The sequence below is a fragment of the Rhinatrema bivittatum genome, chromosome 8 (genome assembly GCF_901001135.1).
Source record: "Rhinatrema bivittatum chromosome 8, aRhiBiv1.1, whole genome shotgun sequence".
Lineage (NCBI taxonomy): Eukaryota > Metazoa > Chordata > Amphibia > Gymnophiona > Rhinatrematidae > Rhinatrema > Rhinatrema bivittatum.
In genome coordinates, this window is record NC_042622.1 from 38,692,245 (window position 1) to 38,764,333 (window position 72,089).

At 44.8% G+C, this 72,089-nt stretch overlaps 1 protein-coding gene across 1 annotated transcript; it reads right to left on the bottom strand.

Moving 5' to 3' along the window:
- Positions 1-1,845: 1,845 nt before the first annotated feature.
- Positions 1,846-35,995, bottom strand: KCNS1 (potassium voltage-gated channel modifier subfamily S member 1). The gene is made up of 3 exons (XM_029613260.1): positions 35,892-35,995; positions 2,985-3,980; positions 1,846-2,508 (listed from the first exon to the last, which is right to left on the bottom strand). Exons 2-3 carry the CDS (start codon positions 3,948-3,950, stop codon positions 2,146-2,148), a joined length of 1,329 nt encoding a protein of 442 aa, XP_029469120.1. The 5' UTR covers positions 3,951-3,980; positions 35,892-35,995; the 3' UTR covers positions 1,846-2,145.
- Between the last annotated feature and the right edge of the window lie 36,094 nt (positions 35,996-72,089).

Here is a 72,089-nt window from a genome sequence, read left to right on the forward strand (position 1 = left end):
CTCCCACTCCCATCTGTTCTCTTCCCAACCAACAAAAGTCCTCTTCCAAGGTCGTCTTTAGTGAACACTGAGCTGAGGTATTTGCTTAATATTTCTGCTGTTTCCTAATTCTTCTCCACACATTGCTCTTATCACACTACCTTGGTCTTCCTCCTTTTTCTGATATATCTCAAATATGTTTTGTCATCTCACTTTACCCTTCTTCCACTTGAGTTTTTCCTATCCTGATTTCTTTCCTTATCTTTTTCAGCTTCACCAGATGTTCTTCCCTGTGTTCCTCTTTATGAGTTCCTTTGTATTTGTTGAACACTGATCTTTTTGTCTATATGTTTTTTCAGCCACCTCCCTGGAGAATCAGATCAATTCCTTTTCCTCTCACTTTTAGTTACTTTTCTTACATAAAGATTTCTTGCCTTTTTTAACACTCCTTATTATTTGGTCTACTGTTGTTCTATTTCACCCATCTTCTTCCAGCCTTCTAGCTCCAGATAACATATTGGCCATTGTATCAAATCATATTGTCTAATCACTCATGCTCAGGTAGGGCACTTAGACATTAGAGATATCGTTTTTTCCCTCATGGGTTCCATCACCATTTGTCTGCGCAGAGCCCCTTGAAGGACATCAACAATCTCTCTACTGCTTGCAGATTCTGAAGTAGGGATACTACAATCCACCTCCAGTACATTAAAATCTCCAATGGGCAACATCTCTCCAATCCCACTTTCTGGATAACTTTGGTCAGATCCATGTCCAGTTCCTCTGTTCGAGTTGGCAGCCTGTAGACCACACCGGTGTAATGGAAGTGCCTTTTTTTTTTTTTTTAAGACAGCCCACAGCACTTCTTTCCCCATGCCATCTGTGTTTCAGCTCCTTGGATTTAAAGTGCTGCTCCTCCCATTGGTGTACCTAAAATATATGGCACGCAGGGCAGATACTACCTTTGGCAACCCCTTCCCCAACTCCCTCTGTCTCCGCTGGATACCCCCACTCAAAACTAGTACAACCATACTAATAAGAACATTTCTAATGCACTGATGAATACAATAATATCCAATAATTAAGAGCTCATACACTCATGTTCCTTTTTCCTGCCACAGACAGACGTAGGCCATATAGCCTTTTACTGTTCCATAAACAGTCCCAGCTCCCAATATATTCAAAACCTTCATTTTTACACTAGGTTTTAAGTCATGATTGCAGAGCATGGATTAACATCTCAAAAATGACCTCTGAGCCATCACTCAGGCCTGAGCCTACTCATGCTAACAGGACTTACTGCCCTGAATGGTAGGATACGGACAGGATGGAGCTATGTCATCATTTTGGTGGTTCTGCATTATGTCTGAGTCACTTCCTTAAAGGCATCAGCGTTAGGATAAGTTTGGTTCTAGTTAAGAAACTGCATTTTCATTTTTGGAGAGGCCATTCAGTGCAAGTCGGAGGCATATCCAACGCTCCAGGAACTACAGGGCAACACTATAGAAACTGGTGAAATGTCCAAGAAGTGGAACACTGACATCTCTCTGCAGCTTAAAAACATCATCATGCCAGTGAACCAAGCTATGGATTTTCTTTTCTTGACATGAGTTTAAATATAGTTAATGCAGGTTCTATAGAAGCATAAAAACTATATTTCAAGCATATAACCCCTTTAAACAGACAGTTTCTATTTATCCTGTAGATATATATGTATATTTAAGTTTTTTTTTAATTATTTTATTTTAATGTATCTAATGTTTTTATCTGATGTAATTGTATGTTGATTGGTATTGTATATCACAGTCAGCAGTTCTTAGGATCTGGTTCTGCAGTATATAAGTGATAAAGGAAATATTTCTTACATTCAACATGTCCTCCTATCAGGACTGTAGCAGAAAAGCATGTATGACTCTGTTTTTATTCTCTCTAAACAATATATTTTTCCATTAAAAGGTCAGTGTAAGGACAAAGCCATATCAATGCTAGTTCAATACTGTACACATAATGCTTTTACTTAATGGAAAAATGCAGTGATGATAAATAGTCTAAGCTGACCTCCACTGTATGTTTCAGCAAGCACTATAATTGTCTTTATTCACTTTATCAGCCTCGGTCTTATAAGGTTTCCCTCTGCTCTGCCTCTTATTCTGTACATTCTTTATTTTAGCTGTCGCTAATCTTTTCATCTTGGACCTCCTTCCTATCACTGTTCCGAACTGCAGCCTCAAGCGCTTTCTGCCGGCGGTAGAAGTGGGAGAACTTGTTAAAAATGATGGTTATAGGCAATGCCACCACCAAGATGCCACCCAGGATACAGCCAGAGGCTGCCAGCTTGCCCATAACAGTCACTGGTACCACGTCGCCATAGCCTACAGTTGTCATGCTTACAGTGCCCCACCACCAGCAGGCTGGAATAGTGTCAAAACCAACATCCTCCTCTTTTTCAGCCGTGTACGCCATTCCAGAGAACACGCAGACGCCCACTGCCAGGTACAGCAGCAGAATGCCCACTTCTCTATAGCTGTGCTGAAAAAAATAAAATAAAAAGATGGAGTTACACAAACTTTGAAAATACAGAAGGAAATTAAATGACTAAAAATGCTAAGCATTGCTATGTTTGCCACAAAAAAAAAAAATTTTTTTTTTTGTGAAAAGTACTCACACATGAGCAGTACAGCAGTGAAGGCCTGCTTCACACACACACACACAGTCTTTTAAAAAGCTTTCAGCTGTATTGCACTGTGCAATAATAATAATTATGGCTCTCTGTATCCTTTCCATTTCATTAGCATTTTCAACAATGTGGAGACATTCATTTCATGTATAGAAATCTGAACAACTCTCCCAACAGCTGGATCTCATTCTAGGAATGAAATGGTGATATGTCCCATTTTATCTATGGGACTTCCAACCTCTCCTATGCCATCGTCTATAATCTAATCAGTGTCCAATAAGTCAAACAGGCCATAATGACCTCTGGTATCAATATCAATTTGTTTTACCTTCAGTGTAGCTCCTAGTGATCTCAGTCCAGTTGAGTGTCGAGCCAGCTTCAATACTCGAAATATCCTCATGAGACGGAACACCTGGACTACCTTCCCCAAGTTCCCCAGCTCAGTATCCCTACCAATCGTCATTTCCACCAAGAGGGTAAAGTAAAATGGCAACACTGAGACAATATCAATCATGTTTAGGGGATGCTGGAAGAATTTCTTCAGGTTTGGTGCAAGGAGCAAGCGTGCAGACACTTCAAAAGTGAACCAGGAGATACAAAAATACTCTAGCTTGTGAAGGACTGGATCATCTGTAACAATGTCATTTTCATCCATTAACTGGTGTTCTGGCATGCTATTGATGCACATGGTGGCCAAAGAAATGAGAACCACACTGATGGACACAAAACTGAAGAGTTTACTAGGGATGGAATAGCCAGGATTCTCCATGGTCAACCAGAGACGTTTCCGAACATTGCCATAATGTAGTGTGTTGAAATGGAGCAGATCATGCTTAAAGTCAGAAATTTCATCTGGAGAAGTATCCACACTGCTCACTTCACTCTCCTCATCCCAGTTTCGACTTCTACTTTCCAGTTTGCGCTCATGGTAACGATAGCTGCAGCAGGCATCAAGGAAGAACTCATTGATGCCCCAATACTCAATCTCTTGAGAGAATGAGAACACACATAGGTCATCCATGACATGCAGCTTTCCAGTCTGATAGAAGTGGAACACATAGAGGAACAGACAAGGGTTCCTATCAAAGTAAAACTCCCTTGCAGTCACATCATAATCATCACAGATTTCGAGAATGGATTCCTCTGTATTACAAGACAGCAAGCGGCCTAGTCTTGTATTAGGGAACTTGGAGAGGGTGTTAGAGCTAAGGCTTCTTCTCAGACCTCCTACATTGATGTTGATGAGGTGATCCTCAAAATCAGGATCCCAGTAGATTAAGGCTTCATGGACCATGTTCAGCAGAAGGGGATGGGCTGGCTTACTCTGAAAATAAGTACAAGAAGTGGTAGAATCTATCACAATGTTTTAGTGTGCCTTTTGTTCCAACCTTAGAAAACATGTCAGCTAAAAGATGCAGGTCTGATTTGGAACTTTTATTTTCCTGTTCCATTTTTTTCACCTTCCATATACAAAAATCCTGTTTTCCAAAGGTTATCACACATTCTCTGGCAATGGCAAAACTGTTACATCTGAAGCATACGTCTCAGGCTATACTTCACAGCAATATTCTTTATAAGCTGTGCGCACGCACACAGGTAGTAAAAACAAGCACGCACAGGAACATGCAGCATGCATAAAAGAAAGGGAAACTGGAATAGTCTTTCGGAGTACACTGTGCACAAATCTGTATATTATCTTGCACATGGGAACATTCTGTGCATGCAGCCCACAAAAAAAAAAAAGGAACCGTGCCAGGACATTTAAATCTAACCTTAGTTTTCTCCCCAGGTCAATCATTTCAAAAAATCTAATGCATGAAACACTTGTCCATTCCCTAGACTACTCAAAAGATCCTCCCCACCCTGTTTCTCCTTAACACGCTGAAATTTCATTACATTAATCTTCGGATTCATATCAAAAGCGTTGACTTTTTAATCCTTATAAGAAATGCAGAAATGTAACAAAGAGGTGTGAGATATTTAAGTACCCACTAACACACACACACACACACACACAAAGAGAATTTGTGATTTCATAACCAGACTCTCTCCAACAGTCAGACCAGTTCACAAAATGTATATTTTTCTCCCATTTTATTTACTGCTGGCAGTTAGAACTGATCTGTGGATTTTTTCCCTGATATTTCCCTGCCTCTTTCCTGGTCTCTTCCTGCATCAAGTTTAGTTGCACCTCGCACGGAGGTGAATTTTAAAGGCCGGGCACGTGCCAAAATTGGGAGATGCACGCGCACGTAGGACAGGCCCGTGTTCCCCCCAATTTTATAAACTGGGGCGATGCGCACATGTAGGACAGGCCCGTGTCCTCCCAATTTTATAAACTGGGGCGATGCGCGCACGTAGGACAGGCCTGTGTCCTCCCAATTTTATAAACTGGGGCGATGCGCGCACATGTGCCAATGCGTGTACATCTCACAACGGAGAAAAAAGGGACCGTGCTGTGGGTGGGGTAATGGGCACGCCAGGGCGGAGTCGAGATGTGCATGCGCCCAGGTCTAGCGCCTCATAACTTTACTTCTGCTATGGAGGAGATGCAAGTTAAAAAAAAAAGGCATCTCTGAGTGGTTTAAGGGGTCTGAGGTAACTGAGGGGACTGCAGACTAAAACCAGGGGAATGGGCATGTGCTTGATATAAAATTCCCTGTTTTGTAGCTCCTACCCACATTTACATGGCTGTGTACACCCACTTGCAAAATTGGATGCACATGTTATAGAATTGCTGCATCCTGACACACATGTGACAATGCACACCCCTTTGAAAGTTACCATCATAGGGGGTCCTTGCTGTGCTGGTTTTTGAGAGTGAGAGAGAGAGAGATACTAGCCATAATGCCCTCACACTAGACAGGTATTTATATTATGGGAAGCCCACCTAGTAACTTGAAGTGAGGTTTAGGTATTAATGTAGGGGTTAGGGGCCACTTTAACAAACTCACCCAAAGATGAGATTTGTACAATGTTCTCTCAACCTATCTTGATGGATGCTCTGTATCAAGATAGGTTGAGAGAACATTGCACAAATCTCATCTTTGGGTAAGTTTCCTCACTCCGCAGGTCATCAAATCTTCACAAGAGAGCACTGTGCTGTTCGTATGTCTCACTTTGAATGTCAAAGTGGCCCCTAACCCCTAAACCTCACCTCGAATTTCCAGGTGGGCTTCCCATAGAGATATAAATACCTATCTAGCGTGAGGGCATTATGGCTAGTCTCTCTCTCTCACTCTCTGTGAAAAGGTTAGTGTTTCACATAGGTATTAGTGCACTTTGCAATAAACCTCCTATTACCATAAAACACCCCCTTTTCCTATCACATGCGATATTTAGTGCATTTTGATAAATCCAGGCCATAGTTTGTGACATCCTTCAATATTTTGTTGGCAATGGACCTATTTTGATGAAATCATTGTGGAGATTGCAGCGTCACTAGCTTAACTGTTCATATGAAATTTAGTTTTTTCTACCACCATCCCAATTTATTTACTAGGGCAAAACATACCAGACTGTAATAACATGGCATTCAGGACCAGTTGATCAGATCATAATACGTTTATGTATTTATTTGCTTTTGTTATGGTTTTGAGGTGTTGGAGTGGATTCTTGGGCACTGCGGTGATGGCCACACCCATGGGGAGGAGCCCCGTGAGGATCCGCAGTGCTAAGCTAGACTCGAGACACAAACACAGAGAAGTTTGACTTTATTATACAGCTGGTAGCACTGCCCGAGGAGCAGGCAGCTGTGGAGGTGACCCAGGAAGACAGTCCAATAATCCTCAGCAGATAAAGCCAGTCACGTAGACAGTAGATGGTAGACAGCGCGGCGTAGCAGGAACAGGTCCTGGATGTAGAGTAGAGCGCTGTAGCTGAAGATAGACTGAGAAGGTTTGTACTCACAGGAGCTGAAGCTGTAATAGAGTTCCAATCAGGCAGAAGCTGTTAGGTATCAGACACCAGCATAGGGAGAGCAGGCCCTCGAGGAGCGAGTACCAGGTGTCCCAGATAGGTATCTGAAGTAAAGAGAGAGGGCCCCCGAGGAGTGGGTACCCAGGTTAGGAATAACCCTGAAGGGTCGAAAGAGAGAGCTTCCAGCAGCAACTGGAAGTGGCAGAGCAGCTTAGACCGGAGCAGCCCAATCCCTGCTAATTCGAATAGCTAGCAAAAGCGGACAGGCTAAATATTCGGCTGGGATGACGACACTCGAGGGAGACACCCCCGAGGTTCCCGCCATGGCATAGTTAAAGACATGGGTGGCGGGCGCGCACGCACTCTAGGAGGCCCTCAGGAAATCATGGTGAACACCGTCGCCGTTGCCGATCCAGGGATGCCAGAGAGCGGCATGAGGACGCGGCAGCAGCCATCTTCCCAAGGTTAGCGGAGAGGGAAGGAAGAAAGGTGAGACATTGAGGTCGAAGGCATCTGAGACCAATGGACGCAACAGTACCCCCCTTCAAAGGGCCCTCTCCAGATCCCCTGCCTGGTCTAAGTTTTTGAGGATGCAAACAATGGAATTATCAGAGCATCTCTTTGTCCATGATATTAGCCAAGACGTTCTCAAGAGTTTTCTTCAGGTCTGTATCCCTCCCATGACAGGAGGTATTCTCAAGCTCTGCCTCTCTTTCTGACATCAAGGATGGCATCAACCTTGTATTTGATGTCGTCTTCTGTATCAACTGGAGGTGGTTCAGGTGTCTTGGTGGAAAACTCGCTAAGGACAAACGGTTTCAGCAGCGACACATGGAATGCACTGTGGATCCGCATGGCTGGAGGGAGCTTCAGACTATAGGTAAGAGAGCTCAGTCGTCGGAGAATAGGAAAGGGTCCAACGAATCGTGGAGCAAAGCGAGCAGCTGAAAGCTTAAGTCTCAGATGTTTGGTAGACAGCCAAACTTTATCTCCAGGCTGGAATTCAGAAGCCGTGCTATGGTGAGCATCATAGTCTTTCTTTGCTCTTTGTCCTGCTTTTTTAAGCATCTCTTTAGTCTTTCTCCAGAGCTGCTGGATGTCAATGGCAGTGGACTGAGCTGCCGGGGACGACACAGAAAGTGGAAGTGGTAAGGGTGGTGAAGTTAGTCATCCTTAGACCACTTCAAATGGTGTAGATCCAGTAGAAGTAACTGGATGAGAATTGATGGCAAATTCAGCCCAGGGCAACAGTCATACTGGCGGGAACCGACGTAGGCATGGAGGAACTGTTTGAGAGTTCTATTCATTCTCTCTGTTTGCCCATTTGACTGAGGATGGTATGCAGAGGTGAAGTCAAGTGTGATGTCGAATTTCTTACACAAGGCTTTCCAGAACTTTGCTGTAAATTGAGCTACTCTGTCAGAGACAATGTGTTTAGGCATGCCGTGTAGGCGAAAGATGTAAGTGATGAATAATTTCACTAGTTCCATGGCTGAAGGCAAGCCAGGGGGAGCCACGAAGTGAGCCATCTTCAAGAATTGATCCACTGTAACCCAAATGGTGTTACCTCCGGAGAGTGGCAAGTCCACCAAAACATCTGTTGCAATGTGAGACCAGGGCTCGTCCAGTGCTGGCAAGGGTTGAAGCAGACCCCAAGGACGTCAAGGCTGAGACTTCTGTCTGGCACAGTTGGCACATGAGGCCACATAAGCTAAAGTATCTTCTTTCATTGTGGGCCACCAATAATACCTTTCTAGCTTAGCCATTGTTCGCCGTTGACCAGGGTGTCCGGCCAGTTTCGAGTCATGAGCCCATCTTAGCAATTTCTTCCTTAAATTGCAGGATACAATGGTCTTACCCGGGGGTACCGGATGAGTAGCTATTAGAATCACTCTCTTCGGGTCAATGATATACTGCGGTTCATCAGGTACATCTTCTGAGAGAAAAGAGCGAGATAATGCATCTGCTCTGACATTCTTGTCACCAGGGCGGTATTTCAGGACAAAGTCAAATCTGTTAAAGAACAGGGAACACCTCGCCTGTCTATGGTTGAGACACTGAGCGTGATGGAGGTACTCCTGATTTTTATGATCAGTGTAAACAGTAATTTGGTGCTGGGCACCTTCAAGCCAAGGGCGCCATTCTTCGAATGCCATTTTTATTGCCAATAGTCCTTTATCTCCAATACTGTAGTTCTTCTCCGCTGGCGAGAAGCATCGGGAAAAGAATGAGCAGGGATGTAAGATCTTAGAATCACCGGCCTGACTTAACACGGCCCCTACACCTACATCAGAGGCATCGACTTCCACAATGAAAGGGGTGCATAGGGTCTGGATGGTGAAGACATGGTTTGCTTTGAAAGTCGTCTTTCAACTTCTGGAATGCAGTCACAGCTTCCTTAGACCAATTGGCAGTATTGGCTCCTTTCTTAGTCATAGCTGTTAATGGAAAGGTCAATGAAGAGTAATTTTTGATAAAGGTCCGATAGTAATTGGTGAACCCCAAAAATCATCTTAGAGTTTTTAGGCCTGTGGGCTGTGGCCATTTCTAAATACTCTCAAGTTCCTGAGGGTCCATTTGGAAACCATTGTTTGAGACAATGTAACCTAAGAAGGGTACAGACTGTTTATGAAATTCACATTTAGACAACTTGGCGTACAAGCGGTTCTCGCAAAGTCTCTGCAGAACTCTTTTGACATCTTCCTGATGGGATTGAAGATCCTGATAAAATATCAAGATGTCGTCTAAGTAGACAATGACACATTTGTAGAGTAGATCACGTAGAATGTCGTTCATCAACTTTTGGAAGACAGCCGGGGTGTTGCACAAGCCGAAGGGCATCACCAGGTATTCAAAGTGTCCATCTCGTGTATTAAAAGCTGTCTTCCATTCAACGCCAGTGCGAATGCGAACTAAGTTATACGCTCCTTTGAGGTCAAGCTTGGAGAATATCTTGGCTCCCTGTAACCTGTCGAATAGCTTTGAGATGAGTGGTAGCGGGTAGCAGTCCTTTATGGTGATCTCATTCAGACCTCTGTAGTCAATGCACGTATGTAATGTTCCGTCCTTTTTCCCCACGAAGAAGAATCCTGCACCAGCAGGAGACTTAGAAGGTCTTATGAAGCCTTTTTGGAGATTCTCCTGAATGTATTCTGACATCGCCTTATTCTCCACCATGGAGAGGGGGTAGACCCTTCCTTTGGGTGGTTCTGTATTAGGCTTCAGATTGATAGCGCAGTCATAGGATCTGTGTGGAGGTAGTACATCAGCAGCTTCTTTGGAAAATACATCTTGGTAAAATGCATACTGAGGCGGCAACCCAGGCAACAGCGGGGTAGCTGGCATGCAGGGTATTGGAGAGACTTCCATTAGACATTTGCCATAACAATCTGGACCCCAACGTGAAAGCTCTAAAGTGGTCCAGTTAAATTGAGGCATGTGTTCCTGCAGCCACGGTAACCCAAGTACCACAGGGTGCATGGCCTTCTCTAGCACAAAGAAGGAAATAGTGTCTGTATGAAGAGCACTGGTACGTAGGCCCACTGGTTCTGTAAGCAGAGTTACTTCACCCGGCAAGGGCTTTCCATGAATAGAGGATAGCAGTAGTGAAGACGTCATGGTAGTGGTAGGGATCTGCAAGTGTTCCACTAGACGTTTCAAAATGAAGTTTCCTCCTGCCCCAGAGTCCACTAAGGCAAGGGTCCGAAACTCCAAAGGTCCGCAGATTAAAGATACTGGAAGAGAGAGTGGAGGAGAGGGTGCAGTTAGACCTAAGAAGAGTCCTCCTACAGGACTTAGGTCTGCCAGTTTCCCAGACATATAGGGCATGTTTGTACAGCATGGCCAGCTTGACCACAATACATGCATAGTCCCGACCTCTTTCGGAATCTTCTCTCTTTTGAAGTCAAATGACTGCGGCCTAATTGCATTGGTTCTTCTTTGCCAGCAACAGGAACTGGAGGTTTAGACCTGGGTACAGGCTTGATTCGAGTCTCTCCCTGGGATGGTTTTCTGGGGCTCTTGACCTCTTGAACCTTGTCACGAATTCGGTGATCAATCTTTGCTGCCAACTTCATAAGTTCAGCCAAGGTCCCGGGCATCTCACGAGCCACCAACTCATCCTTCAACCGGGAGTTCAGGCCTTCAAAGAACAGGGTTTTCAAGAACCTAGGGTCCCAGTGCAATTCTGAAGCCAATGTCTTGAATTCAATGGCGAAGTCTGGTAAAGGTTTATTACCTTGTTTAAGATGAACCAGAGCTGATCCTGCTGTAGAGTACCGGGCTGGGTCATCAAATACTGACTTAAATAGTTCAAGGAACCCGGCTAGATCATTCAGGCTAGGGTATCATGCTCCCACAGTGGAGAGGCCCAAGCCAATGCTCTTCCGTCCAGATACGAAAGGATATAGGTGGTCTTGGCATATGCTGTAGGGAAATGATTAGGTTGTAGAGAAAAGGACATGCAACACTGATTAATAAATCCTCTACATTTCCAAACTTCACCTGCGAAGCGTGTTGGAGCAGATAGAGGCACTGTAGATTTGACCATCACTGCTGGTGGTGTAGCATCTTTACCTGTCCAACGAATTCTGTTGTTCGGAGATTCGCTGGGCCAGGCCCGGAATGGCCTGTAAAGCGGTGAGCTGAGCCGAATCCATGGAGTTAGCAACCTGTTATGGTTTTGAGGTGTCGGAGTGGATTCTTGGGCACTGTGGTGATAGCCATGCCCACAGAGAGGAGCCCCGTGAGGATCCGCAGTACTAGGCTAGACTCGAGACACAAACACAGAGAAGTTTGACTTTATTATACAGCTGGTAGCACTGCCCGAGGAGCGGGCAGCTGTGGAGGTGACCCAGGAAGACAGTCCAATAATCCTCAGCAGATAAAGCCAGTCACGTAGACAGTAGATTGTAGACATCGCAGCGTAGCAGGAACAGGTCCCGGATGTAGAGTAGAGCGCTGTAGCTGAAGATAGACTGAGAAGGTTTGTACTCACAGGAGCTGAAGCTGTAATAGAGTTCCAATCAGGCAGAAGCTGTTAGGTATCAGACGCCAGCATAGGGAGAGCAGGCCCTCGAGGAGCGAGTACCGGGTGTCCCAGATAGGTATCTGAAGTAAAGAGAGAGGGCCCCCGAGGAGTGGGTACCCAGGTTAGGAATAACCCCAAAGGATCGAGAGAGAGAGCTTCCAGTGGTAACTGGAAGCGGCAGGGCAGCTTAGACCAGAGCAGTCCAATCCCTGCCAACTCGAACAGCTAGCAAAAGCAGGCAGGCTAAATATCTGGCTGGGATGACGACACTCGAGGGAGACACCCCCGAGGTTCCCGCCATGACGTAGTTAAAGATGTGGGTGGCGGGCGCGCGCGCACCCTAGGAGGCCCTCAGGAAGTCATGGTGAACACCATCGCTGTTGCCGATCCGGGGACTCTGGAGAGAGCGGCATGAGGACGCGGCAGCAGCCATCTTCCCAAGGTTAGCGGAGAGGGAAGGAAGAAAGGTGAGACATTGAGGTCGAAGGCATCTGAGACCAACGGACGCAACAGCTTTGATTCATTAGACATCCCCACCAGAAAACTGCTAAGGATGTTAAAGGGAAACATTTCCATTTTGATTTTTTTTTTTTTGTGTGGCGTGGGAGAAGGTTCATTTGCAAACCAAAATAATAAAAAAAAAATCCCGGACAAAACACCCCTGCACTACACCTCTGTGCTACCCACTTATCCCTTCTGCAGCTCTCTGAAGATGAAAGGGGCAGGAATGATCCTCGGTCAGCTCTGGTTTAAAAATGGCACCGGTCTCAGGGCCATCTGGCACCAGGTGTTACAGCTATAAAGCAATATAGCCAGTGCAATTTACCGAAAAAAGCATTTTCTTTAATTAATTGTTTAATTATACAATCGTAGATAATCTGTAACTCCTTTTATCCTCACTAGAACTGGGATTTTAACCATAGTTCTTTCTCCCTTGGGTCTTATTTTATTTATTTGTTCTTCCATTTCCAAAGTCATTCTTAAATGCAGATAAACATAATCTCCAAAACGAACATACTTTCAATGTTTTCAGTGCCCCAGGGGAAGGATCGCTAATAATGAATATGCCTTTGCTTAACTGAGACTAACTGATCCAGAACCAATTTTAACTCTCAAAACCAACTTACAACCATGTCATCCAAATTCAACCCTACAAACTACCTGGGAAAATTATTTAACGCAGCCTGGAAGGCTCTCACACTTACGTTTTTCCCACATAGAATGCACAATGTTTTTTACTTTTTCTATCTTTCTATAATTCAACATAAAAAGGTAACGCAATGATCCGAACACCCTACTGGATCTAGGGAGCCTTTTTGGCAACATTGACGCTATCCCAGAATCTCTCAGTCCTATGGATTATTTTCTTTCTCAGCAGGTAGTGAAAATGTTATCCATTTCTAAGACGTGAATCTTTTCTGTATCAGTTACTGCATCAAAACAACTCCATGGCTCCAGTCCTCCCTGCCCCTCTGCGTCCTCCAGTTTTGTGCACTGTTACATTAACTGCAGAAGTATATCACGAGCATTTGGGCTGTTAAATTGAGGTGGCTGCTCTCCTGAGCCAATGTCAAAGCATCAGAAAATTAACCACTTGATAAACCTAGACATAAGGGTGAGGATGTTTTATTTTCATATTTCGTGGTTTATGAAAACCCCGTTTCAGACATCAGCAATTGCTTATGACATTTTTAATATTTGCATAAAATAAATTTCACTTTTAGCCAAGTATAAAATCATCTCTAATCAGTCCACAAACTCTCAGTCGATGTACGACCATGCACTATTCAGGGATAGGCAACTCCAGTCCTGGAGTGTCACTAATAAGTCTGGTTTTCAGGCTATCCCCAATGAATATGCATGAGGAATATTTACATGCACTGTCTCCAATCTATGCAAATATCTCATGCCTAGTCATTGTGGATGTCCTGAAAACCAGACCTATTTGAAGCACTCCAGAACTGGAGTTGCCCACCCTTGTATTATATCATATGAATAGCATACGGTCAATTTGTTCATCAATTAAGACTATAAAAGATTCTCATGTTTAATATCTACTTCCAACAAAAAAACAGAGCTTATCGTGATTTCCATTCACGAAAACTATCATCCAAAAAGGAAATCCCAACACGACTATTTTTTAATCAAATTTACTTAGGGAATAGCCACTGCTATTAATTGCATCAGTAGCATGGGATCTTCTTAGTGTTTGGGTAATTGCCAGGTTCTTGTGGCCTGGTTTGGCCTCTGTTGGAAACAGGATGCTGGGCTTGATGGACCCTTGGTCTGACCCAGCATTGCAATTTCTTATGTTCTTAACTTTAAGTGCCACTCACCAAAATGATATATTAACAAAAATATATCTATAAACTTTTAGTTTGGTTTTTTTTTTATTTCTTTTAGGATTTTTTTAGACTTTTTTTAGCCGCATCATCAAGCCTGACAGCGTGCCCACCTGATATTCAAAAGGAGGCCATCTGGTCTTCTAATCATCTGCGGTCACAGTCGTTTATTATGATACTGTTATTTCTTTTGATATAAACAACCACGGTGACAAATATGTGTTTCTTCAGCACTCTTTTTTCATAAACAATCACGGTGATATCTTGATGTACAAGTATTATTTCTTCAGCACAAACATTTTTTTTTGTCATGAACAGTCATAATGATATCACTATCAGCTCGCTTCGTGAACAAATTGTTTTAAATTGATATTGTTTCCTCAGGTGGGCACCCTGTCAAGCTTGATGATGCGGCTAAATAAAGTCTAAAAAAAAACCCCTAAAAAAAATTGTTTATAGATATATTTTTGTTAATATATCATTTTGGTGAGTGGTACTTAAAGTTAAAAAATAGTCGCGTTGGGATTTCCTTTTTGGATGATAATATCTACTTCCACCATTTTGTAATCCTAGATTCTGTCTTTTGGCATTAAAGAGCTGCAAGCAGAGATTCCCCATTTTACAACTGGATGGGATTTAAATGCGCTCACTTAAGCTCCATAGCACTATGCATGGTGACTGGATAGGCGTTACATCCTTGATTAAATATACACAGTAATGAGCAATCACTACTCAAGGTGTATGTATCATACTCAGGAATGCAAATCTTTTACACACGTATAAAATACATAAGAGTACTCGTTCATAAGGAGCAGCTATTATGCACGCCTATCGTTGTAGACTGCTCTGCCTTTATGGATGTCGCAGAATCTCACCCACACTCAGAAAGGGAGCAATACCACAGGAAGCCTTTCTCCTCTCATTTAATGTAGCTCTGCAGTGGGATACTGCAAGATTTCAGAAATAAAGTGGAGTGTTTTTCTTAAATTTGTGTGTGTCACGATGAGCTTTGATACACTGCATGCCTTCTGCTCATGTCTGCATTGTCATCTCCATGTTACGTCCTGTGTATGACTTCATGCTGCATCGACACTTTTCATGATGTTCCTGCCTGTCTTTTGTCTTCGGTGGATTCGAGTGTTCCATTTTCAATCTATGACCTTGCGTGTAATTGTTTCTATTTTGTGTTGTCTCCCTCTTGATTTGTATTTTTTTTTTTTAGTGCAGACAGACCGTACAGCTGCCTCTGTAAAGGGTCTGGGTTCTCCAGACCATATTCCGCATTAATGGATGCATGCACCGGGATTTAATTTGCGGGTGAAACGTCTCGCTTTATACTTTGTTTTGTCTGTGCAGGATCATGCCTGATTTGTCTTGTTTCTCTCTTATTCACATCACGACATGCTGGTCTTTCAGTGCAAGGACCAGGAGGCTCCCCCATCCGATCAATTATGATTTTACTTTTTCATAATTGCCAGGAAAAATTGTATTGTGTACAATGGTGACCTTTCTTGTGTACAAGAGTAAATATGTGAATGTAAAGGGTGGTTAGGGCCGGCTTTTCTGAGCTGTTTTGGGTATTGGGCAGAGTCCATTCTGCCAGCTGCTGAAGGGGAGACAAGGCCCACATCCCCTTGTAGCTAAGAAAGAAGAACATATGACGGGGAATCAGGGAAGGCAAACTCCATTGCTCATGTCACCAATCTGCTCAGAGTTTCAGGATCTCCCTAATGAATGTGCATGCAGATCTATCTAAAACAATATTCATTAGGGAGATCCTGAAAGCCCCAGCCGATTGCTGTCAGTAAGAGCTGGATATTGCCTACCATGCCCTCCCCTCACTTACAGGCAAAATTGGGTGTCCAAGATTAGTACACAAAGGTTTCAGAATAAATGTTAGAAGTGGGAAAAGAAATAGAGGGGGATACTGGACAGGCAAATGAGGCATGCAGCTCCCTCGGGGGAGAGAGGGTGATGATTGGCAGGGGAAGAGAGAGCAGGAGAGAAGGATGCTGCTGATTGTGGGGGGGGGGGAGAGAGCAGGAGGGAAGGATGCTGCTGATTGTGGGGGGGGGAGAGAGCAGGAGGGAAGGATGCTGCTGATTGTGGGGGGGGAGAGAGAGCAGGAGGGAAGGATGCTGCTGATTGTGGGGGGGGAAGAGCAGGAGGGAAGGATGCTGCTGATTGTGGGGGGGGGGGAGAGCAGGAGGGATGGATGCTGCTGATTGTGGGGGGGGGGAGAGAGCAGGAGGGAGGGATGCTGCTGATTGTGGGGGGGGGGGAGAGAGAGCAGGAGGGGAAGGATGCTGCTGATTGTGGGGGGGGGGAAGAGCAGGAGGGAAGGATGCTGCTGATTGTGGGGGGGGGGAGAGCAGGAGGGATGGATGCTGCTGATTGTGGGGGGGGGGGGGAGAGAGAGCAGGAGGGATGGATGCTGCTGATTGTTGGGGGGGGGGGAGAGAGCAGGAGGGATGGATGCTGCTGATAGTGGGGGGGGGAGAGAGAGCAGGAGGGAAGGATGCTGCTGATTGTGGGGGGGGAGAGAGCAGGAGGGATGGATGCTGCTGATTGTGGGGGGGGAGAGAGCAGGAGGGATGGATGCTGCTGATTGTGGGGGGGGAGAGAGCAGGAGGGATGGATGCTGCTGATTGTGGGTGGGGAGAGAGCAGGAGGGAAGGATGCTGCTGATTGTGGGGGGGGGGGGGGGAGAGAGAGCAGGAGGGAAGGATGCTGCTGATTGTGGGGGGGGGGAGAGAGAGCAGGAGGGATGGATGCTGCTGATTGTGGGGGGGAGAGAGAGAAGAGGAGGGAAGGATGCTGCTGATTGTGGGGGGGGGAGAGAGAAGAGGAGGGAAGGATGCTGCTGATTGTGGGGGGGGAGAGAGAAGAGGAGGGAAGGATGCTGCTGACTGTGAAGGGGGGAAGAGAGAAGAGGAGGGAAGGATGCTGCTGATTGTGGGGGAGAGAGAAGAGGAGGGAAGGATGCTGCTGACTGTGGAGGGGGGGGAGAGAGAAGAGGAGGGAAGGATGCTGCTGATTGTGGGGGGGAGAGAGAAGAGGAGGGAAGGATGCTGCTGATTGTGGGGGGGGGGGGGAAGAGAGAAGAGGAGGGAAGGATGCTGCTGACTGTGGAGGGGGGGAAAGAGAAGAGGAGGGAAGGATGCTGCTGATTGTGGAGGGGGGAGAGAGAAGAGGAGGGAAGGATGCTGCTGATTGTGGGGGGGGAGAGAGAAGAAGAGGGAAGGATGCTGCTGATTGTGGGGGGGGGGGGAGAGCAGGAGGGATGGATGCTGCTGATTGTGGGGGGGGGGAGAGAGCAGGAGGGATGGATGCTGCTGATTGTGGGGGGGGGGGGGAGAGAGAGCAGGAGGGAAGGATGCTGCTGATTGTGGGGGGGGGAAGAGCAGGAGGGAAGGATGCTGCTGATTGTGGGGGGGGGAGAGCAGGAGGGATGGATGCTGCTGATTGTGGGGGGGGGAGGGAGAGAAGAGAGCAGGAGGGATGGATGCTGCTGATTGTTGGGGGGGGAGAGAGAGCAGGAGGGATGGATGCTGCTGATAGTGGGGGGGGAGAGAGAGCAGGAGGGAAGGATGCTGCTGATTGTGGGGGGGGGAGAGAGCAGGAGGGATGGATGCTGCTGATTGTGGGGGGGGAGAGAGCAGGAGGGATGGATGCTGCTGATTGTGGGGGGGGGAGAGAGCAGGAGGGATGGATGCTGCTGATTGTGGGGGGGGAGAGAGCAGGAGGGAAGGATGCTGCTGATTGTGGGGGGGGGGGGAGAGAGAGCAGGAGGGAAGGATGCTGCTGATGTGGGGGGGGGGAGAGAGAGCAGGAGGGATGGATGCTGCTGATTGTGGGGGGGAGAGAGAGAAGAGGAGGGAAGGATGCTGCTGATTGTGGGGGGGGAGAGGAAGAGGAGGGAAGGATGCTGCTGATTGTGGGGGGGGGAGAGAGAAGAGGAGGGAAGGATGCTGCTGACTGTGAAGGGGGGAAGAGAGAAGAGGAGGGAAGGATGCTGCTGATTGTGGGGGGAGAGAGAAGAGGAGGGAAGGATGCTGCTGACTGTGGAGGGGGGGAGAGAGAAGAGGAGGGAAGGATGCTGCTGATTGTGGGGGGGAGAGAGAAGAGGAGGGAAGGATGCTGCTGATTGGGGGGGGGGGAGAGGAGAAGAGGAGGGAAGGATGCTGCTGACTGTGGAGGGGGGGAAAGAGAAGAGGAGGGAAGGATGCTGCTGATTGTGGAGGGGGGAGAGAGAAGAGGAGGGAAGGATGCTGCTGATTGTGGGGGGGGGGAGAGAGAGAAGAAGAGGGAAGGATGCTGCTGATTGTGGGGGGGAGAGAGAGAAGAGGAGGGAAGGATGCTGCTGATTGTGGGGGGGGGGGAGAGAGGGCAGGAGGGAAGGATGCTGCTGATGGTGGGGGGGGGGGGGGAAGAGCAGGGAGGGAAGATGCTGCTGATTGTGGGGGGGGAAGAGAGAAGAGGAGGGAGGATGCTGCTGACTGTGGAGGGGGGGAAAGAGAAGAGGAGGGAAGGATGCTGCTGATTGTGGAGGGGGGAGAGAGAAGAGGAGGGAAGGATGCTGCTGAATGTGGGGGGGAGAGAGAGAAGAAGAGGGAAGGATGCTGCTGATTGTGGGGGGGAGAGAGAGAAGAGGAGGGAAGGATGCTGCTGATTGTGGGGGGGGGAGAGAAGAGGAGGGAAGGATGCTGCTGACTGTGGAGGGGGGAGAGAGAAGAGGAGGGGATGGATGCTGCTGACTGTGGGGGGGAGAGAAGAGGAGGGAAGGATGCTGCTGACTGTGGAGGGGGGGAGAGAGAAGAGGAGGGAAGGATGCTGCTGACTGTGAAGGGGGGGAGAGAGAAGAGGAGGGAAGGATGCTGCTGATTGTGGGGGGGGAGAGAGAGAAGAGGAGGGAAGGATGCTGCTGACTGTGGGGGGGGGGGGGGAGGGGACGGGGAGAGAGAAGAGGAGGGAAGGATGCTGCTTGACTGTGGAGGGGGGAGAGAGAAGAGGAGGGATGGATGCTGCTGATTGTGGGGGGGAGAGAAGAGGAGGGAAGGATGCTGCTGACTGTGGAGGGGGGGGAGAGAGAAGAGGAGGGAAGGATGCTGCTGACTGTGAAGGGGGGGAGAGAGAAGAGGAGGGAAGGATGCTGCTGATTGTGGGGGGGAGGGAGAAGAGGAGGGAAGGATGCTGCTGATTGTGGGGGGGGAGAGAGAAGAGGAGGGATGGATGCTGCTGACTGTGGAAGGGGGGGAGAGAAGAGGAGGGAAGGATGCTGCTGATTGTAGGGGGGAGAGAGAAGAGGAGGGAAGGATGCTGCTGATTGTGAAGGGGGGGAGAGAGAAGAGGAGGGAAGGATGCTGCTGACTGTGGAGGGGGAGAGAAGAGGAGGGATGGATGCTGCTGATTGTGGGGGGGGGGAGAGAGAAGAGGAGGGAAGGATGCTGCTGATTGTGAAGGGGGGGAGAGAGAAGAGGAGGGAAGGATGCTGCTGACTGAGGAGGGGGGAGAGAAGAGGAGGGATGGATGCTGCTGATTGTGGGGGGGAGAGAAGAGGAGGGAAGGATGCTGCTGATTGTGGGGGGGGGGAGAGAGAGAAGAGGAGGGAAGGATGCTGCTGATTGTGGGGGGGGAGAGAGAAGAGGAGGGAAGGATGCTGCTGATTGTGTGGGGGGGGAGGGAGAGAGAGCAGGAGGGATGGATGCTGCTGATTGTGAGGAGGGGGGAGAGAGGGGGGGGGAACACTGTGCTAGAGCCATCACTAGCACCGACGGAGGGAGGACTGTGCCAAACCCACTGCCCAAAGCGAGAAAGGAGCAGCACTTTCAGTTTTCATCACGGCTGGCCCTGAGGGTAGTACTGCTAACGTGTGGTTAAAAGAGCACGTGAGGATGAGGAGGACGATGCAGATGTAGAAAGTAAGAAGCTGAAGCTGCTTTTAAAAAAAGGAGGGCCAAGATCGATTGCAGGAAAGAAACCGCAACTTTCACGGGAAACCTACGCTCCAGCTCCCTTCCCCGACCGCCTGTGTGATGATTCGGTCTGAGATATCCATTGGGGCTCCTCCTCCAACCTACCTGCATTTTATTCTCTCTTTTAGTGGCGCCAAAATGGTTTTTGGTTCACTCCTGATACCTCACACACAGATCCTGTTGCTATTTGGCAAACCCAAAATATTGGGGAGATATTCAGTTGCTGGAGTCCCTAAATGCTGATCGGGTGGGTGGTGGGGGGTGAGGAGAGGAGAGCGAGACGTGAATAGACATTCTCGTAAAACATGTTTCTCTACCCCCTAAGTATTGTTTGGAGACCGGAGCTTGCAGCGGATCAATATGGCTGCAAGGACAAATCGTACAATATCTTCTCTGAAAAATATTAAAATCTGTTACATTTACAATCAACTCTACCCACTGGGGAGATTGTTTCTGAGAAGAGGATCAAGTCATGTGGAAGAGCTATTTGCTTTCTCACGTCAGTTCTGTGTAGAATTTCTGTCTTGTCTTTCTTCAAAGTTCATTACAAAAAAACCAAAAAAAACCCACACGCATAGATGAGAGAAGAATTAACCTTAAGAGAAACACTGGAGGCAGTTTTGGGCCTAAGGAATAAATCTCTAAGCCTTCCCGTGACATACTTTGTTACTTCTCTGAGTGGCTCACGTGCTGCCGTGTAGCTGTATTATCACATCCACCAAACTCCTCTATAAACATCTGGGCACAGCACGCTTTAAAAACAAGCCTGCCCCTATTGCAAACACACTGCCTATCCACTGGAAAAATCTGTTTAACCTTTGCAATCCAGGTGGACTATCCACACCTGACTCATGGATTAAAAAAAAAACAAACCCAACACACCCAACTACAAGATTGTGCAATGGTCATATAAGCTGAATAAAATGAACGATGGTTAAGATAGAAGGCCAATGTCTTAAAATAGTTGCATGAATGGAAAATGAAAACTCTGCATACACGTTAAATATAGCACAACTGATGGAAAAAATTGTCAAAGCAATTTAGAGACATCATAAAACTTCACCAAACAAACAGCTTTTTAAAGCAGCATGAGAAACAAGAAATTACATGCAGAATTAATGGAACTTAACTTTAAGGGATCACAAAAGAAGCAGCCTGCTAGCATCCCCTAAAATGTGCTGAAAATTTGGTGTGGCTAGGACACTAAACACAAAAGATACTGGGGAGAGAGGGGTGAAGATATACACACAGTGATCTCACAAGTTAGAGCAGAAAATCCAAAAGCAAAATGCCCTGCTGTAAAACCCCGTCAGTCTAATGGACAGACCGACATTGCTGGTCATCTACCTACCTACAACCAAGGTAGAAAAACTCCATCTGCCCACACACACACACACACACATACTCTCTCTCTTCCTCGCCAATGTCGTTCAGTTCTGCTGTGGAAGGGCCACCTGTAGAGGCAGACTTAGATACTGGGCTTCTGACTTACAAGGAATGTCGAGGTGCGCTGGAACATGGGGTCCTCCTGCCCATGATCTAGACTAGAGGGACTGGAGAGCTGAGCAGTTGGTACGAATGGGCAGACTAGATAGGCTGTTTGGTCTTTTTCTGCCGTCACGTTTCTATACTTCTAGGTTTCTATCCACAGGCTTCATAGGTACCTGGGAATTCTCTCTCCTCCATATCATTGCAATCAAAGACTGATGTCTCTCTCGCAGTTCATATGTCTCGGTGTAAACCCTGCAGTTACAATACATCAGACACTGGCGGTGCATTCACTGGAGACGAGCTGACAGTATCTGCAGTAACAATACTGAAGTCTCTGATGGAAAACGCCAGTGAAGTATTTGCTTCTTTGTATGCAATATTCACAGAATGAAAATGATGTTGGCCACACTCCTTGGTTCACTGCAGAGCACTGTACAGTTCTGAGACTTAAGCTGATGCACAGGATAAAATAGTTGAGCACCTGGAAAATAGAATGAATGAATGATCTGGAGAGTGAAGTAATCTTACATCCCAGGCTACATATCAGACTTGTGTCCCAAAGTATCCATCCAGCAGAAAAGGAGGCATTCAGAAAATAATCTAAAATGCAAAACTTCAGCCCAAAGGCACTGCAGTAAAACTTCCTAAAGGTGCTGAGTGGAAATCCTCAACTTCTGGAAGATCTACCCTCAAACAAATAAAAAGACAGTGATTTTTACCCAAAGGAGGAACCTGAGGCCAGAGTCAAAAATTAAAGGCTTGATTCTCTGGGGCTTTTTTCCCCCATTCAGTTTATGGAGGCGAAAAGCTTAGTGAATCAAGTCCTAAGAGATGAAGAGGGCAAATAAGCCCCATGCGTAAGAAATATCTTCTTCCGGCTAACATCTTGCCAAGTAATAACTTTAACACAGGGATGGTAACTTTCAAAAGCAATTGAATATTTCTGGGCAGAAATCCCTTGTGTGTTGGGTAAGAGTATAGCAATAGGAGTATACTACCGTCCACCTGGCCAAAATGATGAGGCGGACAGTGAAATGGTAAGAGAAACTAGGGAAGCTAATCAAATTGGTAGTGCAGAAATAATGGGAGATTTCAATTACCCCAATATTGACTGGATAAATGTAACATCAGGACATGCTAGACAGATAAGAGTTCCTGGATAGAATATATGACAGTTTTATAGAGCAATTGGTTCAGGAACAGACGAGAGAGGGAGCAATTTTAGATCTAATTCTCATTGGAGCATGGGATTTGGTGAGAGAGGTAACGGTGGTGGGGCCTCTTAGCAATAGTGATCATAACATGATAAAATTTGAATTAATGACTAGAAGGGGGACAGTAAGTAAATCCACGCCTCTAGCACTAAACTTTCAAAAGGGAATCTTTGATAAAATGAGAAAAATAGTTAAAGAAAAACAAATAAACTGAAAGGTGCAGCTATAAAGGTTAAGAGTGTGCAATAAGCATGGACAAGGTTAAAAAAATACCATCCTAGAAGTGTAATCTAAATGTATTCCATACATTAAGAAAGGTGGAAGGAAGGTCAAACATTTGCCAGCATGGCTAAAAAGTGAGGTGAAAGGCTATTTTAGCCAAAGATCTTCATTCAAAAATTGGAAGAAAGATCCGACAGAAGAAAATAAGATAAAGCATAAGCATTGGCAAGTTAAATGTAAGACATTGAAAAGACAGGCTAAGAGATAATTTGAAAAGAAGTTGGCCAAAGAGGCAAAAACTCACAATAAAACCTTTTTAAAATATATCCAAAGCAGAAAGCCTGCAAGGGATTCAGTTGGATTGTTAGATGATTGAGGGGTTAAAGGGGCACTTAGGGAAGATAAGGCCATTGCGGAAAGATTAAATGATTTCTTTGCTTCGGTGTTTACTGAAGAGGATGTTGGGGAGATACCCGTTGGGGAGGCACTGTTTTCAAGGACAAATATTCAGATGAACTGAACCAAATCATGGTGAACGTGGAAGATAGAGTAGGGCAGATTTACTACTCTTCAGTTTGCCAATCACCTGGACCGGATGGTATGCACCCCAGGGTTCTGAAAAATCTAAAATTTCATTTTTGAGTGCTATTACAATTAATTTGTAATCTTCCATTAAAATCATCTGTTGTACCTGAAGACTGGAAGTAACCCTGATATTTAAAAAGGACTCCAGGGGTGATCCAGGAAACTATAGACTGGAGAGCTTGACTTCAGTCCTGGGAAAAATCATGGAAACTGTTATAAAAAATGAAATCACAAAACATTTAGATAGCATGGTTTAATGGGACACAGCCAGCAAGGATTTACCCAAGGGAAGTCTTGCCTCACAAATCTGCTTCATTTTTTTGAAGGGGTTAATAAACATGTGGATAAAGGTGAACCGGTAGATGTAGTGTATTTGGATTTCCAGAAGGCGTTCGACAAAGTCCCTCATGAGAGGCTTCTAAGAAAACTAAGAAGTCAGGGATAGGAGGTGATGTCCTTTTGTGGATTGCAAACTGGTTAAAAAAAAACAAAATAGGAAACAGAGAGTAGGATTGAATGGTCTGTTTTCACAGTGGAAAAAGGTAAACAGCGGCATGACTCAGGGATCTGTACTGTATTTATAAATGATCTGGAAAGGGGTACGCCGAATGAGGTAATCACATTTGCAGATGACACAAAATTATGCAGAGTAGTTAAATCACAAGCAGATTGTGATAAATTGCATGAGGACCTTGAAGGGCTGGAAGATTGGGCATCTAAATGGCAGATGAAATTTAAAGTGGACAAGTGCAAGGTGATGCATATAGGGAAAAATAACTCTTGTTATAGTTACACAATAGCGCCGATGCAAAAAAACAAAACATGCGCCCGCTTTCCTAATTCATGCCCAGGCACCTCTCCTGGGGGTGCCATGTAATATTTAAATTAGGGGTTGCGCTGCCAAGAAGGCACTAGGGTCGATTATGCGTGGGTTAAGAAAATGGGCGCTGGTTAACTGAGTGTCCGTTTCCCTAACCTGACAACCGGCACTCTTTTTTTTTTTTCTAATTTCTTTTTTTTTTTTAATTTTTAATTTTCAAGAATTTTCAAATTAACACAAGAAAAAATCTTGTACATAAATATCAGTGTGAAACAGGTAATACAAATAAGGTAATACAGTATAATATACTGCTACAAGGTAAACATGCACTGAAAAATAAAAGGAAAAAAGGGAGGACTCAGAAATATGAGCGAATTGTCAATCAGGAAAAATAAGCTGACAAAGAACACAAGACAGCTGAGCGAGGTTCACAACAAACACATCCTAATGCCAAACCAGCTAAGGGTGCCTTTAGATGTGCGTGTCCAAAAACGCTCTGAGTTACAGAGGCTCAAAAAAGATATAATTCACATTTCGATGCCTAATATAACACTTGCATGGGTATCGAAGAGTAAATTGTGCCCCTCTTTGCAGTACGTCCGGACGCATAGATAGAACATTTTTCCTTCGGGTTTGGGTAATTTTAGTAAGGTCTGGACCTTTTGACCATAGAATAGAGACTGTGTTTTGCGAAAGAAGAGTTTTAAAATATTATTCCAGTCCATAAGAAAAGCGAAAGAGACCAAAAGTGCTCTTCTTCTTACGAGCTCGGTTTCTTGAGGACATTTTAAGAATTTCTGAAACTTCCAATGAAGGTAATTGCCTTGACGCATCCTCACCACTCTCAGCAACTTGGGGTAAATAATAGGCCTTCTTCTAATCACTGGCATTGCTATTTCTGGTATCTTTAACACCTGGGAAACATATATTTTGAAGAGATCGAACGGGGAAATCAAATTTGTCACTGGAAAGTTCAATATTCTTAGATTGTGGGATCTCAAAATATTTTCTATATTTTCCAGGTTTTTTTTTTTTTTTATTATTTACTGAATCCGATTGAACCAAGTTTTGTTGTATTTTTTCAGTAGCAGATAAACGCAGCTCCATAGCATCAACTTTGAGATTAAAAGAGGAAATCAAATTTGCGTTTGTTAATACTTGACATCAAGAGTAACTTGAGACAATGAAGCAATCGAGGACTCTACAGATTTTTAAAGCAGCCCATATTCCGTTGAGTGGCATTCCTGAAGGACGCTGCAGATTAATTCTCAAATCCAGGGCTTTTGGATAGGCACCACCTGCACCCAGTCTCTATACCTTTTATTGATGGTAATATGTCCATGCGGCCCACCGCACCGAGGAGGCCCTGACCCGCGCTGCCCTCACGCCTCCCGGGCGAAACCTCATTGGCGGCTCGCGTCCCTTGGGGTCCTCCCTGCAAGATCTCCCGGCTGTTCTGCTCCCGTGTCTCCCCGATATATCTCAGGGGAGGTCGCCACGGTAGCCGGGTCGCCCATATGTTCATGGTATGGTGGAGCAGGCTTGTTTGGAGCGCCAGTGCTCCATGTGATGTCCGGGGTCAAAGGGGACGGTGTTCGCTCCCCCACCAGCCCCGCTGCGAGCAGGACTCCCGGCGTTGTTGTCGGAGTCGCTGTGAGAAATCCCTCAATGCGAGGTTGAGAAGACAGCAGTGAGGGAGAGCCGGAAGTAATCTCTCTCCGTCTTGCCTTCCTTTTAGCATGAGGCATTTTGGACTAAGGAATCAAAAGATAAAGGTAAGCAAATTGGGAGCCCTCAGACAGTGTTCCTCACTCAGTGGCCATCTTGGAGTCCTCCTGATTCCCTAATTCCTTTTTTAAATCTTTTAAAAACTTTTTGTTCCTCCAACTTACTATCGCCACGATAGTAAGTTGGAGCATAAAAATTTCTGAGCATAAAAATGTGAGGATTGGACCCACTTTTTTCTTTTTTTTTTTGCATGGGGGTGAATAACTAATAGCCTCATCGACGTGCATTTGCATGTGATGAGCGCTATTAGTTTTGCGGCGCATTGGATGCACATTGTGGAGGCACTAATCCCCTTATAGCATAAGGGGCTGTGGACCGCCTACACAACACGGGTCCAACTGTGGGTTAAACAGTGCGCTAGGCTGAGCGCACTGTTTTGCATCGGCCTCAATGTTAGGTTCCATATTAGGAGTTACCACCCGGGAAAGAGATCTAGGGGTCATGGTGGATAATACATTGAAATCGTTGGCTCAGTGTGCTGTGGTGGTCAAAAAAAGAAAAACAATGTTAGGATTCATTAGGAAGAGCATGGCAAACAAAAAACGGTGGAAGTCATAATGCCTCTGTATCACACCTTCAATACTGTGTTCAATTCTGGTTGGTCCATCCCAAAAAAGATATAGTTGTACTGGAGAAGGTACAGAGAAGGGCGACCAAAATGATAAGGGGCATGGAACGACTCCCCTATGAGGAAAGGCTAAAGAGGTTAGGGCTATTCAGCTTGGAGAAGAGACTGCTGGGGGGGCGGGGATGTGATAGAAGTCTACAAAAGCATGCAAGGACTTGCCCAGATAAATGTAAAATCGGTTATTTACTCTCTCAGTCAATAGAACGACTAGTAGGCACTCTTTGAAGTTAGCAACTAGCTCATTTAAAACAAATCGGAAAAAAATATTTTTCACTCAGCACATAATTAAGCTCTGGAACTCATTGCCAGAGGATGTGGATATGGCAGTTAGTGTAAGTGGATTTAAAAAAGGTTTGGATAAGTTTGTATAGGAGAAGTCCATAAACTGCTATTAATCAAAAAGGAATAGCAGCTTGGGATCTATTTAATGTTTGGGTACTTGTCAGATACTTGTAGCCTGGATTGGCCACTTTTGGAAACAGGATGCTGGACTTGCTGGACCCTTGGTCTGACCCAATATGATATATGCGCTCAGGCGCACATGTTCATCGGGTCGCACCCAGGGGCATAGCCATTTTATAGCATATACATGTATATGTATACATGGTACAAAATAGCCTGACTGCGTGCACATGTGCTCAATTTTAAATGGGCATGTGTCTGTGTGAGCAAATGTTGCTTCTATCGTGCAAGGAAGAGGATTTTAAAAGGCCTGCGTGCCGGCGCCATTACCAGTTTTCCCAGTTCGGGGATAGGACTTCCAAACCCCCTAGTTTAATAGCCTCCCGTCTCCTCTGTTAGCTCGGACCTTTAAAATCCCGCTGATCTGCCTAGAATTTTTTTTGTTTTATAAGTTACTTGGCATCCATAGCAGAAGTAAAATTATGCAAGGGACCTGGTGTGTGCGCAAGTATTTATGTGCACATTTCATGTCAAAATCCCAGAACGCAATGCCCTGCCCCCTTTTTTTTTTGTAACTATTTCCCGCACTCTATACCCGTTTTATTTTTTGATTGCATATACCCTCCCTGTCTGCGGTCTTCTAGACCATTTCATATTATAGATTACTTTAGTTTAAGTTCCTTGTTCTAGTTCTTGTATTCACTTGTTTTATGTACTGCCTATTGGGCGAATTTGCAGTGTTATGTAAACCGGAGTGATTTGTATCGCATACAGGAACCTCGGTATATATAAATAAATAAATAAATAAATAAATGTTAGAAACTTTTCATTTGTTCGCGCAGTGGCGTGTATGCGCGTATCCAGGCAGCTTTTAAAATCCACTTGGCACGCACCCACCCTACATATTTGCGTGCCCCCTAACTGATGTACATATTGGGCTTTTAAAAATACACCTAAGTCAATTAAATAAACAATTGGACACGGCTGGCAGTGCACGATAGCACTTTCTCCTCATCCAGCAGTTGAGCTGATCACTGGCCTTGGGATGAAAAAGGAAGTTTTTCCAACATTGCACAGCTGGCAACAGATGCACAGTGATTATTCATCCCACCCCACCCCCAAAATAATAAGGAGAAAGAGGTGAGGTAATCAGAAGGAAACTGAACTCAATGACCCTCTTGTTTTTCTCCAACCTAACCCCAGGGCCAGCAAGTCCGTCCTGGCTGTGCTAACGCATCGCAGGTATCCGATATCGGCAGCGCACTCAGTGCCGAGTATATGAGCCAAAATGCTTAGGGTGAGCAGGCCCAGCTTTAGTACAGGTGATGCCCTACGCCAGCGGCAGCCAGAGGCAATATCCTCCATGTGCCGTGGAGTTGGCGACAGCCACTTTACCCCCTGTGGTCGGCAGTACCGCCTCAAAGCCATTGCCGTACCCCCCAACAGCGTCAGCACCTTGTGCAAATCCGCCCAGGTCGCACACTCCTACAGCACAGAACTATGATGCCCTGTGATAATAAATCACTTTATAGCAGTGAGGTCTTCAAGTTGCTAAGGTGCGATAGCCCTGCGACTGACAGCTTACATCTGGTAACTGTTCATGGTGCTTGTACAGTAATGGAACTAAATGTGCAAAAAAAAAAAAAAAACCCCACAAAAAGTTTTTATGTCATTGAGGATATCCCAGAATGACACTTTCAGACAATATAATTAAATCAGTAGGTCCAAAAGATTGTGGCATCAATAATAGAACACCAGCATCTCAGCTTTAAATTTTCCTATTTGCCTCCACAGTTACACAGAGAGAAAAAAAAATACCCAAATCAAACAAAAATGAATCATTAAACTAAGTCTATAAACCCAAAGTCATAATGCAGTCCCGGGCAGGCATACCAAGGGCTACATTTTGACATAGTGATGTTTAACAGCAGAGGGACACATTAGGACAAAGATTTAAGCTCCAACCCCACCAGTCACGGTATGACCTTCAGCAAATCACTTGTGCTCCGAACGAGATCATAAAATCAGTCACAGAATCACTGCGAGGTCCTTGCCCCAATCTATCTTCTAGCAAACAGTCTACACTGACATCACTGCTGTAAATAATACGGCTATTCATTTTCCTCTGGCCACAGAGTGCTTTTGGTGCTTATTTTTAGAAAAAGAAGTCTGGATTTTTTTTTTTTGTGGAAAATTCTGCTTTTTCTTGACTATATTTTACTGTTTTGTTTTTTTTTGTTTTGTTTTTTAAAGGGGCAGTAGTCTCCAATATTGGTGAGTCTGGGTCACAAATATCCATCAGATCCCCAATAGTTGATCTATTTCTCGAATCTCATTTCCAGGGATAAGTGGCGGCCTTCCCAAGCCCACCTGTCTAATGACTGTTTATGGACTTTTCCTTCAGGAACTTGTCCAATCTTGTTTTGAACCCCAGTCTGTTAGTCGCCTTGACCACGTCCTCTGGCAACAGATTCCACAGCTTGATTGTGTGCTAAATGGGAAAAAAAAAATACTTCCTACAATTTCTTTTAAATCTGCTGGTTGCTAGTTTCATGGAGGATCCCCTAGTCTTAGTGGTGTCTGAAAGAGTAAATAACCATTCCCTATTTACCCGTTCCACCCCACTGGTGATTTTATAAATCTCAATCATATCCCCCTCTCAGTCGTCTCTTTTCCAATCTAAAGAGCCCTGATCTGTTTAGCCTCTCTCCACAAGGGAGCTTTTCCTGCCGTTTCATCGTTTTGGTCGCCCTTCTCTGTACCTTTTCTGTGTTAGCTATGTCTTTGTTGAGATGGGGTGACTAGAACGGTACCCAGTATTCAAGGATCTGTACAAAGGCATGGATATTCTCAGATATATTCTCTGTTCCTTGCCAAATAATTCCTAACATTCTATCTGATGTTTTGACCGCCCAGACACGGAGCAGAATGTTCAAGGTATTGTCCACAACGACTCCCAAGATCCTTTTCCTTGGCGGTGACTCCTAACACAGAACCCAGCATCGTGTACTTGTAGCTGGGAGTATTGTTCCCTACGGAGCAGATCCTAATAGAAGTGCGCGGGCGTACTTTTGTTCGCGCAACCCTGCGCAAACAAGAGTACGCCGGATTCTAATAGATATGCGCGTAGCCGCGCATATCTTTTAAAATCCAGGGTCGGCGCACGCAAGGGGGTGAACATTTGTGCACCTTGCGCACGCCGAGCCCTGCGCGCACTGCCCGTTCCCTCCGAGGCCGCTCCGAAATCGGAGCGGCCTCGGAGGGAACTTTCCTTCCGCCTCCCCCACCCCTATCTAAACCCCCCCCCTACCTTTGTTATAAAAGTTACGCCTGCCTCAGGCAGGCGTAACTCACACTGGCCAGCTGCCAGCATGCGATTCCCTGGCCCAGGAGCAGTTTCAGAGGACTCGGCCCCGCCCCCGAAATGTCCCCAGGCCGGAACCATGCCCATGGCCCCGCCCCCGGAACGCCCACTGATGACGCACCGCTGCGACACACACCCCAGGAAAGCCCCGGGACTTACGCGCGCCGCTGAACCTATGCAACATAGGCTCGGCGCGCGCAGGGGGTGGAAGGGGCAACTTTTCGGGGATTACGCGCGTATCTTACATGCGTACCCCTTTGAAAATCTGCCCCTATGTGTACTACTTTGCACTTGTCCACATTAAATTGCATCTGCCATTTAGAAGCCCAGGCTTCTAGTCTCTCAAGGTCCTTCTGCAGTTCTTCAGAATCCACTACTGTTTCAAAACAATTTTGTGTCATCTGCAAATTTATGAATATGCTAAATAACACAGGTCCCAATACAGACCCCTGGGACACTCCACTAATGACTTTTCTCCATTCAGAAGACTGACCATTTAATCCCACCATCTGTTTTATATCCAGTTACCAATCCACAAAAGAACACAGCCTCAGATCCCATGACCTCCCAATTTCATGAGCAGTCTCTCATCAGGGACTCTGTCAAATGCCTTCTGAAAATCCAAATATACTACATCTACCAGCTCATTTGTATCCATGTTTGTTTACACCCTCAAAAAAATCTAGTAAATTGGTAATGCAAGACGTCCCTTTGCAAAGTCCATGTCGATTCTCCCCCATTATATCAGGTCTGTGTATGTGGTCACTAATTTTGTTTGTAAAGATAGTTTTGCCAGGCACAGACATCAGGCTCACCAGTCTATAGTTTCCCAGATCACCTTGAAGCCCTTTTAAAAAATTGGTGTCATATTGGCCACCCTCCAGTGGTACCACAGCTGTTTCCAATGATAGATTGCAAATCACCAGAAACAGGTCTGCAATTTCAGTTCTGAGTTCCTTCAGAAGTCTGGGTTATATACCATCCATTCTTTTGTCTGTCAGTCTGAGCTATTACGTCCTCCAGTTTCTCAGTGATTCCATCTAATCACTAACTGCTCTCTCTCCTTTTTATTTTTAAAAGTTAGCACCAGCAGACATTGGCATAGGTTCCCCCTTCCCTAGAATATTTCCCAGTTCCTAACAAACCTAAAACCCACTTACCTGCACCATCAGATTCTGGAGTGTGGCCTGCCTCTGGGGTCCTCCTCATGGAACAGAAAGCATGTCCGAAAATGCAATCCTGGAAGTTCTGGATTTCTATTTCCTACGTAAGAGTCTATATTTAGCTCCGGAACCTCCTTCCTATGTCATTGGTACCCACATGTACCACAACAGCCGGCTCCTCCCCAGCATCCTCTAAAATCTTACCTAGATGGCGGATGAAGTCCTCTACCTTTGCACTAGGCAGGCAAGTCACCAAACGATCCTCATGCCCACCAGTCACCCGGCTAGCTACATTCTTAATGATTGAAACACTCTCTACAATGGTCATCCTAATCCTTCCCTCCTCGACATGGATCCTGGGGAACATAAGAATATGCCATACTGGGTCAGACCAAGGGTCCATCAAGCCCAGCATCCTGTTTCCAACAGTGGCCAATCCGGGCCATAACAACCTTCATGCGAGTGGATAACGCGTCACCTGAGGGCAGGTCTTAGCTACAGGATCACTTCTTGCAATGCCAAGGAGATGGTCTGTCTCCTGCCAGATGACCTTGCATCTCTGAAGCAGCCCAAGATCTAGTAGACTGGAGTTGGGATCACTCTACTGTGTCCCTGAAGGCCTCCTCTGTATACCTCTTTGTTGCGACTCCTCCAGGTCAGCCATTCTGGCCTCCAGAGGTCGGACCTGCTCTCCGAGATCCAGGAGTTCTTTGCACTGGGTGAACACATATAACCGCTCACCAAAAAGGTAGATAATCATACATGTGGCATTCTGTGCAAAAGACTGGAATAGCCCCCCCATCTCCCTGCATCTTAATTTGTTGAATTAATAAAGTCTTAAAGGCTGATTAAGAAGTCGGTATGTCTCAATGTAAGGGTTGCTAAATGTGATTGGGGTTTTTACATTTATTTATTAAGTGTCATTTAAAATCTATGGTTTTTAAATTTGGTAACTGGATGATTAATGTTAGTGAAAGACCAGTAGTAGCACTGACATTAGGCAATCACTACAATCAGAGTTAATGTAATGCTATTTTAAATGACTAATTGACTTATTTTGACAACTTTCCTAATAATGGTATATATATATAAAAAAAAAATAATAAAGAAAGAGATGAGGTGGGTATCAAACTAATTGCCCAGGAACCAGGACTCTCACTTTCTCAAATTAAGTGACTTTTGCAAACTCACAATTCAAATACTGGCAAACAAATACTATCTTTTATTAGCTCAGAAAATCAAAGTCTATTCTCCCACTACACAAACTATTTTAACACTAGCAAACAAATGCTAACCTTAAAACTAGCAAACAATATAAACAGCCAGTATTAGTTTTACTGTCCAAGAATTATTTTGTTTAATTTTGTCTGAAGATTTAAGCACTTCTTTCTAGCAAGTCCAAACTTACCTCCTGTCAGCACTCCCATAATACAAACGAATGAAACAAAATTGTTTTATTGGAGAATTGAGGAATTTATTGATTTTGAAGTACAAGATTTCCCCATTAAATAAATCAATAAATGTACAGCCTGAATTTCCAAGAATATAGCAGTATTTAGGATGTGGGTACTTCCAATCATTGCATCCTACACTAAGGATTACATAGGGTATTAAAAACCACAGAGAGACTGGTGGCGTCTTATAGACGAACAGGTTTAATGAGGTACGAGCTTTTGAAGACCTGCATTCACTTTCTTTTAGAACGTGACCTGCACAGATCCTCATTGGATGCTTATGATTGACTCCACTATATTTTGTTTTGCTATCTACCTTCCACACAAGAAATTCCTGGAGGACAGCACGGTTGTGAATGATGTATTAATTTTTAGAAAAAAAACCAAACAAACAAACATGTACCCAGTTCCAGTAGCTATTTTAGAAAAGCCCTTACCTCTAGAAGGAGTGGCTTAATGGTTAGAGGAATGAGCTCAGAACCAGATAGACATAGCAGGGTTCAAATCCCACTTCACTCCTCCCCCACCCAACGCTGCTGCCATTGCCTCAGCTAATCACTTAAATTGTAAGCTCTTTGGGGAAGGGGCTTATTGTGCCTGAATACTTATCACCAGTGTACAATGCTTAATGTATACCTGTCCTGGAAAATGGATAGGACTTACACTACAGTAACAGGTGCAGCCTAGGTCAGTCTCTGTAACAGGGCAGAGTTTTGTTGATAAATCTGTCATTCACAGTGTTAAGTCAAACAGACAGTGTTTCAGTAATTATCCTCACAAAAGGCAGATTGTGTTATGTGATACTGCCACATTTGTTTCTGTAAAACAAATTTAAATGATTTCTTTTTAACAATCCCACTTGGTTTTCATTATGTAATTAAATCTGGTGAGGTGCAGAACTGTGTGTTGCTAAGTACAGACAGCAAGCGGGCTTGGGATCCAACTCTGACCAATCCCACTGTCCAGGAAGCTACGGAACCTCCTGGAACCCTCAACAAGGAAGGAATAAACGAATCACCATGATAAGACCAGACTGTAGGAAGGCGCACACAAAGGGTTTTCCCTTTGGTTGGAGAAGCCTTTTTCAGCTCGGCCATTCATTGCAGCTGTTTTTGATACTTTTTGGGAGGGGGAGGGGGTTGTTTCAGTAGTTTATGCATGTCTATTCCATTTTGCACACATAAGACTGAATTTTATAGGTGTAAAAAAACAAGCTTTATACACATAAAGCTTGTTTTTTTACAAAACGAATATAAATGAAGGCAGACCCTTACTCGGCTGCACCCCGACGCCAGCAGCTCCTTCCCACCTGAGAGGAAATCCCCTCCCTGGTCGAAGTCAAGCGAATCCATTCTAGCTTTGGTCATGTTCAGCTGCTCAAAGCTGCAGTACCAGGCAGACTGCCCAGAAATATTTCGCACCACTTTTTGTCTCTTCCTGCTGATCTGATTTGCACTCAATTTATCAAGGCCTGCAACAACTCCCACCTTTCCACAAGAGGGGGAATTTTTTTTTTTTTAAGTCAGGCGTACTCTTCATATAGTTCGTTTATTCTGGAGTCCCTCCTCCTTCATCTCGGCATCCATGTCCAGCACCGATCCGGGTTTGCACCGTTCACTATTACCTTTACAAAGTCTCTTGCCCTTTTATAACCATGAGGCCTTTTGTTGCACCGACAATGCTTCCTTCCCCGCCACGCCATCATTTAGAAAAAGTTAGGATTCGTCCTAACGATTTCCGTGCCCTCACGCTTTCTCCGCCCATCCTTTAATCCCAGGCCGGAAGCCCTCTTTAGCTTTCTGTAAGAAAAGCGGGCAGCTCTCTGCTTTACGCCGCTCCTGAGCTGAACAGCGCCCCCCCCCCCCCCCCAAAGGTCAAACACGGGTCGCGGCTCAGCCTCCGCGGAAGAACCGGCTCGCTTATCATTATCTGTAGAAGTTCAACTTATTTCCAGAATCGGAGGACATAGGCCTGGCAAACTGTGAAATAACACCTTGGAAACAATTGAATAAGCAAGTCAGGGGCCTGGGACGCAGACTATTTATCTAGAATTGCTCGACAAAAAAAAAAGGATCCAGGGACAAACCACTTACTCCTCGGGTACATCTCACAGACGGATGTACCTGCATTTGCCCCGTAAGCTACTTATGTCCACAACTTCGTTTTCGAGGACAATTACCACTAGTACCCCCTAAGGCTTCTCTACTGTGAAGCGCACTGGGCGCAGAAAACAGCTTCTTGCACACAATGATCCAGTCTTGCAGAAAAGACTGAAATGAAATGTACCTGTAAAACCTCAGGCCTTAGCCTGATCGTTCACAGGTTTAAGTTATCTGTGCAGCATGCACTGTTCACATTGCATTTTCCTACCGATGCATCTTAGGCACCATTTGCATGCTGCTAGATTACAATAAAATATCCTTAGGGATCAGAACAAGTTGGTTAAACATTTTTAACTGTTTATTCCAAAGCATGCATCCGTCACGACCTACAGATAAATATATGCGCAAGTGCTCATAACATGTGTCCATTCATTTAATTAATAGTAATTAATAGTTGCTATATATGATGAGTTCCAGTATATATAAATACATAGAATACATGATTTACAATTAGGAAAAGTTACTATCCCCATATTTTTTTTAATATACTGAAAGGAAAACAAGTCATTATGTTCGCTGAGGAAGTATTTAAATTGCTTTCATCTATTAAGAAACTCGGACAGGAACAAAAATACATCTTTAAAATTGTTTTGGCTTAATTTGGAGCTGCGGTGTCCAAGCCATGCAAAAAAAAAACCCCAACGACCCGATATTGGACTGTCACCACGATATACTTACGTTTCATTTTGCTGGTAATACATCTAATTTGTCCTTCATTACGTTACACTTTCCTATTAGCAGTAGCTCTCGAGGGCGGGGGGAGCTCAGACTTTCAAATCTCCCAGCTAGATGTCCCTTCGGCTCCCGGCAGCGAGCAGGCTATGGAGCTTGTGAAAGCCAAAGGGCTCATCGGTCCTCATATACGCAAGAAAAGGACGAGCCCCCGCCCCGAGCCCGCCAAGACCCGCAGCAGAGTGCAAGATCGCCAGCCTGGGCGCCCGCACGTGTGGGACCAGGAAGCTGACATCCGGAGAGAGAGAGCGAGCCCAGACGTGAGCTCATCACCTCCTGATGCCTTTCTGACCATTAAAAGCACACAGGGAAAAACAAAAACAAAACCGTAAGAAAGATAAATGTTTGTCATCTAAGGTGCAAAGCCTTCCGCTTACTGCAAAACATTCAAGTCACTGCCTTTTACCGTGATCAATGGGACTCTGGGATGCTTTCCTGGCTTGAGAGCTGCCGGGGCTGCTGTCCCTTTAAATTACAGCGGCGGCTGCGGAAGAGCCGAGAGTGAGCTCCCCCCCCCCCGAGCTCCGGGAGTTCTCCACTAATTTCAGGTCAGCGGGTCCCCCTCTCACGCCCCCCCCCCGGCGCAGCGCGGAGAGCCTCCTCGCGGCTGGAGCTGCGCTTATAGCCAAGCAGCTGCCGATGCAGCGGAAAAAAAAAGGGGGGAACCCCTAGCTCTGGAATGTCACTTCTGGTCTGTGATCGGGATTTAGTGCTACTTCGGGACTCGGGGGAGAGCCCTAGTGCTTCTGAAGAGTGTCGGATAGGTTTGATTGACTAAATCAGCACAGACCAAAAAACGGTTGTAGACAAAAATCCGATTTTTCTTGAATGTGCACTTTTAAACAAGATTAGTGTAAACGTGCCTCTTAAGAGCGTTTAAAACGTTCGCCTACTTTACATTTTTCTAGTAGATTAGATATGGACACAAACGGCAGAGTTTTCCTCTGTGCGTTTTAATTTTTTTTTCTCTCAAAAAAGCATGGACAGATATTGTGTTTAGTCTTCTGCAACTATTTTCAGTGTTTTCCTGACTAATTCCATATCACCCCGAAACATTCCAGTTTTTATTTGTTTGCAGCAGAGCAAAGAGCCGAAAATGATGAAACACAGAATATGAAGTGCATGATGTTTGCCAAGGATTAGCTTCCATTCTGTATCTCTGGTAGGAAAGCTTTGATAAGTGTCAAAACGCTGCTTAACCAGCTAGCAGGTTTACCCCAGATTTATCCGGCTATCTTATTTAGCTGGCTAAGTAGTGCTTTTGGAAACTTATCCGGTTGTCTTCAAAACTGCATTCCCATGTATTTTTCAATAGGTGCAATGTTTTTGTGTACATTTTAAGGCCTTAAGACCAGAGGAGTCTAGATTCCAGTGTCATGGTGCCCTTGAGTTGGAGTGAGAGAGTGATATTGGCTGTAGTCTATCGGGCCAATGCAGAAACCTGGACGTTAAGAAACTGTGTTTTCAGTGCACATTTTTTAAAACCCAGATTAATTATTTTTAAACTCCCGATGCAGTAAGATAATCTTATGCTAATGCATCGGGAGTTTAAAAAAAAAACATGTTCTGTGGTAAAATGTTCCTGTGCTAAATGCATATTTTAACTCATGGAAGGTTGGGGGAGAGAGGATGGGGGCCAACCCTGACAGGCCACCACCACTTACCCGAATAAGTAAACAGTGAGCTGCTGCCAGTACTTATCTGGGTAAGTTTATGCTTCTAGACTTTTTTTTCATGGTTTTCACTGCCCCCCCCCCTGCCCCCACCATTTTTTTTTAGGGGATTTAAGTGCCAGCACATAGGAACATAAGAAATTGCCATGCTGGGTCAGACCAAGGGTCCATCAAGCCCAGCATCCTGTTTCCAACAGAGGCCAAAACCAGGCCACAAGAACCTGGCAATTACCCAAACACCTAGAAGATCCCATGCTACTGATGCAATTAATAGCAGTGGCTATTCCCTAAGTAAACTTGATTAATAGCCATTAATGGACTTCTCCTCCAGGAACTTATCCAAACCTTTTTTGAACCCAGCTACACTAACTGCACTAACCACCTCCTCTGGCAACAAATTCCAGAGCTTTATTGTGTGTTGAGTGAAAAAGAATTTTCTCCGATTAGTCTTAAATGTGCTACTTGCTAACTTCATGGAATGCCCCCTAGTCCTTCTATTATTCGAAAGTGTAAATAACCGAGTCACATCTACTCGTTCAAGACCTCTCATGATCTTAAAGACCTCTATCATATCCCCCCTCAGCCGTCTCCTCTCCAAGCTGAACAGCCCTAACCTCTTCAGCCTTGGTTAGGGCTGTTCAGCCTTTCCTATGAGGCTATGTACACGTCCTGCCCTCCAAGGAACATTCCGCTCCCCCTCTATCAAACCCTACAAGCTAAAATATACAATGAATAGAGCATTCTCCCTCGCTGCCCCCACTCTTTGGAACTCCCTCCCTCCAGATCTCCGCACAGAAACATCCACCCCAAAATTCAAAAAGAAACTAAAAACTTTGCTTTTTCAACAAGCCTACCTTCCCACTACTCCCTCCACTTGATGTATGAAAGCCATTTGTCCATATCACTGTCGTCTCTCTTGTAAATATATTGTACATTATTTCTCAATTATTATTAATTTGATTACTTTATCTGTTGTAATACCTGTTTAATGTTTAATTTTTAGTTTCTGTTCCATTTAAAGGCACCGCCTGTTAGTTCTGAGTTAAATGTACACCGATACGATGTGCAAACGGCTGTCGGTATATAAAAAAATGTTAAATAAATAAATAAATAAAAATAGGGGAGCTGTTCCATCCCCTTTATCATTTTGGTTGCCCTTCTCTGTACCTTCTCCATCGCAACTATATCTTTTTTGAGATGCGGCGGCTAGAATTGTACGCGGTATTCAAGGTGTGGTCTCACCATGGAGCGATACAGAGGCATTATGACATTTTCCGTTCTATTAACCATTCCCTTCCTAATAATTCCTAACATTCTATTTGCTGTTTTGACTGCTGCAGCACACTGAGCTGAAGATTTTAAAGTATTATCCACAATGATGCCCAGATCTTTTTCCTGGGTGGTAGCTCCTAATATGGAACCTAACATCGTGTAACTACAGCAAGGGTTATTTTTCCCTATATGCAACACCTTGCACTTGTCCACATTAAATTTCATCTGCCATTTGGATGCCCAATCTTCCAGTCTTGCAAGGTCCTCCTGTAATGTATCACAGTCTGCTTGTGATTTAACTACTCTGAATAATTTTGTATCATCCGTAAATTTGATAACCTCACTCGTCGTATTCCTTTCCAGATCATCTACCTTATAAATGGCCTGTGACCGACGGCCCGCAAATGCGCAGTAGAGCACAGCTCTACTGCGCATGTGCGGGCAAGGACGTCGGTCAGAAAAAAAAAAATGGCGGTGGGGCCGCAGGAGCGGGAGGAGAAGCAGCGGCGCCGCGCGCGCGCGGTGCCGCTACTTCTCCTCCCCAGATCTGCCGGCAGATCTCGGGGGGGGGTGTCACTCCCGCGCCCCCCCCCCCGAGATCTGCCGGCAGGAGCGGGAGGAGAAGTAGGCGCGGTGCCGCTACTTCTCCTCCCCAGATCTGCCGGCAGATCTCGGGGGGGGTCACTGTCGCGCGCGCGGGAGTGACACCCCCCCCGAGATCTGCCGGCAGGAGCGGGAGGAGTTAATGGAGCCGGGTGAGGGTTGCGGGAAGTCGCGCTTACGGCGCCGGGAGGAAATGGAGGTGGGTGTGGGCTGCGAGGAGTTGCGAGTACGGCGTCGGAAGGAAATGGAGGCGGGTGAAGGGAGGGACTGAGTAGGAGGGAGGGAGGGAGAGGGGGACTGAGTGAGTGGGAGGGAGAGGGGGGACTGAGTGAGTGGGAGGGAGAGAGAGGGGGGACTGAGTGGGAGGGAGTGAGGGAGAGGAGGGAGTGAGGGAGAGGGGGGGAGAGAGGGAGGGAGGGACTGAGTGAGAGGAGAGGGAGGGTGGAGAGGAGTGGGTGGGGGAGGGGGGTGGTGAAGAGTGAGGGGAGAGAGAATGAGGGGGAGGTGAGAGACAGAGGGATGTAGCCCGTTTTAACGGGCTTAACGGCTTGTTTATATATATATTGAAAAGCACCGGTCCAAGTACAGATCCCTGAGGCACTCCACTGTTTACCCTTTTCCACTGAGAAAATTGACCATTTAATCCTACTCTCTGTTTCCTGTCTTTTAACCAGTTTGTAGTCCATGAAAGACATCGCCTCCTATCCCATGACTTTTTAGTTTTTATAGAAGCCTCTCATGAGGGACTTTGTCAAACGCCTTCTGAAAATCCAAATACACTACATCTACCGGTTCACCTTATCCACATGTTTATTAACCCCTTCAAAAAATGAAGCAGATTTGTTAGGCAAGACTTCCCTTGGGTAAATCCATGTTGACTGTGTCCCATTAAATCATGTCTTTCTATATGCTCTACAATTTTGATCTTGAGAATAGTTTCCACTATTTTTCCCGGCACTAAAGTCAGGCTCACTGGTCTATAGTTACCCGGATCGCCCCTGGAGCCTTTTTTAAATATTGGGGTTACACTGGCCACGCTCCAGTCTTCAGGTACAATGGATGATTTTAATGATAGGTTACAAATTTTAACTAATAGATCAGAAATTTCATTTTTGAGTTCCTTCAGAACCCTAGGATGCATACCATCCAGTCCAGGTGATTTGCAACTCTTTAGTTTGTCAATCTGGCCTACTACATCTTCCAGGTTCACAGTGATTTCGTTCAGTTCGTCTGAGTCATCACCCCTGAAAACCATCTCTGGAATTGGTATCTCCCCAACATCCTCATTAGTAAACACGCAGGCAAAGAATTAATTTAGTCTTTCTGCAATGGCCTTATCTTCCCTAAGAGCCCATTTAACCCCTCTGTCATCTAATGGTTCAACCGACTCCCTCACAGGTTTCTTGCTTTGGATATATTTTAAAAAGTTTTTATTATGAGTTTTTGCCTCTATGACCAACTTCATTTCAAATTCTCTCTTCGCCTGTCTTATCAATGTTTTACACTTACCTTGACAATGCTTATGTTTTATCCTATTTTCTTCAGATGGATCCTTCTTCCAATTTTTGAAGGATGTTTTTTTGGCTAAAATAGCCTCTTTCACCTCACCTTTTAAGCATAGCGGTAATCGTTTTGCCTTCCTTCCACCTTTCTTAATGCGCGGAATACATATGGACTGCATTTCTAGGATTGTATTTTTAAACAATGTCCAAGCCTGTTGAACACTTTTAACCTTTGCAGCTGCACCTTTCAGTTTTTTTTCTAACTATTTTCCTCATTTTATCAAAGTTTCCCTTTTTAAAGTTTAGTGTTAGAGCTGCAGATTTACTTATTGTCCCCCTTCCAGTCATTAGTTCAAATTTGATCATGTTATGATCACTGTTGCCAAGTGGCCCCACCACCGTTACTTCTTTCACCAAATCTTGCGTTCCACTAAGAATTAAATCTAAAATAGCTCCCTCTCTTGTAGGTTCCTGAACCAATTGCTCCATGAAGCAGTCATTTATTATATCCAGGAACTTTATGTCTCTAGCAAGTCCTGATGTTACATTTATCCAGTCAATATTGGGGTAATTGAAATCTCCCATTATTATTGCACTGCCAAATTGGTTTGCTTCCCTGATTTCTCTTAGCATTTCATCATCTGTCTGACCATTTTGTCCAGGTGGATGGTAGTATACTCCTATCACTATACTCTTACCCAACACACATGGGATTTCTACCCATATAGATTCCACTGAGCATTTACTCTCTTGTATGATCTTTATCCTGTTGGACTCTATACCCTCCCGGACATAAAGTGCCACACCCCCACCAAGTTGATCCTCCCTATCATTGCGATATAATTTGTACCCTGATATAGCACTGTCCCATTGGTTATCCTCCTTCCACCAAGTCTCTGTGATGCCAATTATGTTAATCTCATCATTTGCTGCTAAACACTCTAACTCTCCCATCTTACTTCTTAGACTTCTGGCATTGGCATACAGACATTTCAAAGTGTGGTTTTTGCTTGTTTTAACAACCTGCTTTTCAGTTGTTTGGGATAATTCGGTAATCATTAGCTTTGGTGATTTTTTACATATAGGCATATGAACTGTGTTTGCTTTTGATGGAACCTCTCTGTTCGGATGCCCTAACTCTCCTGTTTCATTAGTATCCTTCAAGGATACATTTCTCCGAACCATTCACTGCTGAGTGACTGTCGGCTTTCCCCCTTGTTCTAGTTTAAAAGCTGCTCTATCTCCTTTTTGAAAGTTAGTGCCAGCAGCTTGGTTCCACTCTGGTTAAGGTGGAGCCCGTCCTTTCGGAAAAGGACTAACACTTGTTAGTTTTAATTATTGAATGTGATGTATCTGCTGTCTGGACCCAGAGTTAGGTCTCCAGTGCTAAGAAAGGCGTGCTGGCCAGATGCAGTCTCTTTCCATCAGTGAGTTCTGCTTAATGCCCTCATTTGCTTGAGGTTTCTATGCGAGGGTGCTGGGCAGTACTCCCGTTTAGGGGCACACATTTTCTGCGCACAAAACTCCTCGCTGCACCTGCAGTAAATTTTGTGCACAGAAAAAACGCGTTCCAGTGCAGGCAGAAAGGAGCGTTCGGCTACCCTCACCTTTCTGCATTGGCCTGTGCATGTAATGTGTACAAGGCTGAGGGAAGATGAGGCTGTGCTGTGTTTGTGTTGCACAAAGCAGGTCCTGTCTATCCGTGTCCTACATGTTGTTATGGTTATGAGGTGTTGGAGTGGATTCTTGGGTACTGCAGTGATGGCCACTCCCACAGGGAGGAGCCCCGTGAGGAACCGCAGTACTAGGCTAGACTCTATACATGCAGACACAGAGAAGTTGTATTTATTATACAGCTCGATGGTACTGCCTGGGGAGTGGGCAGCAGTGGAGATAACCCAGTGAAGTAGTCCAGGGGTCCTCAGCAGAGGAGACCAGTCTCACACTCGAGTAGGTGATGGCAGCGCGGCGTAGCAGGGACAGGTCCCGGATGTAGGCACAGAGCGCTGAAGCTGAAGGTGAGACAGACTGAAAGGGTTAGTACTCACTGAAGCAGAAAGCTGTATAGTTGAAGGTCCTGGCAGGCAGAAATTGATCAGTGGCAGGCACCAGATTAGGGAGAGCAGGCTCTCAAGGAGCGAGTACCCAGTATCCCAAGATAGGTACCTGAAATAGAGCAGAAGGGCCCCCGAGGAGCCCTGGAGTCCTGGATAAGGACGCGTGGACCCGCGCACCCGCGTCCTTATCCAGGACGCGGGTGCGCGCACACACGCCACCCGCGTCCTGGATAAGGACGCGGGTGGCGTGTGTGCGCGCACCCTAGGAGGCACTCAGGAGAAACATGGCGAACACTGTCGCCGTTGCCGATCCGGGGACGCCGGAGAGAGCGGCATGAAGACGCGGCAGCAGCCATCTTCCCAAGGCTTGAGGAGGGAGAAGGAAGAAAGGTGAGGCACAGAGGTCGAAGCCGTCTGAGACCAACGGACACAACACATGCTGCCCATTCATTACCAAACTCTGGGGCTCAAGCTGTAGCTAGTAAGACAGTGCCATGTAGAATTACACCTGCTCTCAAAAAGGAGCTCCTACATGTTTTAAGACCCTCCTCCGGTGACTCCTGCTGCTGTGAGGCACTGAGAGCGGAGCCCAGGTGCTGACCTGGATCGGGGTTTCAGGAGCGGCTCAAGGCAATCTGCCTGAGGTGAAGGATGAAATGGCGCCCCCCCCCCCCCCCCCACCCCCATGGCCCGGTGCAGGTGAAATCACCGAGGGTCAGGGCAGGGGGAAGGCAATGGAACAGTATTCCAGGTAATAATTACATGAGTGCACAGAAACGGAGGTATCTAAAGGACACCCAGCGCAGCGAGGTTCCAACTCTCACAGCAGCCATCAAATGACTAAAGCCCTCATTCCAGCCTTCCTGTGTCATGAGGTCCTCTCTATTAAATGCAAAACAAAACGGACTCCTCCCCCTCACTGACAGGGGTGACTCTCCCAGGCAGTGGAAGGAAAGCCAGAGAGCAGGTGGGAGGGGGGGGAGGCCTATGGAAACCGGGCAGATAGACTGACGGGCCTGATGCTCCTTATCTGCTGTCATGTTCTCCATTGTCTGGGCTTCTCTAATCCGGGGCGAGCAGAGAGCTGGACTTATCATCTCCAGGTCTCTGGAACCCAGGCTTCGGTGCATCCTCGCACAGCTTCCCAGGTGATGAACTCGTTCTGAAATCAGAGCCAACAACCACCCAATCAATGCACTTGGGAAAGCTGCCCTCAGTCAGACCTGCTCAGGGCTTTTGTCTGATTTACTGAGCAGCACACTATACTTCAGTGGCGTGGATTTACTGCAGGGTTTTAAACTTGGTTGGAGGCAGTAGAAGTGGAGCACTTATTTTTCTCTGTCAGATAACAAATGATGTAGGACAGTTTAGATTGTTCTACTATTTCTTTTTTTTTTTATAAACTGGTCCCTTTCTCTTCTAGGATGGAGTTTGCCAAGGGGGGCTGCAGCGAGGGAGCTCGTCCATCACAGAGACATAGTTATGGGCTTGCGTTCAGCTTCTTATAATGAATGTAGATAACAGGCAGAGAATACAATTGCAGGACTGTGTGATTGCTGTTGTATTGAAATGGAACGTGGACCAGGGTCTGGGTGCCCGATCTGGGCAGCCCGGCTTCCAGTCGGGCAGCTGTGGAGCCAGACGATTCAGCGCATCTACCATTTGGGTTCCAGAAAACCAAATGGAGCATAGAATGAGTTTCACAATGCCAGTGCCAGGCAGTCAGAATAGTAGTATGGGTCAATGAGCGTCCAGAACATGTTTGACCCAGCAACACAAGATAATGAACTGCTTTAGCAGAAAACCCTAATCATGATTACTCCCTGCTGTACCGCTCCCAAGTGTGGTACTGTTAAAAAAAAAAAAAAGAAGCCAAACAAACAAACATTAACTATAAAAGTCTGCAGACTCCTTATAAAACACTCCCGTCATATCTACCATTTGGTTGAGGAAGGGAGGCAACTCAGGTGAAGGTACAGGGGAGGAGGAGTGGAGATTCCTCCTCTCTGCAGCCAGGATCTTGTCTGCTCCCTCTGAGCCCAGGTGAGCGTGCCGCACTGCACGAGTGCGCCCCCAGCAGTCAGAAAGCCAGCAGTACACACACCCTGCAAACAGATATCCCAGATCACGGCTCTGAATTCTCACAAAACTAAGGGCACTCAATTAAGAATCATCTTTGAAAGCTTTATAAAGTTGCTTCTGTTAAAGTGGCTTGGGTTTTTTTGCACGACTAATGAACATATTTGGATATTTTCCCCTCTTCAGCTTATTCAAACTCCACCTTGAACATTTTGTCTGAGAAACAGACAAATTCATTAATTACACACGACAATATTATGTATGGTCTCCAGGCAAACTGTGACCTGTGCACAGTTTTTTTTTTTTTGATCTTCAAAAATAATTTTGTTTCACATTTGCTTTCTAAAAATATTTCATATGGTGCGGTGTAAGGCTTTCATTTTTTGCTACAATGCAGCTGTCGATGTGTATCTGGAGGTGTGCAGCCCTGGACATTTTCCACTCTATCTTAAAGTGTATTCAGGGCTAGATTAAGGAATGGTCCTGCTGGGCAACAGTCCAGTGTGCCACCCTGTGAGAGCCGCTAAATATCAGTAGGAAGGGTGTTGAATGGTTTCAAGGGCTTGCCAATTATTAGCCTGCCCACATGTCTGGGTCTGATTCTGAGTGCACTGAATGCGTTGTTTTTGGGGTTTTTTTTATTTAGCCTAGTTTACTACAGGGAAGCAGGTTTTACCAAATCATGATGTCGATCTGTCTGCCCCACCCCACCCCCATAAGTGTGCCCTTCCCCCAATGGCTTTTGAACTGTTCCATTTAGATTTGTGCCACACACTGAGGAGTGCCCAGTGACCCTCCCCCCTTCTCTGTATCTGCCCACACTTTTCACAAAGGGCACTGCCATCTGCCAAGCCCCCCCCCCCCCCACCCCTCACCTCCGCAAGCATCCAGTATATTGGAGCCTTTGCCCTGGCAGACTAAAGATTTTGGGGTTAGGAATAGCTGCAGCCCTGTCTGAGGGCTGCAACAGCAAGAATGACACAGCCCGAGAAAGTCTAAAAAAAATACAACACAAACTACATAGCCAAATCAAAAGCTTAAAGAAGTCCTCATTGCCAAACTGTGGTTTGGAGGTCAGGACTCAGTCCACCTGCAGTGACCTTAGGGTGTACAACAATGTTTGAACACCACTTGTTACGCGTTAAACCTTTAGTTTGAGAATACATTTTTGTGTTATAAGTAAAGGTGGGAAACTAGGAAAAAAATTGTGTTGGTGTTGACGTGTTATCTATTGTACATCAGATCTGTGCCAACTTTAAACCACAATTCATCCTGTTAGCCAAGCCCTTTACCTATGAAGTTTATGTTAAAACGTTAACAGTTGGTTCAAGGCTGGTGTTAAATATTAGGCCTTAGTGAGTGTTTAATTTTTTATTTTTTTTTTATTTAAAAACATTTCTATACCGTCGCGAGGTTATATACCATCGCAACGGTTTACCAATAGGCACATAGACTAAGGTAAGTAAATGTAGGATATCGTACATTCTAACAGGTGCCAATAAAGTTCGGTTACAATTTCATAAATAAAATCATTATTTGAGTAATGTTGGTCAAGTCCAGGTTTATTATTGAGTTACTATCTCTTTGAGATATTACTTCTTAAATGTAGGATTGTGTGCTAAATAGTGCATAGAGGAAAGCATATCATGCTATTTCTGTGCACCCTCTGCAGAGTCCTTTGTATCTGGTGTTCCTTCATTTATGTGTACATATCAGTTAATTTTATCTCATATGTGTTAATGTCTTCAAAGATTGTTTTAGCATGCATGTTAAGCATTCTGCATCCTATCTTGCATGTAAGTTAAATGGCCTTAGTGTGCATGCGAACCTTTAGTGAATGCGCCCCCTAGTGTTAGAGTAAACACCTGTAGCTTTTTCTCCACCTGAGGGTTCTACACCTTATTCAGTTTCAAGAAGGCTCTGGTCTACCTGATTGTATCATTTTTGTGAAATAAGTGAAGGCAGAGAAAACATAAGTAATTGTACCTGAGGATTGCCGATGGTATTTCAATAACTTAGTCTTAAAGAAAAGTCATAAAAGAATTTCCAATCTGTTAATAACCAGCGGTTACTTATTTTTCTATTAGTCTATTCAGAAAAACAAAGGTTACTAAGAACACAATGCTTTGTAAAACTGCATAGACAACAGCAATCTGTATGAGTGCCAGAGGCCTCTCACCATACTGTAAAATCCTAGTCTAGGCATAGAGAGTGTGAAGGCATGTTGAGAAGGCACTGAGGAAGCAGGTTGTCTGTGAAACCCTAGGAATCAGCAGAACAGGACTTGTAGCCATGGCACCCCTAGTTTTCACTGATTTATTGCATTATCCCTTCATTTATTTATTTATTTATTTTTTCTGTATTCAAACATTTCTCTCTTCAATAATGCTCATGAAAACTTCCCACGTCACGAACACCCTCCAACCTAAGAACATAAGAAATTGCCATGGGTCCATCAAGCCCAGCATCCTGTTTCCACCAGAGGCCAAACCAGGCCACAAGAACCTGGCAATTACCCAAACACTAAGAAGATACCATGCTACTGATGCAATTAATAGCAGTGGCTATTCCCTAAGTAAACTTGATTAATAGCCGTTAATGGACTTCTCCTCCAATAATTTATCCAAAACTTTTCTGAACCCAGCTACACTAACCACATCCTCTGGCAACAAATTCCAGGGCTTATTTGTGCGTTGAGTGAAAAAGAATTTTCTCCAATTAGTCTTAAATGTGCTACTTGCTAACTTCATGGAATGCCCCTTGTCCTTCTATTATTTGAAAGTGTAAATAACCGATTCACATCTACTCGTTCAAGACCTCTCATGATCTTAAAGACCTTTATCATATCCCCCCTCAGCCGTCTTGGGCTATGGACAGTACCCTGGTCATGGCCTGACCCCCCCCCCCACCCTCACCACCACTACCACCACCACCACACACTCACCTGCCTGTTTAACTGTAGCCTTCTATTTATCAATCAAGTTTTCAGATGCATCCAGAAACATTAAAGAAATTAAGAACAGTGATGCTACCATGTTCTGATGTATGGGCAGTGCTGATCTTCTCCCAGATCACTGACCTGCAACCTTTTATTGCTGACTTGGGTTTCTTTCTGAATTGTAGCAAATTGCTTCTTTTTTCCCCCATTGCAGTTGGAATAGAAGGAGGCGGCCGCTGCATATCAAGTTTTACATGAAGGGTATCACAAAAGAAAAAGCATAAGACAGTAGAACAATAATACCAAAATGTATAATAATACAAACTCTGGTGGTTGTACTACAACGAGGAAATAATATAGTGAAGGCTTGGAAGAATCCTTCCTATGAGGAAGAGTGGAATTGGCAGCTGCCTTTTTATCAGATGCTTGGACCAAACCATCACAAGGTCGGTGGGGGGAGGCTGTGGGAAAACCCCAAAATGGCACTCTGCCGAGAATTTTATCCCTCATCTGATCTTGCTCTTTGCTTCTCCTATCAATACTCACGATTGATCTTGGAAACGGCTCCCAGGAAGTTTGCCAGGGATTCCAGGGATGGGGCCTTTAAGTCGGCAGGGAGAGAAGGAAAAATGTGACAGATTTGACAACTTTGTTTTAACTTCCAAGAGGTAAGTTTGCACTTTATCAGATCGTGATACCTGCAGGAGTTGTGAGCGTGCAAATATAATACAGCACTCAATTAAATTCCCCTCAGCTTCGAAGGAAAGCATTCTCATTTCAGTTTCTAAAGGTAGATGAGGAAAAGTATGCAGTGAGACAGCAGAGCATTTCAGTCTTTTTGTGCAGATTATCTCAAATGAAACCCATCTAGATGTAAAAGTCATTTTAGGGACTGTCTGATGAGAGCTGTACTGTATAAGGGGCTACCTTTTATTTTCTCCAGAGAACAATGAGAAAGGATAGGCTTTTAGGGAGAAAATTTGGCTCTTAAGTAGGAAACTGAAATCCAGAACCTCCAGGGTTGCATTTTCAGAAATGCTCCCCGTTCCATGCGCAGGACCCCAGAGGTAGCCCGAGCTCCAGAGTCTCAATGCGTGGATGAGACAATGGGGCAGGGAAGAAGTGTTTTAGATCAGTCAGGAACTGGGGAACACTCTGGGGAAGGGGGGGGGGGCATATTCTGATGGGATGGGCTCCACCTTAATCAGAGTGGAACCAGACAGCTGGCACCAACCTTTAAAAAGGAGATAAACTAGATGATGGGGGAAAGCTGACAGTTGCTCAGAAGTGCATGGTTCAGAATGATGTATCTTTAAAGGATACTTAGGGAATCCTAGTAGAGAGGTTGTAATAAATGCTAAAATAGCTGTGCTGCCTTTAAGTAAAGAGCAGACAGAGCAGAAAGATTCAAAATTACCCCTGTCAATTGATGAGCAGTTTGCTAATACAAATAAAAACGTACTTTGAAATGTTTATATACAAATGCTAGAATTCTAAAAAATAAGATGGGAGAGTTAGAGTGTATAGCACTGGATGAAGAGATAGATATAACTGGCATCTCAGAGACCTGGTGGAGGATAACCAGTGGGACACTGTGATACCAGTGATACCTAGGTACAAATTATATTGCAATGATAGGCTTTATGGATAGAAACTTCATGTGAGAAGAGGAATAGAATAGTGGGGGTGTACCATCATCCACCTGGCCAGAATGAACAGACATTAGAGAAATTAGAGAAACTAACAAAATTAGTAACACATTAACAATGGGAGATTTCAATTACTCCAGTATTGACTGAGTAAATGTCACATCAGGACATGCCAAGGAGGTAAAGTTTCCAGATGAAATAAATGAGTGCTTCAAGGAGGTAAAGTTTCCAGATGAAATAAATGAGTGCTTCATAGAGAAATTAGAGAAACTAACAAAATTAGTAACACATTAACAATGGGAGATTTCAATTACTCCAGTATTGACTGAGTAAATGTCACATCAGGACATGCTAAGGAGGTAAAGTTTCTAGATGAAATAAATGAGTGCTTCATGGAGCTAGTACAAGAACCAATGGTAAAGCAGAGAAATGGTAGAGCATATGTCATGTAGCGCTATATAAATGTTAAATGGTAGTAGTATTTTAGACCTAATCCTTAGTGGACCACATGATTTAGTGTAAGAAGTAATGGGGTGGGTGTGTGTGTGTGGGGGGGGGGGGGGGGGCACTTGACAATAGTGATCATAATAATGATCAGAATTTGACTTGACAACTGGAAGGAGGACACTAAGGAAATCTACTGCAATAGCATTTAACTTTCAAAGGGGTGTGTGATAGAATGAGGAAAATGATTAGGAAAAAACTGACTGGTGAAACTGCAAAGGTTAAGAGTTTATATCAGGCATGGATGCTGTTTAAAAATGCCAACATGGAAGCATTAAAAAAGCTGGAAGGAAGGCCAAATGACTGCCAGCATGGTTAAAAGATGAGGGGAGAGAGTCTATTCTAGCCAAAAGAAAATTGTTCAAAAAAATGGAAAGGGATTTCAATGAAGACAACAGGAAACAGCATTATTCATGGGCAAATTAGATGCAGAGCACTGATAAGGAAGGCAAAGATAGAATTTGAAAGAAATCATGCCAAGGAAGCAAATACTCATAATAAAAACATTTTCAGGTATATTTGAAGCAAAAAGGCTGCAAAGGGAGTCAGTGGACTATTAGATGATCAAGGGGTAAAAGGGGCACTGTGGGAGGACAAGGCCATAGCAAAGAAATTAAATGAATTCTTTGCTTTGGTCTTTACTGAGGAAGAAACCCATGCCAGAAGTGATATTTAAAGGTGATGATTCAGAGGAACAGAACAAATCTCAGTGAACATGGACAATGCAATAGGGCAAATTGACAAACTAAAGAGTAGAAAATCACCTGCACCAAATATATCCCATAGTGCTGAAAGAACTGAACAATGAAATTGCAGTGCTATTATTAATAATCTGTAAATTATCATTAAAATCGATTACAGTACCTGAAGACTGGAGGGTGGCCATTGTAATGCCACTTTTTAAAAAGGTTTGTGCAGAATAAAGAATTCCTGGTATTCACTGGTCCTTCTCGTCTATTGGTTGCTACTGCAGTATTGGATCGGTTTCCGGTTTGTTTCTTTGGACTTTTTAAAAAGGACTTCAGGGTGATCCAGGAAACTACAGACCGGTAAGCCTGATGCTAGTGCCAGGAAAAGTAATTGAAACTATTATAAAGAACAAAATTACTAAACATAAAGATAGTCATACCTTAATGGGACAAAGCCAACATGGATGTATCCAAGGGAAATCTTGTTTCATTAATCTGCTACATTTTTTTGAATGTGTGAATAAATGTGGATAAAGATGAGCCAGTTGATATAGTGTATTTGAATTTTCAGAAAGCATTTGATAAAGTACCTCATGAAAGACTCTTGAGGAAATTAAAAAGTCAAGGGATAGTAGGCAATGTTCTATTGTGGATTGAGTACTGGTTAAATAGGGATAACTGGCCAATTTTCTCAATGGAGCAAGGTGAATAGTGGAGTGCCCCAGAGATCTGAACTGGGACCACTGCTTTTTAATATAAATATAAATGACCTAGAGATGGGAACAATTAGTAAAGTGATAAAATTTGCTGATGATGCAAACTTATTCAAAGTTGTTAAATTACAAGAGAATTGTACAGATGTGTAGCCTTGAAACATTCATTTCGGTATGTTGGTTCGTTTTGTGGGTACTTCAATTTGTTTTAGTAGTTTTGGAATGAAAAAAATATTCGTTCATTCATTCCTTTTGTTTTTTGTTTTACATTTAAGTCAGTGGAGGTAGGCCTCATTCACTTTACTTTAAAAGAAACACAGTCCGGGATCCTGGCCCGAGGTTAGGTTCTATTAGTGCTGTCCAGACATGAGGCTAGGTCCTTTGCCAAGGCCCGGGCCTGGGCCTAGGCTTGATGGCTAAGGTGGGACCCAGTTTTTGAGGCCAAGTGCCGGGTCCAATACCGTGGCATGGACAGGTCCCAGTTTCTGAAGCCTGGGCCTACATCTGACACCGAGACACAGCCCAATGCCAGGTTCCATCACCAAGGTCCAGATCTAGGCCCTGGTCTGATGCAAGATCTTTATCAAGGCTGGGTCAAGATCACTGAGGTCTGGGCCTGGGCATAGGCCTAGGCCAGATGCTGGGGCCCATCCCAAGCCTGGGTCATGATCACTGAGGCCCAGGCCTAGGCCCAATGCCTAGGCCCAGTCCCAAAGCCAGGACCTGATGCCACATTGTTGATGCCAAGGCCTGGGCTTGGTCCCAGACCCAATGCTGAGGCTTAGCCTGAGGCCATGTCCCAGTCATTTAGGCCTGGGCATAAACCCTAGCCCCATTCTGACTCCAAATCTCAGTCACTGAGGCCGGGTCTAGGATCCTGGACTAGGCCTGGGCCCAAAACCAGAGCCCAGATAAGGTCAGGTCCCTTTATGAAGACCCAGGCCCAGGTCTAGGCCTGGGCCTGACATTGGAGCCCAGCTAAGGCCAGGTTCCATTGCCAGGGTCCAAAATCCTAGGCCCTGAGACCCAGGAGCTGTCCTTCCACTGTCTTAGTTTCTTGATCTAGTGACAAAAAATGTCCGGTGCCATTATGTTGGACATCATTTTTTTTTATTTATTGAAAACTAATCACATCCCTAGAGGATTGTGAAAAAGTGAAAGAGAATCTTGGGAGACTGAGCATCCAAATGGGAGATGACATTTAATGTATACAAGTGCAAAGGGATGCATTTAGGGGAAAGCAATCCAAATTATAGCTACACAATGCAAGGCTCCACATTGGGAATCACCAGCCAGGAAAATTATCTAAGCATCAATGTGGATAATATATTGAAATCCTCTGCTCAGTGTGTGGCAGCAGTCAAGAAGGCAAATAGAATGCTCGAAATGTTTAGGAAAGAAATGGAGAATAAAACAGATTGGTCACTGTATCTTAGAAAAGATGCAGAAAAGGATGACCAAAATGATGAAGGGGATGAACCAATTCCCCTTTGATGAAAGGCCTAAGAGGTTAGGGCTTGGAGAAGAGATGGCTGAGGGGAGATATGATAGAGGACTATAAATTAATGAATGGGGTAGAACAGATAAATGCGAGTTGATTTTTAGTCTTTCAAAAAGTATAAAGACTAGGGGATGTTCAATGAAGGTATTAAGTGAAACATTTAATACAAATAGGAGAAAATATTTTTTTACTCAACACATTTAAAGTCTGGAATTCATTTTTGGAGCATGTAGTAAAAACTGTTAGTGTAGCTGGGTTTGGACAAGTTCCTGGAAGAAAAGTCCATAAACCATTAAAGTGGACTTGAGGAAATCCACTGGGTTAAGCAACATGGAATCTATCAACCTTTTGGGATCCTGTCAGGTGCTTGTGACCTGGATTGGCCACTGTTGGAAACAGGGTACTGGGCTTGATTGATGTTTGTTCTGACCCAGCATGGCAAATCTTTTGTTCAATAGAGACATTTGGGAGGGGAGACACATGATGTGATGGGCTAAGCAGGCAGGGAAAATCTTAGCTCCGAGGGTCAGCTCTGCTTATCACCTGTAATCTTCCTTCTAGAAAGGGGGAATCATATCCAATTTCTCAGCGACGGTAGGGGCATATGTCCATTGAATTTTACATGCAAAAAGCCTCCCCGGTAATATGCGATATCGGCATGAAGGTGTTTGAGGTGTGTGAGTATTTTTTTTCTCTTAATAGGGAAGCCTAGTCCATTTACATTCCATGATATTATTTTATCCATCTAGTGGTGATTGACAGGGTATGCGACATGGTTCATTGATCTGTCTAGCAGAGGAGGCCGCCAGCTTAGCCTTCTCTGCCTGTTCGGTTATTCCCCAGTAAACCTGAGTTTTGTGTGCCTGATATTGTCGGTGACGATTGCGTTGTATGTTGCAAGAGGACAGACTTAACAATAACCCTTGTGTGTGCCATGCAAAGAGTAGGTGACTTGGAACAGAAGAAATTAGACCATCATTCCCCGCCCCTCCCCCTTCTTCCCCCTCCCTCCTCCCCAACTGTGCTCGATAAACAACCCCTTTCTTCCACTAAGGAGTGCCCCCTCCTCTTCCTGCCCTTCCCTACTTCCACCCTCCCCTCCCCTCCCCCCTTCCTCTTTCCCCTCTCCCCAATACCCTTAGTCCAAAATAAGGGAGGTAAGTGAGAGAAGGAGAAGCCATGTGGCCCCAAAGCCAAAATGGCGGCCGGGGCCGAGGCGAACAAAGAAACGCAGCCAACACCGGCCTCCTTAGTGGACATCAAGGAAGTAATATACACAGCGCTAGACGAAAAACTAGCTGGAATAGCCACTCAAATAACTGAAGTAAAATCCGCCCTGGCAGAGCTGCACCCCCGACTCGATCAAGCAGAAGGGCGCATTGGCGCCCTGGAAGACGACGCGCTCGCAGGTCAGGCAAAAATAGCGGCCCAGGAGAAAATGCTTGGAGACCTCAGGGATAAGCTGGATGACCTTGAAAATAGAGAGCGTCGCAGCAATCTATGCTTTCTGGGCTTCCCTGAAGCCGTTGAGGACAGCGAGATAGGGCAGCTGCTGGAGGCCTGGATCCCGACCGCACTGGATTTACCTGAATTGAAAGGATGCCTCATCATTGAATGTGCACACAGGCTGGGAGCCCACCGAGGAACCGTGGACCGACCATGACTGGTAATCGCAAAATTCTTGAATTACCAGCACAAACTGAAAATATGGAACTCTTCAAGGAAGAAACAAAAAATAATGTATGAATCGCATCAAATCTGACTCTTCCAAGACTACTCAGTACGAGTCTCAGAAGCAAGGAAAGGATTCAGCCGCATCTGTTCTTTCAGAAGCAGGTGAAATTTTCACTGCAATTCCCCGCTAAATTGAAAGTTTGGCACCAAGATCAAGTGCACACGTTTGAGACCCCGACGGCAGCAGCGGACTTTGCTAATCAACTATAGGAAACCCGGTATGGTACTCTCTTTAAGGACTTGGAAGACGCGCTGTTGATGACCCCAACGACCGGGTCGGAGGCGGCCCATATCAGGGGGAATTACTGGGATATCGCTAACCCATATAAAGAACGTTTTGGCACGTTTAGTGGTGCGGTCTCATGTATGGCAGTTGGGAATTGCGCTCCGTTTTGGACAAAAACTCAGAAGAGCAGAGACGCCTGCATAAACGTAGGCTGTCCCGCACAACAAAGCCAGACTGGGGCCTTCACCCCGTATCTTACTGGGCAAATATCACCAGCCCCGATGAAGATCACAGCGTCTCAGCGCTGCAGGAACACTCCCCCTACTGTCCAGAATGGGGCTGAGATGGCTCTGCATGGAAGAATTCCCTTTCAGAGACAGCGGATTTAAACAGCATGTTAAGTGGACTCGCCTCACCCACCTGATGGGTACCGCACCCGAATCTCTTTTTCTTTCTTGTTCTTGTTTCTTTTTTTTACCTCTTCTCTGATCATTGTGGTCGGGGTCTGGGCTGACACTGGATTTATGGCTTTTAGGCAAGACCCTCCTTCCCGTTATGGCACAAGGAAGAGACAGTGCAACCAGGCCTGCGGATTTAGTCATACTCGAAGAGGCAAAGATCGCGGCTGACATAAGGATCACTGATCATCCGATCTTCACCATTGATGGACCCCACCCAGAGGAGAACCTTACTACAGACCTCCCAAATATGCCCACCAATCTGAAGGAGGGCTGGTGAACCTAGAGTATTATTATAGGAGCTGACCTTCACACATGCTACACGTGACTCTACCTCTGTTAGATGAGGTCCTTATTTTGGACTAAGGGTATTGGGGAGAGGGGAAAGAGGAAGGGGGGAGGGGAGGGTGGAAGTAGGGAAGGGCAGGAAGAGGAGGGGTCACTCCTTAGTGGAAGAAAGGGGTTGTTTATCGAGCACAGCTGGGGAGGAGGGGGGGGGAAGAAGGGGGAGGGGCAGGGAATGATGATCTAATTTCTTCTGTTCCAAGTCACCCACTCTTTGCATGGCACACACAAGGGTTATTGTTAAGTCTGTCCTCTTGCAACATACAACGCAATCGTCACCGACAATATCAGGCACGCAAAACTCAGGTTTACTGGGGAATAACCGAACAGGCAGAGAAGGCTAAGCTGGGGGCCTCCTCTGCTAGACAGATCAATGAACCATGTCGCATACCCTGTCAATCACCACTAGATGGATAAAATAATATCATGGAATGTAAATGGACTAGGCTTCCCTATTAAGAGAAAAAAAATACTCACACACCTCAAACACCTTCATGCCGATATCGCATATATACAGGAAACACATCTCACGAACACAGAAAGCCAGAAATTACAAAGAGATTGGGTAGGATCTTGTATATATACGCAGCAGCGGTAAACAGGAAGGCAGGCGTAGCTGTCCTCATAAATAAAAACACAAATTTTCAGATATCTAAAAGTATAGTGGATCCCGAAGGCCGCTATATAATAGTCATAGGAGAGTGGAATAACCAATGGATCACAATATGCAACGTGTATGCCCCTAATAATTACTCCCATTCCTTTTTTGTGACCATTCAAAACCTGCTCCATACTCACATGCAAGGCACTCTTTTTTTGCTGGGAGACCTTAATTATACCCATGATCCCACGATTGATAGAAGCCCACCACACACAGCAACTAGCCAGAAAAATCGCAGGGGCATAAGCTACCTATGTCACCACTTTAATCTCCTGGATATTTGGCATACCTTACACCCAGGAGAGAGAGACTACATATACGTCTCTAAATCCCATACATCATGATCCCGCATAGATTACATACTTTTATCCGAACAAAGCTTTTTTAGGGTCAGGGAGGCCTCTATTGAGCAACAAGCCATATCGGATCACTCACCAGTCTCTGTTACATTACAACAAAGGCAGGAGAACTATCAAAGCCGTGCTTGGAGATTCCCAGCCTATCTCAAAGATGATAGTAATTTCAAGGAATTCTTACAAAATAAGTGGAATGAGTTTTCCCAGCACAATCAACAGCACCTTACCGAGCCCCGATTGTTTTGGGAAACAGGGAAAGTGGTGCTCCAACGAGATGTTATCTCCTATGTCCATGCCTGCAAAAAACAAATTAATAAGGATATAGTACATTTGGAGCATCTTCTGAAGCAATCCAAAAAAGGGCTGATTCAAAGCCCTTCGGATGCTACACATAATGCATGTTTTAGCATACTAAGGCAATTGACCACACTCCTGCAAACTAGGGTACAACATTTTCTACAAAAAGGGGAACAACATGTGTTTTGCTTCGGAAACAAAGCTGGGAAACTTCTGGCCAATTTAGTCCGATCAGCCAAAAAAAATCTTTTATTACCCGTGTGAAAACCAATTCTGGGAACACCACCTCAAATAAAAAAGAGATCATGGAAATTCTTAGACAATTTTATGAGCAACTGTACACTGCGGACCCTGAAGCAGAAGCGGGAAAGATAGAAACTTTTTTCCAAGGCCTAACTCTTCCCAGCCTCACATCTTCACAAGCGGACTTCCTTAATAGACCCATACAAACAATGGAGGTAGCACATGCCATAGCCACATCGCAAACGAATAAATCACCCAGGCCGGACGGTTTTTCCTATGACTTCTATAAAATTTTACACCTTCATCTACTCAAGCCTTTAACTGATTTTTATAAAGACGGTCTCAAAAAATATTTCCCCCGATATTTTAATCTGGCGCACATTACTTTACTTCCGAAACCAGGCAAGGACCCTTTATCAGCATCCTCTTATCGACCGATTTTCTTACTTAATTGTGACTTAAAACTGTTAGCAAAAATTCTAGCTGAACGCCTAAACACCATTCTTCCTTCACTCATCTCACTTCATCAAGTGGGGTTCGTTAAAGGCAGGAAACCAAATGCCAACATAATCAAATTAATAACGGCCATGACTATCTGCCAATCACAGAACATCCCAGCTCTAGCAATAGGGTTTGATTCCGAAAAAGCATTTGACCGAGTAGCCTGGCCATATATGTTTTCCATTTTACAGAAATTTGGAATTGCGGGAGATTTCCTACATTATATTTCTTTATTATACCAAGATCCGGTCTCATGTATCATAGCTAATGGATGCCTTTCAGCAGATATACATATTCAACGGGGAGTAAGACAAGGATGCCCCTTATCACCCCTTTTATACATTCTCTCCATTGATCCCCTTCTCAGGAAAATTGAAACCGCCCCAAATATCAAGGGATTTGGTGGCCCTTCTCAAATTTTTAAAATCTCAGCATTCACGGATGACATTTTAGTGTTTATTACCAACCCGCTAAAGTCCTTACCCGCAGTAATGTGCCTTTAAACCCAATTTGGGGAATTTGCAGGCCTTAAAATCAACCAGGATAAATCAGAAGCGATAGATGTTACCGGAACCCTGCAGGTGGTATGGTCCGGCACTTTCCCACTGAAATGGGTTACAAAAGAGCTTAGGTATCTGGGCATCAAAATCCCACTCCACATGCAAGATTTATACAACACCAATATCCAGTCTCTCTTAAATTCTTTGAATAACACTTTACTAGGCTGGCAACACCTACCCTTATCCCTCACAGGCTGAATACACTTATTCAAGGTGATTCTGCTACCTAAATGGATATACATATTACAAATGACACTGCTTTGGCTTACTAAAAAGGACCAAAAAAGCATTAAACAGCTCTAAACCTTTTTCTCTGGTGAGGGAAGAAAGCTAAAATTCCATTAGACATCCTTACAAAACCGATTGAGAAAGGTGGATTGGGATGCCCTAATCTTGCTGTGTATAATCTAGCATGTAGTCTCAGATATGTGAAAGACTAGTTATTTGCTACATCCACTTACACACCCACTAAACACCTTATGGAATGGCTGGGAGTCTCCTCATTAAACTCTCTGGTACAAATTAATCACGCTCTGATTCCAGCACTCATAAAAAACACATGATATTGTCTACTTGCAGGAAAGCCTGGGCAGCTTTATGCGCACAACTTCAATTTAAATCGAGATTAACACTGCTATTAACCATCACAGGCCACCCATTATTTCCACCGGGCTTCGAAACCGGCAGATTCCACGACTGGCATAAAACAGGTCCAACATATCTCCACCAACTGTTTGAGCTCTCAACAGGCAGAATGTATGACTTCCAGGAAGTGCGAGAAGCTTTTGAAATTTCCCCTCACGACAACTATGATTACATGCAACTTAAACACTTTATGCAGAGTTTGCATTTCACACCGCATGATTTCACACAAACTAATTACATTTTGTGCACATGTTTTACACAGAACCTTCATAAGAACACAATTTCATTTTACTCCCGTACATTAAAGTCGATAGATAAGTCTCACCACATAAACAGAATATACCAAAATGGAAGGAGTGGCCATCCTTTAGTGTGTCACAATTGGTTTTTCAGAATTTTTTCCCTACCATATCAAAGATATCTGAAAATATCCTGCTACGAGAAACCCACTATAAATTTCTATGGCAAATGTATATATCCCTGTAGAGAGCTCACCAGATGTGAATCAGCGATACAAATCTCTGCAGCAAATGTGGCGGGGCAGTTGGCACTTTCTACCATAGTTTCTGGGAATGTGTTCACATAGCTAGATTGTGGGACCAGATATGCACTACCTGTGCATCGATGCTACAAACTACTTTACCTCTCCTCCCCAACCTTTGGCTGTTTGGACTAACCACTATGACCTTTAAAATCAACAGACAGTCTCCTCCTTCAAAAAGCGGGAGTAGTGGGGAAAAGCATAATCCTACATAATTATCCTCAATACTGGAGTTCCTCAAGGTTCAGCGTTATCTGCGACTTTATTTAATTTATACCTTTTACCAATTTGCCAGCTATTAAATGATCTGCAAATCACCCACTACCTTTATGCAGATGACATACAACTTTTAATTCCCATAAAAAACTCCATTGATGAAACATATAAAGACAATTCTTTACTACTTGAATCAATCAAACAACTCCTTACAAAATTAAAACTCATAATCAACATTGATAAAACCGAAATACTTATAATGAACAAAAAACCCATTGTATTACCACCACCATTATTCGCAACTAACAATCAAATTAAGCCAATATCCCCTGTCAATCACGCCAGAAACCTTGGAGTAATAATTGACAATAAAAAGAATGATCACATTACCCCAATATTATCTTCACTGGCTCCCTATTAAATCACAAATTGATTATAAGATTTTGATAATTATACACAAATTAATACACTCCGATCACCTCAAACAAACATGCTTAAAAATCACTCCACAGATTAACAACAGGAATCTTCGATCTAACAACACTTCTCGTCTAATAATTCCACCCATCAAAGATGCTCATCTTTTAACAACAAGAAATTGAGCTTTCTCCATTGCCTGTCCTAAAAAATGGAACTCCCTACCACCTTATTTGAGAACTCAAACTAATATCAAAACTTTCAAGAAGGATCTAAAGACTTTTCTTTTTCATAAAGTCTACATTAATGATTATTTATTTCAACAATCTAATTTCAACTAAGACTACCAACCAGACTCATGCAAAAGAGATAATGAAATAACATCTAGCATCAACCATTATAATAGCAATATGAACCTATAATTAACAACACTAGAAGACCATCCCGAAGATGATTAAATACCAATACTGTTATCATAATCCTTTTCCCTTCATTTCCTTATGCTCCCTTTTTCACCACCAACCTCTCCCCCATCCCTTCTTCTCTCCCACTATTAATTTATGCAACTATGTTTTAACTGTTTATTCTCTGTTTGATTTTTGTAAACTGTTATGATGGCTGCACCGAATGACGGTATATAAAACTGAACAAATAAATAAATAGATAAATAATTGACTGGGGAATCAAAAGCTATCCTATGAGCACTGGTTCATGAAAATGATACGTATCTGCTCTTTAGAACACTTGCTTGCTAATACCTCATCAGCAAAGAAACGTATGGTAACTAGCCTGGTATGGGCTGGATTTACCAACTACATTGCGCTATCAACAAGTATCTTGTAAATGCTGTAATATTCCTGCACCATCTAAATTGGGGTCACTATTCAATCTGTAATTGCTACAAACAAAGGAGACATTCCACACAGACTTACCAAGTTCACCCTAAGGCTTTGTTATGGGATGTTTAGTGGGTCGACTCTTATAGATGAGTTTGTCGAAACTGGTCATTACAATCCTGATCATTAAAATCCTGTTATAGTATTATATCTTGTCCGTTTACCCAGGTAATGGATGAATATCTCTCCATAAATGATGACTAAATGTGCACCATCAAATCCCCAATGTCTAGTCACCCGAATTATTACATAGTATCACTGCATTGTATTGTATTGGAATGGAAGGAATGGAAAGGGAAAGGGTGGAAGGGAGGGAAAGGGCGGAGGAGGAGGTGGGAGGGTGGCAAATTGGAAAATGTTCCACATAACCCATTGTAAGAAATGGCAGAAATATATTATTAACCTGTAATTATTAAGATTCTTAGCCCTAACCACAGGCTATACAGCCAACAAACAACAGCCGGACACTGAAATCAGGCTTCAGTCTGGATGGCCTGCGCTGCACCAGCGGGAAGCGCATCCATAGGGGACCTACCAGTGCCATCCACCTGAGATGCGCAATCTAAGTAACTGTTGTGGACGATATTGATAAAGTTACTGTTGAGAACGTTGTTACTGTTGATAACGTTGTTGTTGTTACCGTAGATGTCCCATTCAAAGCAGCTGTAAGCATGGGAGCTATATTACTCAGCTTGTTAAACAAAATGCACGTGGTTATTCTGTCATGTACACTCTCTGAGAAGTTAATAAAAATAAATAAATAAATATAGAGACATTTGGACTGGAGAGTTTTTTTTATTATTAATTATTTTTATTTTTATAGCATAGCGGTTTGTTCTAGCTCCTTTGAAGCTGGCCTCCCCTGGGCTGAAGTACCATGATCCTTCATTTGCCCCCTATTTCATGTCCCTCAACTCACTTAGCCTAGTCATGGAAGTGGCAGCTCTCAGCCAGGGTTCGTGCACCAGGGCTTCTTCTGGAACGCTGCAGTCATGGATCCTAAATCTGGCCACTAAGCGTTGCCATTGCATGATTTTTGGTTCTTAGGAGTGTTCACGTTAAAAAAAACATTTGGTTTGGTTGCCGTTTTTTATTCATTTTGTTGGTTTTGATTCCCAAGTTCCTTTGTTTAGTAAGTTACTGTATGTCATTTTATTTGATTCCATTAAAGTCATCCTGTTTTGGATAGAGATGTGAATCGTGTGCCAGATCATCTTAACGATCAGATTCGGCTGGGGGGGAGGTGGGGAAATCTGATCGTTAAGATATGTGAATTGGAATCGTTTCCGATTCCAATTCACATTGCTAATTCTTTTTTTTAGGGAGGCCCGCGCCGCTAAAAAAAAACACCCACCCGACCCTTTAAATCGACCCCCCCAAAACCTTTTAAAATTACCTGGTGGTCCAGGGGGGCCTCGGGGAGCCTCGGGGAGAGATCCAGGGGGGCCTCGGCGAGAGGAGAGATCTAGGGGGGTCTCGGGGAGAGATTTCCCGTTCCCAGGCATCAGCTGTTCTAAAAAAAAAATGGCGCCGATGCCCCTTTGCCCTTACCATGTGACAGGGTATCCGTGCCATTGGCCGGCCCCTATCACATGGTAGGAGCACTGGATGGCCGGCGCCATCTTTAAAGATGGCGCCGGCCATCTTTACTCATCAGCCCCTATTATAGAGTATAGTATAATAGGGGCTGATGAGTAAAGATGTGTGTGTGTGTGTGAGTGTGTGTGTGAGTGTGTGTGTGTGTGAATGAATGAATCTGAGCCTTACTGGGGTGTGGGAGTATGGTGGATAAGAATGAGAGCCTTATTGGGGAGAGGGGGTGTGGTGTGTGTGAATGAGGGCCTTACTGGGGAGTGGGGATGTGTTGTGTGTGAATGAGAGCCTTACTGGGGTATGGTGTGTGTTAATGAGAGCCTGGGAGTGTGGTGTGTGTAAATGGGAGGCTGACCTGCGGGTGTGGTATGTGTGAATGGGAGCCTGACAGGGGGTGTGGTGTATGTGAATGACAGCCTGACCTAGGGGTATGGTGTATGTGAATGGGAGCCTGACCTGGGGGTGCGGTGTGTGTGAATGGGAGCCTGACTTGGGGGGAGGGAGTGTGAATGGGAGTCTGACTGGGATGTTTGTGTTTGTGTGAATGAGAGTCTGACTGTGTGTGTGTGTGTGTGTGTGTGTGTGTGTATGTGAATGGGAACCTGACTGGTGTGTGCGTGTGTATGTGTGGGAACCTGTCTGGGGTGGGTGTGCATGTGTGGGGGATAGGAACCTGTCTGGGGGATGGGTGTGTATGAATAGGAACCTGACTGGGGTGTGTATGAGTGCAAATGAATGGGAACTTGTCTGGTGGGTGTGTGTATGTGTGTGTGTGTGTGTGTATGGGAACCTGTTTTGGGTTGCTTGTTTGTGAGTGGGAGCCTGACTGGGGCATGGGGGTGTCTTTCTGTGTGCATGGGAACCTGACTGGGGTGTGTGTGTGTGGGTAGGAACTTGGCTGATGTGTGTGTGAATGGAAATCCAAGTGTGTGAATGGGAATGTGTGTGTGAGTGTGTGTGTGTGTGTGTGTGTGAATGGGATCCTGACTGGGGTGTGTGTGTGGGGGGGGGGAGTAGAACCTGTCTGGGGTGTGTGAATGGGAACTTGTCTGGGGTTGTTTCTGTGTGCATGGGAACCTGACTGGGATGAGTATGTGTGTAAATAATGGGAACCTGTCTGGGATGCGTCTGTATGTGTTTTTTTGTGTGTGTGTGAATGGGAACCTCTGTGTGTGTGTGTGTGTGAATGGGAGCCTGACTGGGGTGTGTGTATGTGTATGTGTGAATGGGAACCTGTCTGGGATGCATCTGTATGTGTTTGTGTGTGTGTGAATGGGATCCTGTGTGTGTGTGAATGGGAACCTGACTGGGGTGTGTGTATATGTGTGTGCGTGAATGGGAAACTGTCTGGGATGCATCTGTATGTGTTTGTGTGTGTGTGAATGGGAACCTGTGTGAGTGTGAATGGGAACCTGACTGGGGTGTGTGTATGTGTGTATGTGAATGGGAACCTATCTGGGGTTGTTTCTGTGTGAATGGGAGCCTGACTAGATGTGTGTGTGTGTGTGTGCTCCTGTGTGCATGGGAACCTGACTGGGATGTATATATGTGTGTGTGTGTATGTATGGGTAGGAACCTGACTGGGGAGTATGTGTGTGTGAATAGAAACCTGACTGAGATGAGTATGTGTGTAAATAATGGGAACCTGTCTGGGAAGCGTGTGTATGTGTCTGTGTGTGTGCGTGTAAATGGGATCCTGTGGGTGTGTGTGAACGGGAACCTGTCTGGGGTTGTTTCTGTGTGAATGGGAGCCTGACTAGGTGTGTGTGTGTGTGTGTGCTCCTGTGTGCATGGGAACCTGACTAGGATGTGTGTGTGTGTGTATGGGTAGGAACCTGACTGGGATGAGTATGTGTGTAAATAATGGGAACCTGTCTGGGATGCGTCTGTATGTATTTGTGTGTGTGTGTGTAAATGGGATCATGTGGGTGTGTATGAATGGGAAGCTGTCTGGGGTTGTTTCTGTGTGAATGGGAGCCTGACTAGGTGGGTGGGTGTGTGCTCCTGTGTGCATGGGAACCTGACTGGGATGTATATGTGTGTGTGTGTGTGTGTGGGTAGGACCCTGATTGGGGAGTATATGTGTGTGTGAATAGAAACCTGACTGAGATGAGTATGTGTGTAAATCATGGGAACCTGTCTGGGATGCGTGTGTATGTGTTTGTGTGTGTGTGAGAATGGGAATCTATCTAGGTTGTTGGTGTGTGTGAAGAAAAATTTGTGCTGCCTCACTAACCCATGCTTTACTAGGGATGACTGTAAATAAAAAGTTTTCAGGAATGGAGAGTGGTGAATTTTCCATCCTTATTAGTTTTACTTATTGGATGTCTGTGTCTGCAATTTTGAAATAACGTATTGTTGTTTGGGAAATGTTTAAAATTGTGAATGAGCTCTTAATTATTGGATGTTACTCTATTCCTTAGATCATTGGAAATATTATTTTTATAAGTATGGTTTTACTAATATGACTGATTTCTATTTTTTATTTTATTGTTTGATGAATGATTTATGAGGACTGGTGATATTTCTGTTTCAAGCAGACTTAAGACCTGGCTGTTTAAAAAAGCTTTCCCGGACACCGATTAATTCTATTCAGCCAGATTCTACCACTTCCACATGTAAAAATGTTATTACTAATGTAAATACCTATACCTAATGTTATTCTCTTTCTTTTCTTCTCTCCTCCCAGTTCTATTACCTTGTTATTTGTAACTGCTTCCTTCTACACAAATAGGTTATTGAATTGTTTACTGTACACCCCTGTTATATGTAAACCGGCATGATGTGTTTGCAACATGAATGCCGGTATATAAAAATTTTAAATAAATTAAATAAATAAATAAATAATGAGTGTAACCCCCTCTGAAACCAATACAATGTAACACATAAACAGAGGTATATCACATAATCATTATACCTTTCAAATTATTTTCAAATGTTTCAAATTTATGGAATTTTTACAAAAACATAAAATTGAAAGTCTATATAAACATCATCACATGCAATACATGAGGTGCACCCCAATATTCTATAAAATATCCTAAATGTATTTATTTATTTATTTATTTATTTATTTAAATGTTTTAGATACTGTCATTCCATGTGAAGTTCACAAGATCATAACTGTTTACATAAAAAAATTCATAGATAAAATTAGCATACAAGGTAAGCTCAATTATAATCTTAAATATCACACAAATATCACATATCTCACATACCATCTATTCATACATAAATCACAACACATCTTATAACATTAGGGTTTGCCCACTATCCGCAGACCTTTTTCTTAACTCCATCCACAGGAGATCGCCAACAAATTACCATTAAAGTACTTGTACCATTTCTTCCCTTATACACATATCTTCTTCCAAATGTACCTGGTGCACCTCATGACTCCAGGGCATTCAAAAATTCACTTAATCATTGCCGATCAACCTTATTCCAACCACCATTTGGACGAAGCGACGACACCCGACTTTAATAGTAATTTGTAGGAGGCAATACCAGAATCAACAGAAAAATGGTGGATGCCATGGGTACATGGGGGTACCCACGTTTTAAAGAGACCTATACAATTCTGTCGTTCATGGCATGGTGGCCAACCCAAAAGGCATCACCAGGTATTTGTAATGTCCGTCCCGGGTATTGAAGGCAGTCTTCCATTCATCCCCAGGACGGATGCGCACTAGGTTGTAGACTCCACGAAGATTAAGCTTGATGAATACCTTTGCCCCTTGTAAACAATTGAGAAGTTCTGGAATCAGGGGTATTGGGTAGCGATCTCGTCTGGTAATAGCGTTCAATCCTCTATAATCAATGCAGAGGCGAAGAGATCCGTCCTTCTTCCCTACAAAGAAGAACCCGGCCCCGGCCAGTGACTTGGAAGGTCGAATGAATCCACGGGCAAGGTTCTCAGAGATGTATTTTGACATAGCTCGTGTCTCAGGAAGGGAGAGTGGATAAACCTGTCCTCTGGGTGGAGTGGTGCCAGGCAGCAAATCAATAGAACAGTCGAATGGGCGATGCTGTGGTAGCAATTCCGCCTTTTCTTTAGAAAATACATCTGCAAAATCTTCATATTGGGAAGGTATAGCTAGAGAGGTGGTCATTACAGGAATGCTGGGACGAGGCCGGTCAGGCAGGCAAGTGGTGAAGCACTTCGGACTCCAAGCTGCCACTTGGAGAGTGTCTCAATGAATGACAGGAGAGTATCTCTGGCGCCAAGGTAACCCCAGTACAATGGGGTGAACTGTTTTTTCCAGTACCAGGAAAGTTATTTGCCCTGTGTGAAGAATTCCCATTCAAAGAGTCAGCGGCTTGGTAATGGTTGTGACGCACCCGGGGAGTAGGGTACCCTGAATGGAAGTGATCCGGAGCGGCAGAGTACAGGGAAGAACTGGAAGCTGGAGTTGCTGTACCAGGTCGGCCAGGATAAAGTTCCCTCCGGCCCTGGAATCAATGAAAGCAACTGTGGAGAAGATCCCTCCTGGGTATTCCAGGGTTACCGGGACAATACATTGAGGAGCAGGATTAACACAGCTTAGGGACAGCTCCTCTGTGGTGCCTAGGCTTTGGCGTTTTCCAAACGCTCTTTACACTGGCCAGGAAGTGGCCTTTCCTGCCACAATACAGGCAGAGGCCCAGTGTTCTTCGTCGCCTTCTCTCCTCCGGTGTTAGGGAACTGTGACCTAACTGCATCGGTTCCTCCCCTTGAGTATCCAAACGAGAGTTTACTGGAGATTGGGAAGGCATCAGAGCTTTAGAGAAGGTGGGAGCCAGTGAGACCTGTCTCCTGGGTGGGTGGAGTTCTCAAGACCTTTGTTGCAGCCGGTGGTCGATTCTCCCTGCCAGATCGATTAAGCTATTCAGATCATCCAGGAGATCTCTGGCTGCCAATTCGTCTTTTATCCAAGCCGCCAAACCTTCCAGGAATATTCTCCTCAGGCTGTCCTCTCGCCAGCCCAACTCTGAAGCCAGAGTCCGGAATTCAATGGGGTACTCCGTCAATGAACGAGATCCTTGGCGAAGTTGTAATAGCTCTGTGGTCGCCATGGAGTGACATGCTGGTTCGTCAAATATCTGTTTAAAGTTGAGAATGAACTGTTGAAAGTTACCCAGCATGGGATCATTGTGTTCCCATAATGGCAAGGCCCAGGACAGGGCCTTCCCATCCAGCAAGGAGAGGATATAGGCGACCTTCACGGAATCAAGTCGGGAACTGATTTGGTAGCAGGGCAAACTGGATGTATCACTGGTTCAAGAACCCACGACAGTGTTTGGCCTCGCCTGAGTAGCGTGGCGGCACCGGCAATTGTGTGGGCGCTGTGGGTTCAAGAGCGGGACCTGCTGGATGGAACGGTGGAACCTCAGGAGGCTGGGCAGCTAGACGATTGGCTAGTCGTTCCACTGTGGCTGCCAGGACATCCAGACAGTGCTGCTGTTGTTGAAAACACTGTGCCATTCCAGGAATGGCCTGTAGTCCAGAAATATTCGCCGGCTCCATGGCCTTGCAAACTGTTATGGCTGGGGTAGTGGACCCTTGGGCCGGCCGTGCGGATGGAGAGGGAGCGAGAAGATGAGTCTGCAGTGATGAGATGGCCGGGAGACCAGACAGGGGCTTCGCCACTGGAAACCCGAGGTCCCCCCAGGAGGAGCCCATGAGGACCCAGGCCACAGGGACTTAAGAGGGTTCTCCTGGAGCAGAAGAACAGCAGAATGGAGGACAGTCCAAGATCAGGGCTGGTAGCAGACAAGGTTAACAGCAGACGTACCAGAATCAGGAACTAGGAAATCAGTCCGAGGGTAAGGCAAGGCTAGGAACGGAGACTGGAACAGGAGCGGAGACTGGAACAGGAGCTGCAACTAGACGACTCCAGGAGTGAACCTCGTTGCAAGGCAATCCTCTGGAGCAGGGCTTGGGTTTAAATACCCTGCCGGCATCTGACGTCACTCTGGGGGCCGGCCGAGGTTTCCCGCGCCTGCAACTTTAAAAGCTGCCTCTTCGCGCGCGTACTCGGTGGGCAGGGCCAGTCCGGAGAGCTCGACGGCGTCTCCCTCGTGGAGACGCCGCAGCGAGGAAAGGCCTGTGCAGGCCGGAAACGGCGCCGGGGAGGCTGGCTGAACATCGGGGCCAGCGATGGAGGTAAGAGCCCGGTCGCGGGAGCCGCGACTGGGATCGCAACAGCAGCATTTGACTCTGTGCATAAAAAGCAGAGACAATGGCTCATTCGTTGGCATCCAAGAGACCCTATTGAATGGATCCAAATTAGATTATGTTGGCCCATCTCCTACATCTTAGGTAATAAGAACCTTTCGGTCACTGTTGGTTCTTTCAATCCCTTGGAGAGAGGCGTTTCCTTTTAAAATACAAGCAGCAGAAACTCCTGCTTTTCTACTCCTTATTTATCGTCTGTCGGGAAGTTATTGATTCTGACACTAGAGGATCATTCGCAACTAATGTTGTTAATAACCAGCGGAAGCTACCTGAGACTGAACAACCGCTGCACCCGCCTTCCTCAGAGACTAAGACAAGTAGCTCGTTGTGACCGGAGACACGAGGAGTCATGACGAAGTGTTTTCGGTCCTGCTGAAGGCATCATTTGTCCCTGGTAGTTCCATTTCACTTAATTTTTCAGTCGTGGATGCATCAGTCCCTGGCAGGCCTTTTGCAGAGGGATTCCTGCACAGACGCCGGTCAGAACGGAGCTAGGAGCGGGCCCAATCCCTGCTCCTGCTGCTGCCATCCTTCCCTAACGCCTCGGCTATTGTCAATAGACTTACCTCTGCTCACCCCAGCTTCCCTAGTGCCCTTTCCCTAAGTGTTTCAGTTGTTCACCCTTTTAGTTTTTCTTCCCTTCTCCAGATCTTATATCTTACTCTTTAATCTTGTCCAATTAATTCTCTCCCCCTTTGAACCCCTTGCTAATTATTCGCAATGTAAATATGCTTTTCATACTTATATAAGCCGTATATATATATATTACCTTTTTTGTTTAAATGCTGAACCTAAGTTTGCATTTGACGTTTTTTATCTTTTATTCTGATTATCTGTATTTATATCTGTTTATCAATATTTATTTTGTTTATCACTGTTCTATGTTTTTGGTAAAGGATACGCCCTTTTGTGGCCTTTCCATTTTGTTCCATGTAAACCGGTACGATGTGTAAACGGCTATCGGTATATAAAAAACATAAAATAAAATAAATAAATCTGCCTTTTCCTGCCCTCGCACCCCAGTCATAGTAGAGACAGGAGCAAGCCATCGCTATTCCGCTTCCTCTGCCTGGTTTTTCCCCCTCTGAGCTTGGCAGGAGGGTTGTCTCTTACCGGCATCGCTGCAGCTTGATTCCAGTGCCATGATACAGGGCTACTTTTCCATGGGCCACCCTGTAGAATTTATTGAAAGAGATCACTGCATGGATAAAAGTTTTGTCTCGGTTTGTGTTTTGTTTTGGGTTTTTTTCAGGGGGTTTTCTTTGGATTTTGGTTTTCACTTAATGTATATTGTGGTTTGGTTCGTTGATTGAATCAACATAAATGTTGAATTAACAATCCCGACATGAAAGGAAAAGAAACAAACCCCTGGCCCATAGAGCCCATGCTTATCCCTTCCATGGAGCTCTCCAAAGAAGAAGGGGCAGCAGCAGCTGCTCCTGCCGCACCGGCTCCCGATTCCTCAGTGGCACCGGCCAGCCCTGCCCGGTTGTTTGATGACTGCAAAGCATATGGCGATATTGTGACTGTAAAGCAAAACGCTGCTGGTTTCAGAGCTGGCAGGGCAGGAGTAACTGGGGTTTGCGCTTGCTGTTTTCTACTTCAGAGCCACCCAAGGAAAGGGGTAAGTGGAGTTCTTGGGGGATATAAGGCCATGGGGTTGGGGGCATTTTTTTGTTGCTGTGTGCAATATGTTGAAGAATTTGTGGATATTTTCGGATGGGTCAATGTCGACTTATTCATTTTCACATTCAGGTAAAACAAACGCACAACCCTGATCACCAGAGGGTGGGGGCTTTTAATATTATAATATTTGTGCACTCTAGTGTGGAAACACTCAGATAGTAGGCTAGTCAGTCACTTTCATCACAGACAGCACAGTGAGTGAACTGAGGATGTTTGCCGAGTGATTGTTTACATTAAGAAAATAAGTCAAACTTAGTGCCACAGTCTCACACATATAAGAGTCCATACACTGTCACGCTGACTGTTTCATACAATGAAAGAAGGAGTCTGTCTTTAAATCGCTGTAGTACATAAACTCTCCACCTTTCCTGCAGCCACCTGCACAGTGTCAGTTGTAGTGGCAGACTTACCCTGTCACCCCTTTCACAGAGGTTACAGTTTCTCTGGCTACTAGGTAGCATCCCAAACCACAGCTAGGCACAGTGTCAGCATACTTAGCAATCTTTTTCCTAATTTTTTTCACTAAGTTTTGAATCAAAGAGCTTCACAATCTCTGCCTTCTTACTTTGAGATCCAACAGAGGAATGACTGAACAAAATGGTAGCTGCATTTTCACCTAAAAAAAATGAAATTGTGATGTGCAGCTGCAAGCTGAGAGGCCGGTTAAATAAACTGCTGAAACACAATTGGTCCTTTCCCCATATTCAACTGCTTCCACTCTGGATTTAAGTTAAAAAAAAAAACCATGAAATCCTGGGCTTTTTACTTCAAAGTTTGTCTACATGCTGTTTTAGTCTAGATTTGGAGGAACCATTGATAACAATTTTATGTATTACTCTGTATATGTACTTTGATTTCTATATTTCCCTTGAAGAGTTTGTGTCATTGCAAAGCGTAGTATGAAGGGATGAGGGAGGGGGGAGGGGAAAATAAGACTTAAAAAAAACTCTATTGGAAAACTCTATTGGTTGCCATGGTTTCTTTAGTGATATAGTTGCATAATGTATGGTGTTTCTACGTTATTTGTGACCAATAAAAACTTTCAGATATAAAATATATATATATATATGCATGCTTTGCTTCCATTATAGACTTTAATGGGACTGAACTGAATGAGATGGAAAGGATTTGGATTGCTCGGGGGGACTGCGCCCATTCAGTTCAGTTGAACAAAACAGAAAATTAATTCATTGTTATATTTTTCACATTTAGATAATCCGAATAGACATGCCTACTGAGACTACATCCCCCCAGAAACTGTGAACCCTGCTTCTGCAATATCTGCTGCCAGCCCAGTGGGGATGGGGAGAGCAGAGCCATGGCCCAGGAATCAAACGCAAGCCCTCTGCACAGCACTGATCCACCAGGCTGA

Bases quoted from the DNA above. Each gene is read 5' to 3' on its own strand.
- KCNS1 (XM_029613260.1), bottom strand. From the start codon at position 3,950: ATGGTCCATGAAGCCTTAATCTACTGGGATCCTGATTTTGAGGATCAC. The intron at 2,509-2,984 runs GTAAAACAAATT...TATTTTTTTCAG, and splicing joins CACTAGGAGCTACACTGAAG to CACAGCTATAGAGAAGTGGG.